At 36.3% G+C, this 72,089-nt stretch overlaps 1 long non-coding RNA gene and 1 pseudogene across 2 annotated transcripts; one reads left to right on the forward strand and one right to left on the reverse strand.

Annotated features, from left to right (window-relative positions):
* Nucleotides 1–1,028: 1,028 nt before the first annotated feature.
* On the forward strand, nt 1,029–58,043 carry LOC309660858. Its single transcript, XR_014263686.1, has 2 exons — nt 1,029–3,899; nt 57,748–58,043. It is a non-coding gene; the product is annotated as an uncharacterized lncRNA (long non-coding RNA).
* Nucleotides 48,675–57,721, reverse strand: LOC309660782 (ATP synthase F(0) complex subunit B1, mitochondrial pseudogene; annotated as a pseudogene). Its single transcript has one exon. The product of its transcript is annotated as an ATP synthase F(0) complex subunit B1, mitochondrial pseudogene (transcript).
* Nucleotides 58,044–72,089: the final 14,046 nt, after the last annotated feature.

Raw genomic sequence — 72,089 nt, forward strand, 5'->3', positions numbered from 1 at the left:
ATACATCTGGGTCTAAATTGAAACCTGATTGTCTCATGAGGACATTACTTTTCCTGAATCTTTTTTATGCTTTTATCTTGTTCTTTCAACTATTCTTGCTCACAAGTTTTTTTTGTTTGTTTGTTTGTTTTTTTAATAACTGAAACATCTCGCCCATTCACCACTCTAGAGTGTTCATGTGCAAAAGTCTATTCCTGCTTCGTTTCCTGTCAACCTTACTATCGCTGCCATATCACTTCAAATAATCTCAACTATATTCCAAACTCTTTTGTCCAATTATCCTTCCACTACTCCCACCTGGAACTCCATAACTAAGTATGAAGTGCCAGTATCCTACTCTCTCTTACCTCCAGAGAGGCTGTGATTTGATCCTGAAAAAAAAAAAAAAAAAAGAATAGGTATTGTTTCTTCCAAAATTTTGATTATTCTTGCTATCTATACATGTTTTTCTAGTCAATTACTTATTCTCCACAGTAAGTCTTTCAAAACTTCAAACCCTCACCTCTCTCCTTGTTGTCATTCAGGGAAAGGAATTTCTAATACTTTCACAATGGAATAAGACCAAAAGCTTCACATTCACTATGAAATATATCACTAGCCACTTCCTTAGGGAAAGTTCATCAGCCTGAAGGGATGCAGGAAAAACCCTTCTGTCCAAGAACTCCCACTGATACAAGACAAGGTTTGACTGCCATGTGGAAGAGAGGCGACACAAAGCTAGCTTTCACTCTGCTCTCTGCCCTGAGTATGAAGAAGTGTGAAGAAGTGTTGTCTATCACTCGGGAGGTGCAGAAATGCTGAGAAAGACATACCCTTGAGGCTCAGATGCACAGGGCCTGCCTAAGCCTTTGACTAAACAGAAGAATGAAGAAACGCCCCCTTATGTACAGCACAGGGAATATAGGCATTATTTTATAACAACTTTATATGGACTCTAATCTGTAAAAATATCAAATCTCTATGTTGTACACCTGAAACTAATGAACTATTGTAAACCAACTATACTTCAATTAAAAAAAAAAAAAAAGAAACACCTCCTGCCCCGCTTCTGAGCCATTTACTGAGTAACCAACAAGAGCAGTCTACCACTGGAGAAGGATAAAAGAGAAGATACCATCTCCTCTTTATGTTACAAGTGTGCAAAGCCGGCCAAAAGATGACAGTGAAAGAACACTGAAAAATCCCCATAATAGACTTCAAACTAATCCCAAGGTAAGGGCAGCCCCGGAATGTGAAGCCTGTTGTACACTGAAGGTAACTGTACTAAAAGCAAAACCCTAAACCGTTCAGCCACTGACTAGATTGACTTATTCCCTACACTAACAGTCTGATAGAAGATATGGTATGACTATTTCCAAGCAGAAATATAATATTCATAAGTCTTTAGTCTTTTTTTTTTTGTACACAATGTTCAAAATTCAATTAAAAAGTACAGAATTTGTAAAAAAATCAAGATAACAAAACTAGATTCATGATTAAAAGTTAAAATAGTCTCAGACGCAGAGATGTACAAAATGCTGAAACTATAAGAATATTAGCTTTAAAATAACTATACTTAATATGTTAAATGTTTTAGTGAAAAAGGTAAACAGCAAGCATGAGCAAATGGTGAATTTTAGCATATAGATGGAATCCATAAAAAGAAGCCAAATAAAAACACAGTATCAGAAATGAAAAATCCCTTAATGAGTTAATCAACAAGATGAACACAGCAGAGGAAATAATCACTGAACTCAAAGATGTAAATATGCATAGTACCCAAAATGAAATAAAACACACAATGCAAACAAATAGAACAGAGCATTCAAGGGTTGTAGGAATATATCAAACAGTCTAACATATGTTTCATTGGAGTTTAGGAAGGGGAAAATGAATGGATCAAAAGAATTATTTCAGTAGAAAGTAGCCAAGAATTTCCAAAATAAATGAAAGCCCACAAATTTATTTAAACCTAGAGAACCACAAATAAATATTCACCTAAGTAGGCACATGATGATCAAGCTGCTGGAAAACAAAATTTAAGAGAAAATCTTGAAGACAGCAGAGAATAAAGAAACTTACCTACAGAGGAGCAAAGAGAGGACCACAGCAAATTTCTTGTCAGAAACTATGTAAGCAGAAGAGAATATCAATGTCAAGGGAGAAAAAGTCATCTTGGAATTCTGAACACAGAAAAATTGTCTTTCAAAAACTTCAGGCAAAATACTTTTTCAGAAAAAAAGCTGGGAGAGTCTATTACCAATGCACTTGTACTACAAGAAATGTTGAAGAAGTTATTCTGGCAGAAGAAATATGATACCAGATGAAAATGTGCTTCTACAGAAAAGAATGAAGAGCACCAGAAATCATAAAAATTGGAGTATATATTTAAAATCTCATTTAAAATGTTTAATTGCTAATAAATTGACTAAACAAAACAGTAAGAATATATTATGAGGTTTATGACATATATAGAAATAAAATGTATAAGGATAATAGTACAAAGAACTTGAAGGAGAAAATGAAAGTCTAATGTAAGTTTTCTTTAACTACATGAGAGATGGTATAACATTCTCTGAAAGTAGACTGTAATAAGTTAAATTTGCAATATTTAAATCTCAGAGCAACTTCTAAAAATAAAATAATTAGCTAAAGCCAATAATGGAGAAAAGATATATAAGCATAAGAAATACCCAATCTGAAAGAAGGCAGGAAAAATACAATATAATGCTGATTGACGTTATTTCTCTCCAAATTTATATATAATGGACTGTATATGAAAGAGAAAACAGATTAATGTTTGCCTTAGCATTATTATCAGCAGCAATTCTAACCTTATAGTGTCAGGAAAACTTGGGGTTAAGTCCAAGTTCTGCCTCTTCTGAGCTGTGTAATAACTTGTCAAATACTTAGCTTCTCATACTTACTCTTGTTCTTCTTATATGAGAGGCCTTTGTAATCTCCATCTTGAAATTGTGTAATTTTTTATTATTATACTATAGATATTGAGTATCAGAAGCTGAAAATCCTCATTATTTGTTTCCTGTAATTACACACTAACTTGCCTTCAACATGCTGCCTTTACCACACTCCAAATCAGCACATTTAAGTAACAGCATTTTGAAATAAATTTGGTTAACATAGCCATATTATAGTGTGTTTTATCTAAAGTCTTGCTATTGCCTAGCCAATATCAGTGTACATACGTAGTGGGAAATTATTTGTAACCGGGCAAATATCATGTTGCCTCATTATTTAACCATTACAGACGTCAAAGGAAATATTTGTTGGAGCTCAGACAGGACCTTCAGTAACAAAAAAACTTGATGTGGCAAAAAAAGAGTCAGGGTTTTGATCTCAGAAAGCAAATGTAGATCTTTTTTTTTTCTTTTTTAATTTTCCCCAAAGACTGAATTAAAACTATTAATATGTTATACAGATTTTAATAAACTAGATGCTTATTTACTGCTTTGTAATGGAGAGGAAAGCTGTAACTTCCAAGTGACTGGAGTGCAACATTTTTTTTTTCAGACGGCACTTTCTCCATTCTCCAAATTTTCAACAGAATATGATAACAGAAGCAAAGAACGGGCTTTGATTTTTACACGTGCCCGTTATTAGAGCAAATATATTTAATATATCATGAATAATGCTTAATTTGACTATTGCAAAAAAAAAAAAAAAAAAGAAAAAGTAAAAGAAACATCCCTGCCCTCTGTGAGAGGCCCCCAAAGATATCTAGGTCCTAAACCCTGGATTCTGTGAATGTTATAAAACTATAAAAACATGGCCAAAGGACTTTGCAGATGTGATAAAATTAAGATCTTGAAATGGGTAAATTATCCCCTATTACATGAGTAGGCCCTGGATGTAATCAGAAGTACCTTTAAAAGAGAAAGGTGGGCTTCCCTGGTGGCGCAGTGGTTGAGAATCTGCCTGCCAATGCAGGGGACACGAGTTTGAGCCCTGGTCTGGGGGTATCCCACGTGCCGCGGAGCAACTAGGCCCGTGAGCCACAATTACTGAGCCTGCGCGTCTGGAGCCTGTGCTCTGCAGCAAGAGAGGCCGCGATAGTGAGAGGCCCGCGCACCGCGATGAAGAGTGGCCCCCGCTTGCCACAACTAGAGAAAGCCCTCGCGCAGAAACGAAGACCCAACACAGCCAAAAATAAATAAATAAATAACCCATTAACTTTAAAAAAAAAAAAAAAAAAAGAGAAAGGCTTCGGGGAACTTGACACAGCAGAAGACAATGCAACAACCACAGCAGACAGAGATTTGGAGAGCCTACACTGCTGACTTGAAGATGAAGGAAAAGACAAGAGGTAAGGAAGACAGCTCTATAAACTGGAAAAGACAAGGAAACCCATTCTCTCCTTAGACATTTCAGAGACAGCATGGCCCAGCTGACACCTTGATTTCAGCCCAGTGAAACTGATTTCAGAATAGTGACCTCCAGAATTGTGAGATAGTAAATATGTGTTTAAGATAATAAGTGTGTATATAAGATAATAAATGAGTGTTAACACAAAGCTTGTGGTAATTTGTTATAGCAGCCATAGGAAAATAATGTACTCCCTGCCCCCTCCAAAATAAATTACAAGTAGAATTCTCATGCCTGTAAGAGTGAGTGTGCCTCCCCTTGATAGGCTAGAAATATAGTCATACAAATTTTAATTTGGGATTTTTTCTTCTAAAGTTCATGTTTGTTGTACCTGTTAACCAGATTTGCCTTAAATTTTTTCAATAAAATAATTGTTTTTGAAGAATGCATTCTCCATATACTTGGAAGTTTATAACTCTAATTTAAGAGAAATCTCTTAAAGATATTAGTTTGTCAGATGACTGAGTCTATCCAATTTGTGTAGTAACTTGCTAGTCTTATTTTCAGGAAATCACCTCTTTTCAATGTGGTCCAAAATTAGGGAGAGCTGACAATTTTATTGTACTCCCCAAGCAGTAAAATTGTTGCATTTGTAGTTTTACATTTTCCAAGTATTTCATAGTAATAAACTCAACTGATATTTTCGTCAACGTAAGATATGCATGACAACCAATATTATTATAACTAAAAAGACAACTCAGTACAGAGGAAGACTAAGCCATTTAGTCACTTGGCTCATTAATGTGTTATATCTGTGTCAAGACCTTGAATCTCTGTCTCTAGTAAGTAGTACTAGTTACTAGTTACTTTCCTATGCACCACCTAATGCATCAAAACCTGAATTTCATGCCTAAGCATGACATAGAGATTCAGAGTGGCATGATCAGTTTATACTACTAACTAGATGTGATGCCACATATAGGTACTAGTACATGACTCAGGAACTAAAGGATCAATTTATTTTATGTTAACAGGAGTTACTGTTTTCTAATGCCAGATACAAAGCATGTATGACATAAACAGTGTTCCAACATAAATATATTTCCTATTTTAAAAAATTATAAAAGTGAAACATTAAAAGGGATTAATAAATTGTTTTCAGAAATTTGAAATTAGGCATATCTCATTCAAAATAATATGCTATTCCTATTATATTAGAGCAAGAAAACATACCCAATAGTATTAATTAAATCAAAGTGTTTCATACTTTCAAAAAATCTCCACTTAGGTGTAAAAAGAGCATTAAAAATGTAAATTGAAGTTAAGTATGCAATAAAATTAAAAATAAGTTTTGAGATTAACTGTCAAGAAATAATAGTCAATAAAGTGATTGCATTATCTTATATGAAACTGTGGTTTGACATTTCAAATAACTTTTATGATGGTATCAACATTAACTTAAATGTAACTTTAAAGAGTGAGTCAGAAGTAATGAGAAAAAGCACTTAGTTATGAATATTAACTAACCATCTGGATGTTATGTTTGAAAAGAGACCTTTTATTTACTAACAACAACAGCATAATGATCACAAAATCTGGCTTGGCCTAATTGCTTATGACGCTGATAAAACTGCAATGATGTTCATATTACAATCATAAAATTACAGTGAATTAGAAATGAGAAATTATGGATGAAACAGTACTAAACATTTGGTGATGATAAAAAACTATGAAAACAATTGTCAGTGCATATTCATGCCAAGCCTGAATTGAAGATTTTAATAATAACAATACAAATAGAAAGAACTAATTTTATGAGTCAGACTGAAATTAGCACCAGTTCACCTGTATTATTATACTTAATCCTTACTATCCTCACATTGTAGACAAACTCTTTAATACATTTTCCCAAATATTTGACAGAGTTGTGACTGAATTTGAATATCTGACTCAAAATCCCATTTCTTTGCCTTATAACAAATGTCTCTATGTTAATCTCTAACTTTATTTTTACTCTTTACTCTGTTGTGTGTTTATATAATGATGAATTTATGTGTTCATTAAAATTATATATACATATCACTCTCTTTACTTCTAAAGTGGAAAATATGGAATAATTTTAATATTTAATTAAAATTAACTGTTTATCAAGTTTACCAAAACAAACAAACAAACAAACAAAAACCAAGCCATTGTTCCTTCTCAGGATTCTTAATCTACCTTGTCAAAGTATGAATATGTAAAGTGGGTAGAGATTTGTGAGAATGCTGGAAACAGACACAATAAATTGCAAATAATATAATTTGTATTCTTTATGAATAAAATGCTATTCATTCACAATAGAAAAATATTAAATGGAGGGTTAAAAAGTATTTTTATATCAGATAATGTGGTAGTTATCTGTTGTATTTTCTCCCCTCATTTATTCTACCTTCTCCTGCTAACAATTCCTCTGACAAACATAGTCTAACCCCTCTAGGGTAGGCACCTGATTAGCACGGAACAATATGCCGTGTTCCCCTGCCTCAGTGATTTGCTGGAAATGCATATATGATCCAATTAAAGGTGGAGGCAAACGTTGTCATGATGCTTTTGGGGGAATGTTGGAAGAGTCACACTTTGTCTGCTTGTGTTAGATTTGACATGTAAGATTGTATTGCCCCTATTTTTCCCCAACATGGTGCCTAAAAATGAAATTAACTTGGAGAACATCACAGCAATACGGAACTGCAAAACAGAAGAACTCACAGAATAAATAAAATTTCTAAAAAACAATTTCAGAATCAGGTAATGCAAACTGAAAGAAATCCAGTCAATTGCGAAGTTTATTAAAGTACATGTAGAAAAGATGATGCAGAGCAAATGAACCTCTTTATATGCAGGCAGGAACATTCATAGTAATTCAGGGAAATGAATGGTGTATCAAAACTACAAATATATTATAGACATTAGAAACCTGTGTGTGATGAGAACCACGGAGATTATATATCTATATTTACAGTTACCAAGATAATGACAAAGGTAGAATTATAAACACCTTAAAATTGATTAATAAATCAGCAGCAGTAAAAGAACAAAAGACTTTATTGAACAATATCACAATAAATGTTCCATGGTGGGCTTTCTTACCTCATCTTTATCTGAGTCTTTTATATGAAAGAAAATCTAGATAAACTTCAACCTGAAATTTCCTTTGGTACCATATCCAGTGGGCTGTGTGATAGAAAAATTTATTGTGGCAGTTTATTTCTCCACCAACAAAGATCTCAAATTTCAAAGAGAAAGAGAGTCATAATTACACTAGTCAGGGTTCACTTCCATGAATAGAGAGCATTGACATTTTAAGCAGAAATGTGTTTGAAATAGGGAATTAGGAACTTGAGGATGGGCTTGACAGAAGTAGCTCCCAGTATAGCACAGGGTGGGTTTCTAGAGATATCCAATGAGACTTCTAGAATTCTACCATGGAAATGCTACCTCCACTACAAAGAGAAAGGCACAGACTTTAGACATGCCCGACCTAGATTTCAAATAGATCAGCAATTGGGGAGGAGATGAAAGACCTGCACACTGGAAAACCATAATATTGATGGAAAAATCTGAAGAAGAGAGAAATAAATGGAAAGATATTCTGTGCTCATGGATTGGAAGAATTAATAAATATTGTTAAAACGTCCATACATCCAAAGCAATCTATAGATTCAAGGGAATCCTATCAAAATTCCAGTGGCATTTTTTACAGAAATAGAGCAAACAATTGTTAAATTAGTATGCAAGCACATTGATTGTTAGAGTGAGACCTATCACAATAGAAAATGCCAGGTGGAACCCTTTAAATATGCCTCTCATCACTCCCAGAAAAGAAATATGTAATAAAGCATCTATTACATCTGGGGAAGGGAATGAGCATGATCCTAAAAAATCTTAAGGACTTCAAGACTTGTAGTCTCTATCATATCACATTCAGTTCACAAGTCTGGCCCCTTCAAATACTGAATTAATAATAGTAAATGATAATGAACAAAAGTAACTAAATAGGAATCTCAATTGCACTTGCCGTACCAAATTTTGTTATTTTTTACCAGCAGCATTTTTGATATTTGGTAGGTAGCAATTAATAAAATAAATGTGTGTTATTTTCAATACCCATCAGAAAGAAAGATAAAAAGTAAATTACATCACATGCAACACACAACAGTAGTAATTTACTCCCTTACCCTAGAACTATGTTAATTCTTTTGTACTCTATCACAAAATAGTCTGAAGAGACCTGGACCAACAGAACATTCTTTAAAACATTACAGAGGTTCACCATACTTATGATATCATGTTAATTGGACCTGATAAGCAAGATATGGCAAGTACTCTGGATGTCTTGTTAGGAATATGTGCCCTAGATAGGGACAGCTAAATCCTAAAAGTTTCAGAGGCCTGCCACATTATTGAAGTATCCAGAGTCCAGTGCCCTGTATAATGCTTGCACATCTCCAAAGTGAAGAAGAGATTATTGCTCCTTAAATCTCCTACCACTTAGAAAGAAGCACACTATTTGTTAGATATTTTGGGGTTTTGGAACTGCATATTTTGCTGTCAGCATTTATTGGGTAATGTGGAATGCTGCTAGTTTTGAGTGGATCTCAGAGCAAGAGAGAGCACTTCAACAGGTCAAGGTCATAGTACAAGCTCTTCTGCTGCATGGGCTATATGAGATTTGCATTATGCACTCTTAGGGTACTAGAGCAAGGCCATGCCTTTGGGAGAAGAAGATTACATATCATTTGAAATGCAGGAGCTGGCATGGTACTAGGTCTGGGTAGAGACTGAGCTTTTGCCCATTAGACATAAAGTGACCATATGGTCATAACTACCCATCATGTGGGGGATGCTATCAGACTGAACAAGTTGCAATGTCTGATGGGCCTGCATCAATGTGCTGCATCCACGGTTGAACCTGTACATGTCTAAGGGATGTAAGTAAGCTTCAGATACAAGTGACCCCCATGTCACCTGCTACTAGTACACGAAGGCCTTTTCTTTAACTCACATCTATGGAAGTCCCATGAGGAACTTCCAGAGGAGGAAAGTACCTGAGCTTTATTTATGAATGGGTTGGCTTAGTACAGAGATGGAAGCTAAAAGTGGACTTCTACTGTACTGCAGCCCCTCACAGGTGATTTGAAAGATGATTCTGCATGGAAATCTTCCCAATGGACAGAGTTTTTAGTATTCACTCTGTGTGAAGAGAAAAAATAGAGGTTATTTATGGGTAATGGACAGAAGCAAATGGCTCACCTGGTTGGTCAGGGTGCAGGAAGGAGAAAGATGGAAAGATTAGAGACAAGGAGACAAGATTAAGGAAGAAGAATGTGGCCAGGCCAATGAGAGGAAGAAGAAAATGTGAGAAACTTTGTATCATATATTAATGCTTACTAGAGAGCCAGAACCATACCAATTTAACTAAGTGGATAAACTAACTCACCCAGAAAATGTTGGCTGGATTCTATTCTTAGCCACTCCAGTACTCTTAGGATGGGTTCATATATGGATTGAATGGGGTGAGCAGAGAAGGAGGTTATGCATGGACCCAACACTAAGGTTCTCTTTTATTAAAACTGATACAGCTATTGTGCAATAAAGCAAAGCACGATAAAATGAGGTATGCCTGTATTTGTCTTTATCTGTCTGACGTTTCCCAACACCATCTATTTTTTTGCTCTGGTTAGGATTTCCAATTCCATGTTGAAATAAAGTGGTGAGAGGGGGCATCCATGTCTTGTTGTTGATCTCAGAGGAAGTGCTTTCAGCTTTTCACCATTGAGTGTAATGTTAGCTATAGCTTATCGTATATAGGTTTTACTATGTTATGTTGCTCATGGGATATTTGGGTTTTGGAAGCTTCATATACCCACTTATGGGATATAACATGGAATGTTGCTAGTTTTGAGTGGAACCCAGAGCAATTACTTATGCTCTGTCAAATATTAAACACTTCCTGTGAATTTATATTCTGGGCTTTGTCTGTATCAATCACCAGCTAGCTAGTTCTCAATTTAAATCAATTATTTTATTGTATTAGATTTAAACTTACTTAAACTAATCTCACTGTTGTAGCGATCCAAATAAATTTATGGTCAAGCAGAACTCACCTCTTTTCTTATGTGCATATCTTTGTATTTAAACTATAGTGTTTTAAATGTTTCAGTTTGATTTTCATAGACTTGAGGAAGACTTTTAAATATTACAGCTGCATTCTTCCAATGGCGAATGGTTTTAGTTTGAAATACTCAGTACATAGCAATGTGCACCCCATTACGAATCTAAACAAGCTTTTCTTTTCATGTAACTGTGGAATGTGGTCTCTTCACATGTAATCTGCACAAAATTTTCACATAAAATTTTAAAATAAAGCTTGTTCGTTTAAATTTTATTTCTCATATCATATCAACTAAATATCATATATTATGAATACTAATACTATTTTGTGAAAATAAATTAATAGCTTAATTCATATTGCCATGTGAGCTTCCAAGGCTAAGGAAATTAAAAAATGAAGCATAAAGAAATATAATACAATTTAAGTATAGAGAAACATAGACTATTTTTATTATTCCTTGATTTGAAATATAAAGATTTAAAGATACATTTATTTTTTAGAAAGGAAAGTATTACTAAGATCACAGTAGAAACTGCAAGGAATGTTGAAAAATATTTAAACGTTGATTTCCATTTTCAGTTTTACCAGGTAAAGAACTTGGAACTTGTCACTTTTGTTCCTATAGCAAGTAAAAAAAAAAAAAAAGGACTAACTAGAAATTTAATGACTTCTTGGATCCATCAAATAATTGAGGTTTCAGGGCAAACCACCACTCTGACATCTTGAGACAGACAAATTCAGAAACACAAAGTTCCCAAGATTTACTTAGTGGGAACAGTGGCCCCTGCAATACAGAAACTGGGAACAATGTATAAATGGCTTTTTGACAAATCATTGTAGGCTGAGTGTGTACTAGCATGAAAGTGAGGAACTTCTGGGGACTACAGACATTTATGGGGGCACTGGGTCTTACTGGCTTTCACTTCAGGAACCAACCAGTATCTTCTGGGAGGGACCTAAGATAGATCCCCTTACTGCCATGGCAGAGAGAGGGGGAAATATAGACATCCTGAAACTTTTCTCCCTAAAAAAAGTCTAGCAGACAGGGCAAAAAATTCACCATGGGAAATTCTGAAATGATATTGCATATGGGGGAAAGGAATTCTGGCCTTCTCAGCATGCTCCAGCCTTCCTATTTCATGTAAGAGGGAAAAAAAAGAAAATGTCATCAAGAGGGCAGGACTTCAGGAAATAGATTAGAAACACTATAGCTAAGGAAGGAGAAAACTGTACCTCTGGAAGAGGGATAGAAACACTTGTGAAGGCCACAGCGCTGATTAACAGGCCCACTAAAACACTGAGAATTATTCAAAATTTTGAATATTGAATATTCCCCTCCCCAAAGCCTATACCACCATATCAACAAGCTTCCAGTATAAAAACAGTGAATGACAGAAGAAAGAGCTGCAAGACACAGACTGTTTTTGAGAAGCAGTACAAAAAGGAATAACAAAGCCAAGAGAAGAGATTAAACAAAGATATTAGAGGAACTTTAAGCCTCTGGCACCTGTTGTTATAGCATACAATAAAAACAGAAAAACTCCCAGCCAGATTAACAAAATTACTCACATTAGTACCCTACTTCCCTCCTCATTACCCAATGCATCATGACTAGCTTTCAATAAAAAGGTACAAAGCATTGCAAGTGCAAGAAAAATAAAAAGTCTGAAGAGATGTAGCAAGAGTCAGGAAAAGACTTGGATATGACGTGATGCAGTAACTACCAAAAGGTAATTCAAAATAACTATGATCAATATATTAATGACTGTAATAGGAAAAGTGCTCAAAATGCAAAAACAGATGAGTCATGTAAGCAGAGAAATGGAATCAATAGAGAAATAAAAAGAAATGAAAGAGGATGGCATCAGTGGAATTGGTGGAGTAGTTAGTTCTTGGGGCCACCTTTCCACAGAAATAGTGAAAATGTAAGCAAAAATTTTAAAAATTAACATTTTCATAGCTCTGGAAAAGAGTTGAAAATTTACAGCAACAGAGTGAATACTTAATCAAGAAAAAGGCAACTTAAAAACAGTGGGAAACTCAGGCTTCAGCAAACAGACCAGGGGAGAAGCCTGGGGTTGGCTGTGAAGAGACAGCCTGAAGGGGCTGGAGTGTGGTCTGAGTCACAGCCGGGGGTATGTGCAGGACAGAGCCCAGGTCCACCACAGAAGTCCCATTGTTGGTGCAAGGGGCCCATGAAAGCCTCATTCTTGGCAAACTCAAAGTGGGCATGACCCCACCCTGGGAGTGTGCAAGCCATGGCCATTTGTCTACACATGGAGGTGGGGCTGAAATCTGAGCCAATCCCCAGGGGCCTCATGACTTCTGAATCAGAGCTGAAATCTGAGCCATCTCCCAGCAGCTGTGCTACTCGTGTAAGCTCAGTGCCTGCAGGATGCTTGAGCCCTTTCTGGTGCTCCCATGGCTAGGGCAGGTCCAAGGTTAGTAGCTGCTGGATTTGCCAACTCTCACATGCAGAGGTGGGGCTAAGGGATGAGCTGATGCCATAACTCCCACAGTGGATCTAAGTGCATGACTAGTGTGGTCCTGGTGCCTGACTTCAGCAGATCTGTGCTAACAAATCCGCACTGATGGCTGTGTGAGCGCAGGGCCTGAAGGACCCCTGGGCTGATTGCCTGCATTCCCACAGTTGAAGAGGGGCTGGGGGCAGTGCCAACAACAGGGTACATTGTAAGCCCACACAATGGGTGGCAGGCACCACCAAAGAACACAGCTCTCAGGGGACAGCTCCTGTGGAGAAATACCCAGTGTCTCCTCTCCAAGGGTAAGCACACCAGTCCTGCCTACTTCACATTGCAGCTCAGAAACGGCTCTGGGGACTTCTACTCCAACACCTGGGGAGCAGATCCTGCCCCAGACAAGGCTGTGACAACCACAGAGCAAAGAGAAGTCCCCACTTAATATCCATTGCAGGCTCTGATCACCAGAACTCCAGTCACACCCCCTATCAAGGGAATAATGGCCAGCACACACTGAGGAAAGATGCAGGAGTAATCCATACTAAAAATAACTCTTGTACCAAAAATATTAAACTCATGCAGGCTACACAGGGAGGCTCCCACATAAAAACAACCCTTCAAGATCACAGTAGATGACGGTTAACACTAAACTCATAGAGTCAGAGAACTATAAGTACAATGAAGAAGCAAAGGAACCATTCTCAACTAAAAGATCAAGAAAATTCCCCTGAAAGAATGAACAATAAAGCAGACCTCTCCAGTCTATCATATCCTGAGTTCAAAAAGGAGGTAATAAAAATACTGAAGGAATTAAGAAAGGATATTGATAGAAATGCAGATTACCATAAAAAGAGACTATAAACTATAAAGAAGAATCAAGTAAAATTAGAAAACTCATTTGCCAAGATGAAAGATGAGCTAAAGGCAATAAAGCAAACTGAATAATGCAGAAGAACGAATAAGTGATCTGGAAGATAAAATAATGGAAATCCCACAATCAGAATAACAGACAGAAAGACAAATTTTAAAAATGAAAGCAATATACAAGACCTATGGGATAATATAAAGTGTGCTAATCTACGCACAATAGGGATTCCAGAAGGAGAAGAAAGAGAAAAGGGGATAGAAAGTGTATTTGAAGAAATTATGGCTGAAAACTTCCCAAACCTAAAGAAGGAAACAAATATCCACCTATAGGAAGCACAGAGGCTCCCAAACAAGGTGAATTCAAACAGACTGAAACCAACACATATCATAATAAAAATGGCAAAATTAAAGATAAAGAGAGGATTCTAAAGGCAGCAAGCGAAAAAACAAAGAGTTAGTTACCAAGGAACACCCATAAGGCTATCAGCTGATTTTTCTACAGAAATGTTGCAGGCCAGAAGGGAGTGGCAAGATATATTCAAAGTCCTGAAAGAGAAAACCCAGCAACCTAGGATACTCTACCCAGAAAGATTATCACTTAGGATAGAAGGAGAGAGAAAGAATTTCTCAAACAAGCAAAAACTAAAAGAATACAGCAACACTAAAACTATCCTAAAAGAAATATTGAAAGCCCTTCCCTAAATAGAAAAGAAGCAGGAATCTACAGGCAAGGGAATATCACAGTAGGAAAGTAAATCACTTAAGCCAGTACGCAGATTAAAAAAAAGAAAAAAAAAATCTAGTGAAAGCAATGATCACTACAATGAACAGCAAAAGGATAAACATGAAGATACAAGAGGACATCAAAATCATAAAATGTGGGGAAGGAGAGTAAGAAATGTAGATGTTCTTTTTTAGAATGTGTTTGATCCTACATGACTACCAGTCTAAAGCAAGTAGATATAGTAATGGGTTAACATACTTGAAAAACAGGGTAACAACGAATGAAAAACACAATAGATTCACAAAAACAAAAAGAATATGACTCAGCACAATACAAAAGAAAACCATCAAACCACAAAAGGAAAAAAAAAAGACAGGAACAAAGAAGGAATACAAAATCAGTTGGAAAACAAGGTTTAAAATGGCAATAAATACATACCTATCAATAATTGTCTTAAATGCCAGTGGAATAAATGCTCCAATCAAAAGACATAGAGTGGCAGACTGGATTAAAAAATTAAAGAAAGAGCCTACAATATGCTGCTTATAAGAGACCCACTCTAGGGCAAAGGACGCACATAGATTGAAAGTGAAGGGATGGGACTTCCCTGGAGGTCCAGTGATTAAGAACCACACTTTCACTGCAGGGGATGTGGGATCGATCCCTGGTCGGGGAACTAAGATCCTGCATGCTGCATGGTGCAGCCAAGAAAAAAAAGGGAAGGAATGGAAAAAGATATTTCATGCAAATGAAAATGACAAGAAATGCGGGGGTAGCAATACTTATATAAGAGAAAATAATCTTTAAAACAAAGGCCCCAAAACAAGAAAAGATGAAGAAGGACACTATATAATGATAAAAGGATCAAGACAAGAAGGCATTACACTCATTAACATATATGCACCCAGTATAGGAGCACCTAAATACTAATAGACATAAAGAGAGAAATTGACAATGATACAAAAATGATAGAAGAACTTAACACCCCACTCACATCAATGGATAGATCTTCCAATCAGAAAATCAATAAGGCAACAGAAATACTAAATGATACAATAGAACAGTTAGAATTAATTGATATTCTCAAGACATCACATCAAAAAAAACCAAAACAGGATACACATTCTTTTTAAGTGCACATGGAACATTCTCTAGTGCAGACCACATACTAGGGCACAAAACAAGTCTCAACAAATTTAAAAGGACAGAAATTCATTTCTGACCACAATGGCATGAAACTACCAATCAAGCACAGAAAGAAAAATGAGAAAAAAATGATTACATGGAGACTAAACAGCACACTTCCGAAAAACCAATGGGTCAAGATGAAATCAAAGAGGAAATTAAAAAATACCTTGAGACAAATGAAAATGAAAATACAGCCATGCAAAATCTATGGGATGCAGCAAAAGCAGTCCTCATAGGGCTGCAATACAGGACTTCCTCAAAAAACAAGAAAAATCTCAAATAAATAACCTAATCTACCCCCTAAAAGAATTAGAGAAAAGAATAAATAAAACCTAAATTCAGCACAAGGAAGGAAGTAATAAAGATCAGAGAGGAAATAAATAAAATAGAGATTAAAAACCAATAGAAAAATCAATAAAACCAAGAGCTGGTTTTTTGAAATGGTAAACAAGATCAACAAACCTCTGACCATGCTCACCAAGAAGAAAAGAAAGAGAACCCAAATAAACAAAATAAGAAATGAAAGAGGAGAAATAACCAATACCTCAGAAATACAAAAACCATAACAGAATACTATGAACAAACTGTGTGCCAACAGATTGGACAACCTAGAAGCAGGCAAGTTTCTGGAAACATACAACCCACAAACACTGAATCAGGAAGAAATAGATAACTTGAACAAACCAATCACTAGAAGTGAAATAGAATCTGTAATTTTAAAAACTCTCTGCAAACAAAAGTTCAGGACCAGATGGCTTCACTGGGGAATTCTACCAAACATACAAAGAACGTGTACTGATCCTTCTAAAACTCTTCCAAAAGATTCAAGAGGAGGAAACACACCCAAAGTCATTCTATGAAGCCACCATCATCCTGATATCAAAACCATAAGAAAGACACTACCAAAAAAGAAAATTACAGGCCAATATTTTTGATGAATTTAGATGTAAATATCCCCCCAAAATATTAGCAAACTGAATTCAATAAGACATGAAAACCATCATACACGCTGATCAAGTTGGATTCATCCCAGTGTCACAAGGATGGTTCAATATATGCAAACCAATCAATGTGATACAAAACATCAGTAAAAGAGAAGAAAAAAATCACATCATCTCAAGAGATGCAAAAAAATCATTTGATAAAATTCAACATCCATTCATGTTAAAAAGTCTCACCAAAGTGAGAATAGATAAAACATATCTCAACTTAATAAAAGCTATTTGTGACAAAACCACAACCAACATAATACTCAATGGGGAAAAGTTGAAAGCCTTCCCACTAAAATCTAGAACAAGACAAGAATGCCCACTCTCAAGACTTCTAGTCAACATAGTATTGGAAGTCCTAGCCACAGCAATCAGACAAGGAAAAGAAATAAAACGTATCCAAATTGGAAAGGAAGAGGTAAAATTGTAATCATATGCAGATAATATGATACTGTATATAGAAAACCCTACAGACTCCACCTAAAAACTACTAATAAACAAATTCAGCAAGGTAGCAGTATACAAGTTTAGCATACAGAATCTTCATTTCTTTACACTAACAATGAAATATCAGAAAGGGAAAGTAAAAAAAAAAAAAAAATCCCTTTTAAAATGACATCAAAAAAATAAAATACTTAGGAATAAACATGACCAAGGAGGTAAAAGACTTATATGCTGAGAACTATAAAACATTGATAAAGGAAATTGAAGATGATTCAAAGAAATGGAAATATATCCCATGTTCTTTGTTTAGGAGAATTAATATTGTTAAAATGGCCATAGTACCTCAAAGCAATCTACAGATTTATTGCAATTCCTATCAAATTATTGATGACATTTTTCACAGAACTAGGACAAATAATCCTAAGATTTATATGGAACCATAAAAGACCCAGAATTGCCAAAGAAATCCTGAGGAAAAAGAACAAAGCTGTAGGCATAACCCTCCCAGACTTCAGACAATGCTAGAAAGCTAATCAGAACAGCATGGTATTGGCACAGAAACAGATGGATCAGTGGAGCAAAATAGAGAGTCCAGAAATAAACGCACACACCTGCAGTCAATCTTCTATAAAGGAGGCAAAAATATACAATGGAGGAAAGACAGTCTCTTCAGCAAGTGGTGTTGAGAAAGCTGGACAGCCATTTGTAAATCAAGTTAGAACACTCCCTCACACCATACACAAAAAAAATGAACTCAAAATAGCTTAAAGACTTAAATATAAGACATGACTCCATAAAACTTCTAGAAGAGAACATAGGCAAAACATTCTCTGACATATATTGTAGCAATGTTTTCTTAGGTTAGTCTCCCAAGGCAAAATAAATAAAAGCCAAAATAAACAAATGGGACCTAATCAAACTCATAAGCTTTTGCATAGCAAAGGAAACCATCAACAAAACAAAAGACAATCTATAGAATGGGAGAAAGTATTGCAGATGATGCTGCAGACAAGGGCTTAATTTCCAAAATATACAAACATCTCATGCAGTTCAGTATCAAAAAAAAAAAAAAAAAGAAAAAATTGCAGAAGACCTAAACAGACATTTCTCCAAAGAAGACATGCAGATAGCCAATAGGCACATGAAAAGATGCTCAATATTGCTAATTATTAGAGAAATGCAAATCAAAACTACAATAAGGTATCACCTCATACCAGTCGGAATGACTGTCTACAAATAATAAATGCTGGAGAGGGTGTGGTGAAAAGGGAACCCTCCTACACTGTGGGAATGTAAATTGGTACAACCCCTATGGAGAACAGTATGGAGGTATATATACACACTTCTGTCTTGTGCGTGAGGTTATCTTATTTTAGCTAAGGATATATAGGCATGTGTACACCCAGCTGTCATCCATTTTTTTATCTCTAGTCAATGCAGTAAAATAGTGCATTAGAGAACATTGCTGCAGTGTTCCTAATACAGCTGTTTTCTGAATGTTTTCCCATTTAATAGACTACAACCAGGGCATCCTGAAAACACAGAATACCTACTGGGGAGTAAAAGAAATGATCAGATAAGTAATTTATCTTGAACAAGTTACTTAAGTTTCTGATCCTACTTCCCCAACTGTAAAGTAGTAATAACACCTACTGTTGCTGTGGGGATCAAACAACAGAGTAATTGGTATGGATTTGCTGTATAATAGCTATTAATCCCCCCTCCCAGTAATAAGGCCTTACTGATTTGTATATATGTAAATATTCAATAAAAGCATGAAGGTTTTCTTCAACTACAAAATGGAGATTTAATTACACATACCACAAAGGGCTAATATGAAGATTTAAAGAAATAATTTAGGTGAGTCACTCAGAATAGTGCTGGTACAGTATAAACATACAATGAAAGGTAGTTTTATTTCATGACACCAATTTTACAAAAAGTTTTGTTTCCAAAAATATAACTTCATATGTATATGGTTATTTAAGTAAAAAATATAATACAAAATGCAACATATAAACAAAAGTTATATATTACATATACTATGAGGATGTTAAGAAATGAAGAGCCGTAAATCACTTTATGAAACAGAACATTACAAAACCTTTTAAGTCACCTGTGTCCATTCCATTTACTGCAATCCTAATCCTTCTCCACCAGTAACCAGTGTCCTAAATTTTGTGTTAATTATTCTTTTACTTTTCTTTAAAGATTTACCACAGTTAGACATCCAAAAACAATATATTGCTTAGTTTAACATGTTTGTTAACCTTTATATAAAGGGTATCATATTATTAGGCATTCTTTTGTGACTTGGTTTTACCAGCCATCATTTATTCTGAGCCATAAACGTGGGAGCATATATGAAGGTATTCCTTTTCTGTGCTTTGAGTTACATCATGATAAGAATATAAAACTATGTATCCACTCTATTTTGGTTGATACTAGAGTTGTCTCCAGTTTTGTATTATTTCTAACAATTCTACTATGAATTTTCCAGTTCACATCTCTTGGTGCCTACATGCAGTAGTATTTATAGGTCAGGGCTGGAAAATTTTCTATAAAGGGACAGAAAATAAATAGTTTAGGTTTTGTGGGCCATGTGCTCTCTGCTGCAACTACTCACCTCTGCCATGGTAGGACAAAACAACCCTAAACAACATGTAAATGCATGGGCATGGCTGTGACATAATAAAATGTTATTTATGCAAAGTGGCAGATGGATTTGGCTGAAAGGACTCCTGCTCTAGTGTGTGAGAGGTGGGTTGAAATTGTTGATTTAGGGTGTATGCGTATCTGCATTTTACTGATGAAGGACAACTTCTTTTACAAATTATTTCTACCAATTTACACCCTCACCAACAGCATGAGAGAGATCTCATATTTTTGCATTGTCACCAATACTTTTATTGTTTAATAAATAAAAACTTTAATTTTATTTTTCATTTAAAATTAATTAAAATAATTTTTCTAATCAAGTGGGTTTGAAATGGTCACACTGTGGTTTTATTTGTATACTTGTGATTATTAATTAGGTCAGCCATATTTCCATATGTTGATTTGCTTTTATAATCTCTCTTCTATAAAAAGCCTATCCATGTTATTTGACTATTTTTCAGCAGGAGTGTTTTTTCTTATCCTTGCGTAGGATTAAATATTAAAGATACTACTTCATTATTGATCAACTCTGCTGCAAATTTCTTCTTCATGTTTGTGGCTTGTGTTTCCACTCTTTATGGATTCCCTTAATAAACACAATTCTTTAATTTTAATGTGGGTAAGTTTATCAATCCTCTCCATATGGTTGCGGGTTTGTGTGTGCACACCATGTTTAAGAGAACTTCTCTTCTCAAGTTAATTAGATATATCTTTTATATTTTCTTCTAAATTGATGGGCATTTTTGTGTAAGGCTTAAAGGAGTTTAATTATTCATTATGCATGACCAGTATCCAAGGAATACCTAACAAGTTCACCATTTGAGTTCCTTTGAGCTACAGTATCACATCAGATTTCTATATATGTGTGCATATCTTTATAAACTTTCTATTGCACTTAATTAGCCTTTACTCCACAGACTGGACCTTAATATTTTAATTACTACTCATTTATAATGCACTTTGAAATCCATTAAGATATTATTATTCAATCTTGCTTTCCTTTAAAATTATATTATCTATTCCTTGACCCTTATACTTTTATATTAACTATATAATCATCTCTTCAAATTTTATGAAATAACTGTGGGAGTCAAGTGGAATTGCGCTCAGTCTAGCACAATTTAAACTAGGACTAGTTTAAAGGTAACTCATATCTTTTGATGTTGTCTTCCCATACATCTATAAAAAATAAAATTTTGACAGGTTTTAAAGGAATCAGTTAGGTGTCTGGTGGGAAGACGGGACCAGCTTAGAACTCCTGCAATATTACAGATCAAAGTGTATGGTGGTGGAGGAGGGAACCTCCCCCAAGATGTCGATGTCCTAACCCTTGAAATCTGTGTATGTGTTACCTTACAGGGCAAAGGGACTCTGCAAATGAGGTTAGGGATCTTGACATGAGTAAAATATATGGGATTACCCAGGTGGGCTCAAGGTAATTATGTGTCCTTATAAGAGAAAGGCAGAAGTGTCATAATGAGAGAAGGAAATGTAACAATAAAAGCAAAGTCAGAAAGAAAAATACTTGAAGATGCTATAATGCTGACTTTGAAAATGGAAGAAGGGTCCATAATCCAAGGAATATAGGTAACCTCTAAAAGCTGAAAAGGACAAGGAAAAGGATTCTCCCTTAGAATTTCTAGAATGAATTCAGTCCTTCCAGCACTTCGATTTTAGGACTTTTGAACTGCAGGACTATCAGACAGTAAACTTGTGTTGTTTCAAGCCGACAGGTTTATGGTATTTATTACAATGGTAATAGAAAACTAACTCAAAGTGGATGGCAAGTTGGATTAGGAAATCAGCAGTGCAAGCGGTGAGAACCGGGTGAATTCATCATAGAACTTGAAGTGAGAATCAAATATGATTTGTTGGTTGATTCTGTAAATTATGAGAGTCAAAGAAAACTCTAGCACCTGAGCAACTGGAAAATTAAAAACTATTTTCTGATATATAATTGATCTGGAAAGAAAGAGTAGAGATGGGAAAATGAGTTTAAGTCACTTTAAAGTTGAAGTGCCTATTAGGCATCCAAATGGAAAATTTGACCTTACACATGGATTCAGGGAAGAGGGCTAGAATGAGGATACATATCTGGAAATTCCCAATATCCACAGTCTCTAAAGATGAATTAAATCATCCACTGAGTGGATAAAAAAATAGAATGGGCCATGGACTGGGTACAAGAGAGTTCAAAGATCAGGAATATAAAAAGGAATCACTGAAGTAGAGAAAAATCCTCCCTTTGAGCAGGAGAAAAAGAGTGTTAGGTCCTGAAAGTCAAGTGAAGAATAGGAAAGGAGTGATTAACTATATCCTATGGTGCCAAGTCAGGAAAGAGGAAAAGATAATAGCACCTAATGAAACTTAAAAGCTTTTGCACAGCAAAAGAAACCATAAACAAGATGAAAAGACAACCGTCAGAATGGGAGAAAACATTTGCAAATGAAGCAACTGACAGAGGATTAATCTCCAAAATTTACAAGCAGCTCATGCAGCTCAATATCAAAAAACAAGCAACCCAATGCAAAAATGGGCAGAAGACCTAAATAGACATTTCTGCAAAGAAGATATACAGATTGCCAACAAACATATGAAAGAATGCTCAACATCACTAGTCATTAGAGAAATGCAAATCAAAACTACAATGAGGTATCACCTCACACCAGTCAGAATGGCCATCATCAAAAAAATCTACAAACAATAAATGCTGGAGAGGGTGTGGAGAAAAGGGAACCCTTTTGCACTGTTGGTGGGAATGTAAAGTGATACAGCCATTATGGAGAACAGTATGGAGGTTGCTTAAAAAACTAAAAATAGAACTACCACACGATCCAGCAATCCCACTACTGGGCATATACCCTGAGAAAACCATAATTCAAGAAGAGTCATGTACCACAATGTTCATTGCAGCTTTATTTACAATAGCCAGGACATGGAAGCAATCTAAATGTCCATCAACAGATGAATGGATAAAGAAGATGTGCCACATGTATACAATGGAATATTACTCAGCCATAAAACAAAATGAAATAGAGTTATTTGTAGTGAGGTGGATGGACCTAGAGTCTGTCATACAGAGTGAAGTAAGTCAGAAAGAGAAAAACAAATACTGTATGCTAACACATATATATGGAATCTAAAAAAAAAAAAAAAAGATTCTGAAGAATCTGGGGCAGGACAGGAATAAAGACGCAGACGTAGAGAATGGACTTGAGGACACAGGGAGGGGGAAGTGTAAGCTGGGACGAAGTGAGAGAGTGGCATGGACGTATATACACTACCAAATGTAAAATAGATAGCTAGTGGGAAGCAGCCGCATAGCACAGGGAGATCAGCTCGGTGCTCTGTGACCACCTGGAAGGGTGGGATAGGGAGTGTGGGAGGGAGATGCAAGAGGGAGGAGATACGGGGATATATGTATATGTGTAGCTGATTCACTTTGTTATACAGCAGAAACTAACACACCATTGTAAAGCAATTATACTCCAATAAAGATGTTAAAAAAATAAAAAAGATAATGGCAACAACAGCTGTGTAAGTTGAGTGATGGGAATAAACACCTAAATAGACTGAAATAAGAGAACACTGGATAATATAAATTGATAGTGAGTATTGGCAACTTTTTGTGAAGCTTTCTGAAAGACAAAACAAAGAAACAGGGTAGCTGAACTGCAAGGCAGGTTTTCTTTTTTATCTTAAGTTGAGTTCTACTACATAATAATTTCATGTTAAAGAGAGTGATTTAGTAGAAAATTTTTGGAGATGATCTTGGACAGAAGACGGGACAGGGCTTCATCACAATGTGGAGAAGTCAGGCTTATATAGGAGAAAGGCAGTACATAAGTGCTCAGATTTGGCACTAAAAGCCTATGGATGTCCTCTAACTGATTTATTTCTTCTTCAGTTTTATTGAGCTATAATCAACATATAACATTATATTAGTTTAAGGTATACAACATAATGATTTGACATATGCATATATTGCAAAACAATTACCAGTAAAAACTGTAGTTAACATTCATCACCTGACACAGCTACATTTTTCCCTGTGTTGAGAACTTTTAAGATTTACTGTCCTAGTAACCTCCAAATTGTATAGTGCTGTATTGCTAACCGTACTCATTATGTTGCCTGTCGCATCCCCAGGTCTTATTTACCTTACAACTGGAAGTCTGTAGCTTTTGACCTCCTTATCCAAGTCCTCCACCACCCATCCCCTGCCTCTGGCAACCACCAATCTTTTCTCTGTTTCTATGAGTTGGTGTTTTTAGTTTGGTTTGATTTCTTCTATTTTGTAAGTGAGATAGGCAGCAAGATGAACAGGTGAATCCGGATCAAGTACTGGATGCCTGAACAAAACAGAAAAATTAGAACAGTGATGTGCCCTGGGTAGATTTGGATGAAGACATGACTGGGATTCTGCCAGGTTAACATGACAAAGAGAGAAGAACTCGAGAGTACTGTGGGTTCATGGAAAAGTACACAAAATGGAGTGATAATATGTATGGCCAAAAGCATCTAATCTCAATAATGAAGGAAACTGAGGACATGAGGATGTGGAGATACAGCAGAAGAGCAGTAAGGTCCATGAACTGGAGTTTCTAGGTGGATAAATAATTGTTGGAGTTGGGTTAATAGGAGTTATGCATTGGAGAAATGAGAGGGGACTGCTAGATGGAGAGTCACTAACTTGAAGACTGCATTGTGGAGGAGGTACCATTGTTGGTATTGATGATGGTTAGGTGTGACCTTATGTATAGGTGGTTGAGGTGGTGGGAGGATGGCACTGAAGGAGAGGAACTGAACAACCAACAAATTAGTTTATTTTCTGGATAGTGAAACCCTTAAGCATTATGACAACAAAGATCTGAGGTCAGCAGCAACATGAATGGAGCTAGAGATTGTCATACTGAGTGAAGTAAGTCAGACATAGAAGGACAAATATTGTATGATATTGCTTCTATGCGGAATCTAAAAAAAAAAAAGGTACAAATGAACTTATCTACAAAATAGAAACAGACTCACAGACTTCGAGAACGAACTTATGGTTACCAGGGAGGAAGGGTAGGGCTGAGGGAGAGATTGGGAGTTTGGGGTTGACAGGTACACACTGTTATGTATAAAATAGATAACCAACAAGGACCTAATGTATAGCACAGGGAACTCTGCTCAATATTTTGTAATAACCTAAATGGGAAAAGAAATTGAAAAAGAATAGAAAAAATAAATAAAATTTAAAAAAAATCATACTTGAGGAAAAAAATATACTCTACAGGATTAAAAAATAAATAAATTGTGGTATGATTGATATATTAATTTTAGCTGTACAACATAGTGACTTGATATTTTTTAAAAAAAGACCTAGGTCAAAGCCTCAAAGACTAGGATATTTTCAAGAGAAGAACTGGAAAAAGACTGGAATTATCAAAGTGAAGGCAAAAGAGACCTTCCACCTCCAGTCGTGTATGGGGGGCAGTGCCTTTTGCGTGACCCTCAGAGGGAGCAGTGCCTCCAGAGTGGAACAGTTCTCACAAGAAAGCGAGCAGAACTTCAGGAAAGATGTGAGGGACAGAGGGAGTGTGCCAGTAGAGGGCTTGAGGTCCAGAGTACACAGTGAAAGCTTTAGTGAGCGGTGAAACACAGGGTTGGGCTGGAGAACACAAAGAACTGCAAGGGGATCAGTGTCCTGATGGAAAGAGGGCCTGGGAGACTTGGCTTGCTGCGGTGACCTAGATAAATAGGGGTGAAACTTATAATGGGACTCTCTTAAGCAGATTAGAGTGACAATATTCCAAAAAATTAAATTGCTGCTATGAAGAATGAGAAAATATGTCAGTGTTGGAAGAAAATTTATTTGCATTGAAATTACAAACTATATACAAATGGCCATGAATAACTAATGCTGTTAATTAATTCTAAATTGAAAAATAATGTATGCAACCTTTATTAAAAGAATTACAACAGCCTAAAGGTTTCCAACTAAGAATTAAAATTTACTACGTCCAACTGTATCTAAAGATCCAGATTAGAAGGCCAATAACCTTAATAACTCTTTACTATGAAATTCTTAAACTCATTTAAAACCAGACTGTATTGTCTAAGTAACATGCTATTAACTGACTTCCTGAATATGCTCAACGGAATTATTAACTGATATAGTATTTCGAGCTTTGGTGATAATTTTTATTTATTGTTAGAATCAAGGATTTTTCAATGTTTTGGCTCATTTTCTTCAGTTACAATAACACCTTAATATTTAATGAATATTTGAGATTCTAGTCTAGACTAAGAAGAGAGCTCATAATGGGAACTGAGTCACCAGTACAAAAAGCAATGTAACAATAATAACAGTAAAAATGTTAATATCTCAAAGAATGTGTTCTATGTGGGATCCTCTCTGGAACTTAACACAAAAGAGATGCCATCGAATTGTTAGTATGTGGCAGACATACCATTCTGACAGAAAGAAGCGGCTGCTTGTTCCCTCATGAAACCATTACACTGAGTGCAGACCATGAGCCCTTTGCCTGCTTACTTCTTACAAGTTCACTTTCTAGTGGATTTCTAAGCACAGTATGAAAATTCTACCCTAAATAGTTTCCAAAATTCTGAGGAATTCTCTGTTTCATCATTTTGTTTCAAAGTATTTTGTGAAAGAAGTATTGGCAGAGAATACTGTCAAAAGTGAAAAGTGGTTTCTAAAAGGGGTGTATACTTAACCTGAGGATGGAGGCAACCTCAGTTGCTCCGATTATATTTGAACAGGAAAAGTCAAGCTCTGATGGTCCCCTTTTACACTTTGAGCATTTGTCTGTAAAACCTGCCAGCACTTCCAAAATCGATGCCACTGCTGACCACATCCATGTCTCTCCATTGTGTATAATTACAATAGGGAGGTGCTTTCAATTAGCTGTCAACCAACATGTGACCAAGGGAACTTAAACTAATAGAAGATTCATTATTTAATTGTCTCAGGAACTATTTGTATCCTCAGAGGGAAATTAAAGACAAGACAAAACAAAACACCAGACAAAACAACAAGAACAACAAACTACCTCCATACTTTCAAAATACAAAGGGATAAACCTTTAAGTACAGAATTTTCAAAATTGTGATGAGAACTACCTAATATACTATTTATGGTACTAAGTAAGGTGCTTCTTGACTTTCTGAATCTTTGTGTCTTCATGATGATGAACTCACCTAAAACATCCACTCTCATTTACATATCATTTAAGTGATGGCTTCTTTTTATTCTAGAAACTTGAATCCTGTATATAGATCTGTCTAGGCATGTTAATTTACTGAGCTCAGGGAATTTTCTCACTTAAAGCTCTCACTAGATGACACTGTTTTACCACCTAGAAGTGCTTCCAACTGGCTGTATACCAGACTGCCAAAGCTTTTCCTTCCTTTCTAATAGAAGAGTTGTATATTAAAAAAATTTAATCTTCATAGGTTTCAGACTGTGCCAATCTTAAATGAAAAGTGTTAAGTCTTTTACAACTTGAGAGAAAATCTTTTTGGATATATTTGTTTGTTTGCTTGTGAGACATGAAAAGTTTTGTGCCTGCTCTCATGTTCTTAAAATTAATAGTCTAAACAATACTTAGTAATAATTGGTAACACATCACCAATTATTATGCACCATGTACTGTCCTAAGTACTTTACATACATTAAATAATGTAATCCTCACAAGAAAAGTTTAAAAAGGTAATCCAACGTCAGACATCTATTATGTGACAAAGTCTAATTAAGGAGTCTACGTTTTAAACCAGAAGTGTCTGTTACCTGTCATATTCAATAACTACTTGTAGATCAAGATAACTGATTCCAAATGGATTTTCTCCCAACACAAGTATTAAAGTTCAGTGAACCAATTTCTCTACTTTGGTTTTAGCATCAGAAACAAGTTTAAAATCAAATCCCACATCAGTGGCATGTATGTTTTGAAGGGGGGTCAGACTGCCTAGATTCAAATCCCAGCTCTCTCATTTACCAGTGTAAACTTGAACAAATTATTTAACCTTCTAAAGCCTTAAAATGGGGATTTTGATAGTACCTAACTCCAGTAATTATTGAGAGTTTAAATAAAAGTCCTGCAGCACAGTTCATGAGATGTGATTATTATTATTTGAAATACAGTTCAAGCAAAAAGAAATTCTTTCTGTGTTCCCTCCTAGATCAACTGCAAAGGATATTTTTTGAGTACAGAAAGAGACAGTTTGATGATAAAGGTTTATTAATTAAAAGCCATTTAAGTTTTTATGGGCATCTATCTGAAATGATAAATGTAGCTTTTGAGGAGTTGATTTGTAGTATTTAGTTATACCTTGATTTAACAGATTTATTATGCTTTCTTGCAAGGAAAATTAAATCCTTTCATCTGCATATAGTCATGGAAGAAACAGGCATCCACTCTCTTCCAATACAGGGTGAAGACGACAATGTACCAATGGTCTGCCGAGCTCTGTAGATGTTAGCTTTTTCTTCTAACACAGCCACTTACTCCTCGCCTCTCCCAAATATCTCTTTCCGATGTGTTCTCTAATATTTCTGCTTCACCGTGAGTTAACTCTCTAGAATTTTAAATTCTTCTGTAGATATATAATCTATATCCTGGCCTTAACTAGACTCTAAAATGACTACTTTTTCTGTACCCTTTTAAGGCTGCTGAAGCTATTTTTTTCTCTCATGTCTTATGGATCTTAGAATCAGGGTATGGAATCAATGTCCTCCTGTTCAGACTATTTTGCCCTTCTTTTTATACTTAAAAATAAAATATGCTTCTTTGAAACTCAGATTACTCTCTCCCTTTACTTGTGATGAAAACACGACAGACTTCCTGTTTACTACATTTATAAAGTTGCACATATCTGGCTTTCAGCACCCAAATTCCATAACATTTGTTTTTATCCTAGGTTATTTTAAAACTTATCCAACAACCTGCTTTTCTATATTTTGGCATAGGCTCCATCGACCTTTCCCCTCTGCCACACCACAACATTTTCCTCTCCGTATCATGCCCTAAGATTGCAGAAATTGTTCCAACATCCAAATCACTAAATCAGAAATCCTAATCCCCAACAACAACTTTTCCTGATAACTTACCTTTATAGCATCTCCATTGTTGCATAGAATTATCCTTCTGTGGCTTTTCAATCCACTGATTCCTGGACTTCTTTCTCCCTCCATCTTTTCAACATTTTCCTCCATTTCCTCATTTTTTACACTGTTTAGATTTTTGAGGCTTATCAATCATTGTAAACAGTACTTATTCACTTTTGTGTTCCACATATTACTACAGAGAAAATGTCTTTTCTCTAAGATAAACATTTCAATATAGCATTTCCTCTCTGCTCCTAAGAACTTCTTTATCAGCTCTATACCTTCTCTCTCTAGCCCTTTACTTGCTTCTTTCTACTGTATTTTTTCCATTAGTATGCAAATGATATAGAAAAGTATTTTTAAATTTCAGATTTTGTGTACTCATGCACTTTGCAAAATTAATGCCCTATAGAGTATAAAGCAAAAATTTCTCATAAATAGGAAATAACAACAAGAATAGATAAAGAGGGAAACAACACTTGAAATCTTTTATGTATATAGAAAAATATAGAACACTGGAGATTAGCAAGCCTCAGAGAAGTATTGATACAGAATTAATAAGGCATTGGAGAACAAACAAAAATATGCACATACTGGTGGGAAGTTGAAACTTGGAAGAAAGGAATAACACTGGTGATTTTCCTGTCTTTCATTGTTTTTAGCCTGTGGCATGCCCCAGTCTGTCCCACATGGGGAAGCTAAAACTCCAATGGAAAACTTGCAAGCTAATTGGCTTGAAGATTAGAGGACAGACTTTGAAACATCTACAAATTGATGGAAATTGAGATGAAAAATCCTTGGAAGTTCAGAGAAAGCAGGAGAGGCAGAGGCCCAAACTCTATGTATAAACTGCAGTCAATTCTCTGGCTGACTGCTTAACATCTATATATAAGATAAGCTCCAAAAAGCTAGATTGAAACAGAGGGAACTGAATTTCTAGCTGCTACCCACTAACAAGGAGAAAGAATTTTCAGTTTGACTCTCTAGAGTCTATTTATTATATGGATAAATATAATTTTAAGTTTTCTATGATTAGTGTACTTTTAACAAGAAATAATAATTTACTGAAATCAACATTATAATTAGTAAAAAAAATTGAAAAGATCAGATTTAAATGGTAGATTGAATAGATTACACCCACATTTATTTTTCACTTCTTAGTTTTTAAAGACATATACCCAGGAAGATAAGAGAAATATATATAATTCTCATTCTGAAAGTTGTAAAAGAGATGGAGGTGTTGAATTGCACCTACTTGAGAAGACCTGAAGAAGCCAAATATTAAGCCAGCAATAGGAATAGCTGATAAACACTCTGGTGTTTTCACAGTATCCTTGGAAAGCTCAGGCACTGGGAGGATCTCATGCCTCTGGAACTGATTTTGAGGAGAAGGTGCTCAAAATAAGGATTGGATGAAAGCTATTCAGTACATTTCTAGATCTCTTCCTTATCCTCAGAGGAATCTGAAGATTTATCTTTGTTGAATGCAAAACAAAGCTGGGGGAAGGCAGGCACAGATGAGAACCTGGGTACCATACCAGAAACAAGGGAGTAAGAGATCATAAGTATAAGTGAATTGCTAAGACTTCAGGCTCCTTCTGAAACTAGACTTGGGAACACTAGCAGGTCAACATTTTCCCTTTAAGCACAGGGCAGAGGGGATAGCCTTAAAAAAATAAATAAATAACTAAGACACTAATATCCCAGTGAATTTCAAAGCCTACGGTATACTTCAAAGGCAGCAAGTAACTCTCCCACACACCAAATGCACAGAGCTTCCAATTTGCATTTTAGTTACTGCCTGAGCAATCAATCCAATCAAGAAAAACTGAGCACGAATGGAAAGCCTGTAACATGGAAGATAGAAACTAAAGACAAAACAAAACAAAACACACACACACACACACACACACACACACACACACACACAAACCTAGAAGAAAGATAGATTTTTTTTTTTTTTTTGTAAACTGGTGCAGCCACTATGGAGAATAGTATGGAGGTTCCTTAAAAAACTAAAAATAGAGCTACCATATGATCCTGCAATCCCACTCCTGGGTATATATCCAGAAAAGAAGAAAACTCTAATTTGAAAAGATATGTGCACCCCAATGTTCATAGCAGCACTAGTTACAATAGCCAAGACATGAAAGCCACCTAAATGTCCATCAACAGAGGAATGGATAAAGAAGATGTGGTACATATATATAATGGAATGTTACTCAACCATAAAAGAGTAAAATAATGCCATTTGCAGCAACATGGATGGACCCAGAGATTATCATACTAAGTGAAGTAAGTCAGACAAAGAAGAATATCATGTTATCACTTATATGTGGAATCTAAAAAAATGATACAAATGAACTCATTTACTAAACAGAAAAATAACTCATAGACACAGAAATAAAAAAAAAAAAAACAACTTATGGTTACCAAAGGGAAATGGGTGGGAGGGATAAATTAGGAGTTTGGAATTAACCGATACACACTACTATATATAAAACAGATAAACAACAAAGACCTATTGTATAGCACAGGGAATTATATTCAATATCTTGTAATAACCTATAATAGAAAAGAATCTGAAAAAGAATATATATATGTATAAATTACCTAGCTGTACACCTGAAACTAAGACAACATTGTAAATCAACTGTACTTCAATTAAATGAATGAATGAATGAATGAATAAATAATAACTGATGTTCTGAATTTTACTTGAGCTATTTTTTTAGGACTTGGAGTCCTAAGGGATTATGGGTACATTTCTTAGGCAGGGACCTGGGTGGGGGCATGCTTAGGCAGAAACCTAAGGGGAACTTTTGAGTGATTTGAGTTGGCTGGCTTTTTTTAGTTTGGCTTAAGTTGGAAAATTTATATATATGATCTGAACCAACTGTTTGCCAGTGAAATGAGAGACTGAGCCTGCTCAGCTCCAAAGAAAAGGGACACTTCCAGCCACAAGGTATTCTCAAGTAACTGGGGACCCAGTGGAAGTGTCTGAGGATAAATCCTCGTGATCTGTAGTGGTCCCACAGGGAATCCCCCTACAACCATTAGGTAAATTCTGCTTACCAGGGGTACACAATAGGCTGATCACCGAGTAGCTCAGGCACCCACGGCAGTCTGAGACTTTTGGAGGGAGAAACTGAGGCATGTAAGAGAGCTGAACTGACCCAAGGGTAATTCCTTAGGGAGCTAGACTCAGAAGCAACACACATTCAATGATCACACTGCCCTCAGAAAGTTGTTCAGATTACAACGGGATTAGGCTACCAAATTAATAATGGGAAACTGTGTTTCAAATGTCAAACAGCTCCCTGAGAGACAGCTACCCACTGGGACTCTGGCTGGCTTCAGATACAATTGGAAGGAAGCCACTGCTTGCAGGTACTTAACTCTTAAATGGCCCGGATGGAGCTCTTTCAAAACTGTAGAGAAAGCCAGCTTGATCAAACCTCTTCTCAAAGTTCTGACCCTGAGAGAACAAAGGCATTCCTAGGAGAAAGCTTGAAATTATAACTCTTATCATATCCTTGAAAAGGAAAGACAGTCCACATCTCCTGAGACTGCGGCCTTGGCTCCAGGAGCAGAACCTAAAACTAAAAAAAAGAAAAAAAAAAAAAAAGGTGGGGGAATGCCTTTTTAAATTCAAGCAGGAAAACTATGAGATCTCTGTCTATGTCTATCTGGATGTATGTATGTCTCTGTGTACATTATAAATATGACATGTCTCTACATCCAGATGGCATTGTCAAAATTAATTTGTAAAAGCTCTACTTAATTGACTTAAAAGTAAGCGCTTCCAAATCAAATATATCAAAGTGTAACTTTAGCCCAATTTTAAAAGAATTACATGATCTAAGAGTAAACATTAATGAATAAAAATGTTTAAAGCAATGGTTTAATTAACATAGACAGGACTTTAGAGCCATTAACATTAATTATAATACTTTTATTGTACCTAAGTGTACTGAAAGTCAATAAGCTCATGCTATCTCTGTTATAAAATTTGTCAACAAGATAATTAACTTGGTATGACGATATTTTCATAAGTAATGAAATAGAGATAAATGGGATAAAAGGTTTTGGATGAATTCTTTAAGAATAATTATGTTTTATAATAAGTCTACCTAAAAACAGTTTCTCCAGATTTTTGGTAACTTGAAACTTTAGAGTTCTGCCAAGTTAAGTTAAATAATGAAAATTCATTGAATGTCTAGGTCATTTTTAATAAGATAAAATACTCAAACATTAATTGGTAATGAATATCTATGTTTACCTAATTTTGACCTCTTATTACAGAGACTAAATCTGTTTGAGAATATTAATAAGTATATTCAGTGCCTTATTGAAAGATTATGTTATGAAATGACATATATTTCTAGAAATTATTTTCTTAAAAGGAGCTGAGTTAAGAGTTTTATGCATGGTCATGATCGACTAAGATTAGACTGAATTTAATTAAATGGATGAATTTTAATATGAACAGTGAAATGGTACAAAACTAGAATTTGGTTTTGTTCTCTGTTAAAGGACAAAGTTTTCCTGAAATATTGATCTACTTTTGATAACAGATGGTGAAGTTTCTTTACCACCATCTAATTAACCTACTGTAACTTTCTGCATTTGCCTTTTAAATCTTTTATTGTCACTTTGGTTAAGTGAATAGGTGTTATTTCACAGTGACTTATGAGCCTACTTAGACGAAAGTTTACAACCTTTTGATATCTTTGACAAAATTACTCAAATCAAATTCTGAATGAAGTTCTTTTGGGAGCTAGCTTTGGAATGCTTCAAAAGGCCCTTGAATATCTCAAAGAGAGATTTTAAACTACTTGGGTATATTTGGTATGCTAAATTACATGGGAAATATTGTCAAATGATTAATGATAAACCTTAGGTTATATTGTATGGATAAAAATTATTAATATAAATATTCTAGACATTATAACAAGTTCCTAAAATTTGAACTGCTTTGGTGTGTTGTCAGTCATAATTCTAGTTATTATCTTAAAATGTTGAATATCACATAAATAGACAAATTTCCTTGACAACTGCATTGTAATCAGGTCTTTTACCATGGTTTTAAGTCTTTTGTCACTTATAGGTAGTTACTGTCTTTTTACAAAAATGCCTGTAAATGATTTGCTTTTATGCTGCAAAACTAAATTACACTCGGTAGCAAAAGGACTTCCACTTTGTATGAGGTATATTTCAGCAATGGCTCTCTTTTGTAAGGCTACTGAAGGAATAAAAATACAGTCTTATTTAACTATTTATGTTTCACACTCACTTTAGTCTCTTCTAAACTCTCACCACACTCAGAACTATTCTGTAAGCTGACTAAAGTTTTTTCAAGTATTGGTGCTTTATGCATTAATATTACATTGGTTCAATGTAATAAACTTAACCCTGCAACTTCGCTTCCAGTGACACAGGAAGAAAACAACCATGAAAACAACTTAGTTAACAAGCATTTTGTTAACTAAGTATCTTCTTGCTTCCAGGAATGATTTACAAGAAGGTCCTGCTGATAATGCTTGATCTATTTTAACTTACAGACGAGTCCTACTTAAGGGATGAGCAGGGACATTATCAAGCTGGATATGCAATAATGCACACACTGACATAACTTAAGCCTCTTACTTACCAGAAACAAAATCAAATCAGCACAGCCAGCCAAGTTAATTGCCTTAACCTGAGCTTGTCAACCAGCTAAAGACCAGGTAACATGTCTCTTGAGTGTCACACAACTTTGAAATGCTATGAAAACAATAAAGTTTCAACCCAATGGAAAACAGATAGCAGAGCTATTAATTGTTATACAACTGTCAAAACAGTTAGCAGTTATTAAAACACCAAGGCATTCCAAATCTGACACTATAAATGCTAAAGGAAATCAGCTTGCAGATGCTGCAGTCTAACAGGCAGCTTTAAATACTCATTCTGTCCTGCCTCAAGAATGTCCAATGCTCTCTGTTAACCCTGCTAGACCAGCAAAACATTTCATTCTACATGCTCAAGAAGTAACCAACAAAGAAGATAAACAAAAGGGGAATTTTGGAGGTGCTGGCAAGATGGCGGAGGAGTAAGACGCGGAGATCACCTTCCTCCCTACAAACACATCAGAAATACATCTACACGTGGAACTGCTCCTACAGAACACCCACTGAACGCTGGCAGAAGACCTCAGACCTCCCAAAAGGCAAGAAACTCCCCACGTACCTGGGTAGGGCAGAAGAAAAAAGAAATAACACAGTCAAAAGAATAGGGACGGGACCTGTGCCAGCGGGAGGGAGCCGTGAAGGAGGAAAGCTGTCCACACACTAGGAAACCCCTTCGCGGGCGGAGACTGCGGGTGGCGGAGGGGGGAGCTTCGGAGCCGCGGAGGAGAGCGCAGCCACAGGGGTGCGGAGGGCAAAGCGGAGAGATTCCCGCATGGAGGAGCGGCGCCGAGCAGCACTCAGCAGCCCAAGAGGCTTGTCTGCTCAGCTGCCGCGGCAGGCGGGGCTGGGAGCTGAGGCTCGGGCTTCAGTCGGATCGCAGGGAGAGGACTGGGGTTGGTGGCGTGAGCAGAGCCTGAAGGGGTTAGTGCGCCACGGCGAGCCGGGAGGGAGTCCGGGAAAAGGTCTGCAGCTGCCGAACAGGCAAGAGACTTTTTCTTACCTCTTTGTTTCCTGGTGCGCGAGGAGAGGGGATTCAGAGCGCCGCCTAAACGAGCTCCAGAGACAGGCGCGAGCCGCGACCATCAGCGCGGACCCCAGAGACGGGCCTGAGACGCTAAGGCTGCTGCTGCCGCCACCAAGAAGCCTGTGTGCGAGCGCAGGTCACTCTCCACACCGCCCCTCCCGGGAGCCGGTGCAGCCCGCCACGGCCAGGCTCCCGTGATCCGGGGACAACTTCCCCGGGAGAACGCACGGCGCGCCTCGGGCTGCTGCAACGTCACGACGCCTCTGACGCCGCAGGCTCGCCCCGCCTCCTCCGTACCCCTCCCTCCCCCCGCCTGAGTGAGCCAGAGACCCCGAAGCAGCTGCCCCTTTAACCACGTCCTGTCTGAGCGAAGAACAGATGCCCTCAGGCGACCTACACGCAGAGGCGGGTCCAAATCCAAAGCTGAAACCTGGGAGCTGTATGAACAAAGAAGAGAAAGGGAAATCTCTCCCAACAGCCTCAGGAGCAGCGGATTAAAGCTCCACAAACAACTTGATGTGCCTGCACCTGTGGAATACCTGAATAGACAACGAATCATCCCAAATTCAGGAAGGAGACTTTGGGAGCAGGATATATTAATTTTACCCCTTTTCCTCTTTTTGTGAGTGTATATGTGTATGCTTCTGGGTGAGAGTTTGTCTGTATACTATGCTTTCACCATTTGTCCTAGGGTTCACTCCATCCTTTTTTTTTTTTTTTTTTTTTTACTTAAAACATTTTTTTTTTCTGCAAAATTTTTTCTTTATACTTTATTCCTTATTTTTTATTTTGAAAAATTAAAAAAAAATTTTTTCTTAATAAATTTTTGTCTTAATTTTTTTCTTATTTTTATTATAAAAAATTTAAAATTTTATTTTAAAAAATTAAAAAAAAATTTTTCTTAATAATTTTTTCTTATTTTTTAATATAATAGCTTTATTTTATTTTATTTTTATCCTCTTTCTTTCTTTCTTTCTTTCTATTTTTTCGCCCTTTTATTCTGAGCCATGTGGATGAAAGGCTCTTGGTAATCCAGCCAGGCATCAGGGCTGTGCCTCTGAGGTGGGAGAGCCAACTTCAGGACACTGGTCCACAAGAGACCTCCCAGGTACACGTAATACCAAATGGCAAACATCTCTCAGAGATCTCCATCTCAACATCAACACCCAGCTTCACTCAACAACCAGCAAGCTGCAGTGCTGGACACCCTATGCCAAACAACTAGCAAGACAGGAACACAGCCCCATCCATTAGCAGAGAGGCTGCCTAAAATCATAATAAGGCCACAGACACCCCAAAACACACCACCAGACATGGACATACCCACCAGAAAGACAAGATCCAGCCTCATCCACCAGAACACAGGCACTAGTCCCCTCCACCAGGAAGCCTACACAACCCACTGAACCAACCTTAGCCACTGGGGACAGATACCAAAAACAACGGGAAATACGAACCTGCAGCCTGTGAAAAGGAGACCCCAAACACAGTAAGATAAGCAAAATGAGAAGACAGAAAAACACACAGCAGGTGAAGGAGCAGGGTCAAAACACACCAGACCTAACAAATGAAGAGGAAATAGGCAGTCTACCAGAAAAAGACTTCAGTATAATGATAATAAAGACTGAACCAGGAAGAAATAGAAAATATGAACAGACCAATCACAAGCACTGAAATTGAAACTGTGATTAAAAAACTTCCAACAAACAAAAGCCCAGGACCAGATGGCTTCACAGGCGAATTCTATCAAACATTTAGAGAAGTGGTAACACCTATCCTTCTCAAACTCTTCCAAAACATTGCAGAGGGAGGAACACTCCCCAACACATTCTACGAGGCCACCATCACCCTGATACCAAAACCAGACAAAGATGTCACAAAGAAAGAAAACTACAGGCCAATATCACTGATGAACATAGATGCAAAAATCCTCAACAAAATACTAGCAAACAGAATCCAACAGCACATTAAAAGGATCATACACCATGATCAAGTAGGGTTTATTCCCGGAATGCAAGTATTCTTCAATATACGCAAATCAATCAACGTGATACATCATATTAACAAATTGAAGGAGAAAAACCATATGATCATCTCAATAGATGCAGAGAAAGCTTTCGACAAAATTCAACACCCATTTATGATAAAAGCCCTGCAGAAAGTAGGCATAGAGGGAACTTTCCTCAACATAATAAAGGCCATATATGACAAACCCACAGCCAACATTGTCCTCAATGGTGAAAAGCTGAAACCATTTCCACTAAGATTAGGAACAAGACAAGGTTGCCCACTCTCACCACTATTATTCAACATAGTTTTGGAGGTGTTAGCCACAGCAATCAGAGAAGAAAAAGAAATAAAAGGAATCCAAATCGGAAAAGAAGAAGTAAAGCTGTCACTGTTTGCAGATGACATGATACTATACATAGAGAATCCTAAAGATGCTACCAGAAAACTACTAGAGCTAATCAATGAATCTGGTAAAGTAGCAGGATACAAAATTAATGCACAGAAATCTCTTGCATTCTTATATACTAATGATGAAAAATCTGAAAGTGAAATTAAGAAAACACTCCCGTTTACCATTGCAACAAAAAGAATAAAATATCTAGGAATAAACCTACCTAAGGAGACAAAAGACCTGTATGCAGAAAATTATAGGACACTGATGAAAGAAATTAAAGATGATACAAATAGCTGGAGAGATATACCATATTCTTGGATTGGAAGAATCAACATTGTGAAAATGACTCTACTACCCAAAGCAATCTACAGATTCAATGCAATCCCTATCAAACTACTACTGGCATTTTTCACAGAACTAGAACAAAAAATTTCACAATTTGTATGGAGACACAAAAGACCCCGAATAGCCAAAGCAATCTTGAGAATGAAGAATGGAGCTGGAGGAATCAGGCTCCCTGACTTCAGACTATATTACAAAGCTACAGTAATCAAGACCGTTTGATACTGGCACAAAAACAGAAATATAGATCAATGGAACAGGATAGAAAGCCCAGAGATAAACCCACGCACATATGGTCACCTTATCTTCGATAAAGGAGGCAAGCATATACAGTGGAGAAAAGACAGCCTCTTCAATAAGTGGTGCTGGGAAAATTGGACAGGTACATGTAAAAGTATGAAATTAGAACACTCCCTGACACCATACACAAAAATAAACTCAAAATGGATTAAAGACCTAAGTGTAAGGCCAGACACTATCAAACTCTTAGAGGAAAACCTAGGCAGAACACTCTATGACATAAATCACAGCAAGATCCTTTTTGACCCAGCTCCTAGAGAAATGGAAATAAAAACACAAATAAACAAATGCGACCTAATGAAACTTAAAAGCTTTTGCACAGCAAAGGAAACCATAAACAAGACCAAAAGGCAACCCTCAGAATGGGAGAAAATATTTGCAAATGGAGCAACTGACAAAGGATTAATCTCCAAGATTTACAAGCAGCTCATGCCGCTCAATAACAAAAAAACAATCAACCCAACCCAAAAATGGGCAGAAGACCTAAATAGACATTTCTCCAAAGAAGATATACAGATGGCCAACAGACACATGAGAGAATGCTCAACATCATTAATCATTAGAGAAATGCAAATCAAAACTACAATGAGGTATCATCTCACACCGGTCAGAATGGCCATCATCAAAAAATCTAGAAACAATAAATGCTGGAGAGGGTGTGGAGAAAACGGAACACTCTTGCACTGTTGGTGGGAATGTAAATTGATAGAGCCACTATGGAGAACAGTATGGAGGTTCCTTAAAAAACTAAAAATAGAACTACCATACGACCCAGCAATCCCACTACTGGGCATATACCCTGAGAAAACCATAATTCAAAAAGAGTCATATACCAAAATGTTCATTGCAGCTCTATTTACAATAGCCAGGACATGGAAGAAACCTAAGTGTCCATCATCGGATGAATGGATAAAGAAGATGTGGCACATATATACAATGGAATATTACTCAGCCATAAAAAGAAATGAAATGTAGGTATTTGTGGCGAGGTTGATGGACCTAGAATCTGTCATACAGAGTGAAGTAAGTCAGAAAGAGAAAAACAAATACAGTATGCTAACACATATATATGGAATCTAAGGAAAAAAAAAAAAAAAAGGCCATGAAGAACCTAGTGACAAGACGGGAATAAAGACACAGACCTACTAGAGAATGGACTTGAGGATATGGGGAGTGGGAGGGGTGAGATGTGACAGGGTGAGAGAGTGTCATGGACATATATACACTACCAAATGTAAAATAGATAGCCAGTGGGAAGCAGCCGCATAGCACAGGGAGATCAGCTCGGTGATTTGTGACCACCTAGAGGGGTGGGATAGGGAGGGTGGGAGGGAGGGAGATGCAAGAGGAAAGAGATATGGGAACATATGTATATGTATAACTGATTCACTTTGTTATAAAGCAGAAACTAACACACCATTGTAAAGCAATTATACTTCAATAAAGATGTTTAAAATAATTAAAAAAATAAAAATAAAGGATACAAAGCAAAAAAAAAAAAGTGGATAAATAATCCAATTGACATTATTTAAAGAAGACATAAAAATCACAACAAGCACATGAAAAGAAGTCCAGCACCGTTAATCATTAGGAAATACAAATCAAAACCACAATGAGATACCACTTGTTAGCCACTAGGATGGCTGTAACAAAAATGACAGACAATATCAAGTGCCAACAAGGATGTGGAGACTTTGGAATACTTACCCCTCCTTTGTATCCATCCTTTGTGGGAATTTAACATGATATAGTCATCTGGGAGAACAGCTTGTCAGTTCCCAAAATGTTAAACATACAGTGACCATAAGACCAAGCAATACTTAGATATATACCCAAAAGAAATAAAAACACATTTGTACACAAATGTTCCTAATAGCATTTTGCCATAGCTAAAAAGTGGAAATAAGCCAAATCCCCACCAACAGATGGATAAGCAAAGTGTGATGTATCCATGTAGTGGAACATTATTTAATATTAAAAATGAAGTGTTGATACATGCTACAACATGGATCAACCTTTAAATATTATGCTAAGGGAAAGAAGTTAGTCATAAAGAACACATATTGTAGGATTCTATTTATATGAAAGGTCCAAAATAGGCAAATCTGTAGAAAAAGCAATTATTTTATTGATTGCTAGGGCACAAAGGGTTGTGTGGGGCAGGGAATGGAGAGTGACAGCAAATGTGTATGAGGTATCTTTCTGGGGTGATGGAAATGTAAAATCATGGTACTGATTGCACAACTCTCTAAATATACTGACAACCAATAAATTGTGCACTTGTGTGTGAAATATATCTCAATAAAGGTGTTAAAAATCAATCTAATTTGGCACATGAAAAAAAATAAAAGGAGAAAAGTCAAATGCCCATATCTAGGAATCCAGGAAAGATTTGATAACATTTAATTACCATGCATTAAAAAAAATTCTTAGCAAACTAAAAATGGAAATAATGACTACAAAATGCCTACAGTAATCATCGCACTTAACTGTGAAATATAGAAGTTTTCCCCTTTATTTTGGGGATGAGATAAGAATATTCTCTTCATCAATTAGATTCAACATTGTTTCAGAGTTTTTAATACATGCAGTGAGGTCAGAGATGGAAATAAATGACAAAAAGTCAAGTAAAGAAGTAATAAAATAATCACTGCTTGTGTTTGATATCATCTTACCTTTAGAAAATCCAAAGGAATCTGTGGGAAAACTATTAAAGCAAAATCTCTGGATACAAAATTATGATACAAGGTAAATATATAAAAATAAATGAATTTCTTCATTCCAGCAACAAACAAGTACAACAGGAAATTCATAAAACTGCCCTTTCAGTAGCATCAAAACATCAAATACATAAGAATAAAACTAATGAAAATATTCAAGGCTTCTACATTGAAGACTGCAAAGCATTGGTGAGAAAATTTAAATAATCTAAATATGTAGAAGGATTATACCATATTCATGAATCAGAAAGTTCAATATTATGGATAACTCTCCTCGAATTTTTCTATGGATTCAATGCAAAATAGATAAAGAAATCATACAAATCAAAAGTAAAAAAGCAGAAACCTCATTAGAAAAATGAAAACCAGAATGTGCTGGATCTTTCCAATAATGTATATCCAAATGCATAACAAACAACTGAAAAGTTGCTCACCTTCATTAGACTTAAGAGAAATAAAAAATAAACCACAATAAAATACCACTACATGACTCTCCATAAGAAAATGGCTAAAGTTAAAAATAAGCATGTAATAGACCAAAGTGTTGCAAGGATCAGACCTATCTGATACTCTGCTAGAGAGAGTATGACTGCTCTGGCCATCTGTTTAGCAAAGTCTAATGAAGAGTCACATGTGTACTTTATTACCCAGTAATTCTATTTCTAGTGTACAGCCAACTGAAATGCATTTACACATTCAGCAGATACTCAGTGCTAGACTAGACTTTTTATAGCAGAACTGCACATAATAATGCCAAGTTTTAAACTTCGCAAATGTCCAACAACACAGAATATATATGTAAATGGTGACATGTTCACATATTGCAATGTGATACAGCAAGAAAAATTGTTATACTACAATTTCCTACATCAATATGGATGAACCTCATAACTGAAATGTTGAATAATGAAGGCCAGGCACAAAGAGACCATATTGCATTTATATACAGTTCAAAAATATCTGAAACTACTCTTTGGTTTTAGAAGTTCTCACAGCGGTGACTCTTTTGGGGAGAAAAGAAACAGGAAGGAAGTACTTCTAGGGAGATGAGAACATAGTTTATTGTTCTAGTTGTGATTACATGTCTAAGTAGAGTCTTAAAAATTGATCAAGCTATACACTTTATTTGTATGCTTTTTTCTATGCAAGCTATTCCTTAATAAATAATTCACAAAACAATCATGGCACTATGAGTGAACATATATTCAGTTTTAAAAAATAAAAATATTGTGGTGTACCTGGAACATGGCAAAAATATTCTGAAAAGAATGCATAACCAGACCATACTGCATAATCAAAACTAGAAGAATCTAGCAATAAAAAAAGGAAAAAGTTTTTATCAAGTTCACTTGTCTATACTTTCAAAAATCTGATCCATAATGTTATTTAAAACTCAAGATAACAGATTATTCTATTTTAGAACATCTTTTCCTTTTCATGAATTCTCAAAGATGCTCCACACTGAATAATATCTGTAAATTATTCCAGTACTCTGTAATACGAACTGAACAAGACTTGAACATGAATTAATGTTTAAAAGCAACTGTGCGCTTTCCTAATGATTCTTCACCTTTCAGACAGCAGTTCCCTCTTTGAATTCTTTGTACTATATTTCCAGGTTTGAAGATAGATTCTCATGTATTTGGAAGATGGAAACAAAATAAGGGTGGACCTTTTTTATCTTCAGCCTTGTTTTAAATCAGTGGATTGACATATTCCTAGTTGTTCATTCTAACATTAAAGATATGTTTTTAATTGAGGCAAGTATTTTTTCTTTGAGTTTCAGGTTATTTTATCAGTTAAGGATTTTATTGTGACAGAATCTTAGGTTTATGATCCTGCTGTTTACTTTCTTTTAATGTTCTTTTTTTTAATTGAAGTGTAGTTTATTTACAATGTTGTGGGGTTTTCTTATACATCTTTATTGGAGTATAATTGCTTCACAATGTTGTGTTAGTTTATGTTGTACAACAAAGTGTATCAGCCATATGCATACCTATATCCCCATATCCCCTCTCTCTTGCGTCTCCCTCCCACCCTCCCTATCCCACCCCTCTAGGTGGTCACAAAGCACCGAGCTGATCTCCCTGTGCTATGCAGCGGCTTCCCACCAGCTATCTATTTTACGTTTGGTAGTATATATATATCAATGCTACTCTCACTTCGCCCCAGCTTTCCCTTCCCCTCTCCCATGTCCTTAAGTCCATTCTCTATGTCTGTGTCTTTATTCCTGCCCTGCCACTAGGTTCATCAGTACCATTTTTTTTTAGATTCCATATATATGTGTTAGCATAGTATTATAGCTTCTTGAATGAAACAATTTAATTTTTCATTTAAAAGAAAAGTATGTTAAGATTTTTAGTATAATGGTTACCATATAACAAAAATTTCTGAAATTTAGGAATAAAAATGATTGCAATAAAAGCACATCAACGAATATTTCTGATGGAAGAAACAGTCTCTGCTGGGCATACAGGTAAAGCAATAGAATTTGATGATTGCAATCAGATAATTTGCCAATCAATAAAAAGATCCTACACACTAGCTCAGGACCCCCATGAAAATTTATTTTGCTAGATATATACAAAGAAAACATTGTCTTTAAATTCTTACACTCAAGCTTACTCCTGGTATAAAGATTATAGAAGCTTTTGTTCTGATGATCACAGACTATAGTGTAATATCAAGGTACTCAGAACTACCCTTTTTGTGCCAAGCACTTCAAGCTATTGGTTTCTTTTCTCTTTCTTAAACTTTAGAAGGACTAGTAATCATTGACTGTCATATTAATAGCAAGATACCCAACAAGCTGAGCAAATTTATTCTCAAATGTATTATTTGTTGTCCCACTAAACTAATCAACTTATGGTATCAAAGTTATTTTGGTAATTCATATGGATCTCACTAAAATAACTTCAGATGCCACAACCAGAGACTTCTGAATTTGTTTCTTTAACGTCAGAATAAGTATGTATTCCTTGAAGAAAATGAGTGAACTACTGATTGTGCTTCATCTTCTTTCTAAATACATGAGAACATCTTGTTTAACCAGTCTCTATTTGACATCTATTGTCATGTCAAGTATATTGTTACTACTACTCATATTTTTTGCAGTTTGTCCATCACAGCTTTTCTCAGTCGCAATACTGTCCCTATCTGTTTACTCTGACCGTTTTCTGTGCTTTACCACAGTAGTATTCCTTGTATCTGCCGCTTTTCCTATCAGTTCATCTCCTCTTTCCAGGAACAAATGCCATTCTTAGTCCACAGATGGGAATGCTAAGATACCAGTGGTACGGTGGGAGGGTTTTTTGTTTCTGTCGTGGTGGCTGTTGCTTTTTACTTGTAGCGAGAGGTTCAAATGGATCTGCTTCAGGGTGTCACAGGGTTTCTCCCGTGACGCACATATGCTTGGAAACCAGAAGTTAAGTGGGTGAAGTCTGGGAATGGATCAGACCAAGGTGAGCAGCCTGTATTTGACAGCCTATTGTGTGTTTTGCTTATATTGTTATTTCATTCTCATAGGAAACAACCTGTTACAAGGAGCTGAATAGTTTGCAGTCATTGTCTCCTTCTATCTATCTCCTTATTTCAGAAATTAAATTCTCTTATACATTTAAAATTGTAGTGTGAGATAAAAAGTGAAATATGAGCCATTAAGGCATTATATACGCTGGTATTATAATAAATCACCCCTTCTTACTCTAACAGTAAATGTACTTTCAAACCACCTAATTTAAAGATACATTTTGCTAAGAAGGAGGCTTTGAAACATGTTGTGGTTTTTGTCATAGTACTGCCATATAGCTTACCTAAAAGCAGCATTGATGAATATTCATTCAAATAAATTAATATGTATTTTTTAAAATAGGGCAGCAAGTTCAACGTGTGCATGAATGGAATACTCTACATAAAGTGAACCAATGTAAATTTGGGTACAAATAGTCATTGAGAAGCTTCTTGCTCTTGATTCTTCAAATTATATACAAATTTTTAAATTTCAGCCTTATACACACACATTCTATATATGTATTTCCATATTTATATTTTCAAATATATTATATATATTTCCATATATTATATATATACATAGATATACAAAATTATAAATTTCATAGAAAAATAATTGGAAAAATTTCCTAACTTATCAAGTTTGTTTCACTTTGAAAAATCACTAAAATCAGAAAGTTAAAAGCTTTGCCATAAAAGATGAAAATCCAAACAAGGCTCTGTTTCTCTTGGCTTCATGGTTGTTTTGTTTTAGTATGTCAAATTCTCTTCCAATATTAAAAACACCTGTTTAAAAGGTTGGCAAAATATCTATTTAGCTCTAATTGATTAATGGCATTTACTTCTTACTGAAACCATTAACAGTTTCATGAATGAGAGAATTAGCCTTGTTTCAGATTGCATCCTAAAGAACCATTTAATCAGAATGAATGGTCCTCACATTACCTAGTACATAGACATTTAGCTCTGAAAAAGCAGTATTAATCTTGAACATCTTTGATGAGAGACGTTCATCCTATTAAAGTATCTATTTTTGATATACAAGCTATTTCAAAGAGACCAGAGATATTGCACTGTTCAAGACTTATGTTCACCCATACTACTGTAATTATTTATAACTGAAGCTTACTACATCTTTTAGTTTAAGTATATCTGGTGCTCGGAAGATTGTTGACAGAAGTTTTCACACAACATGAGATTTGTATTTCAGTTAAAACCTTCATGTAGACACTTCTATAGCATACAAGGTACCACGAAATCCAATTAAAATGAAGCCTTCTCAAACCCAAAGCTTTGAAATGTGGGACTTGCTTATACATTAGTGAGTTTCATAATATTGTCCCAATAACTGCCTATCAACTGTGCAGACTGAAAACAGTTCAGTGTAACTGAAATCTCTGTCAGGAGAGATGAATTGACCGCCTGCTCTAACAGCCACTGGCTGTTTTCTTCTGTAGTCAATGCCAACCAACCCTAAACTCTTAAAATGCTTAAGGAGGCCACAGTTGTCTGATGCTTCCTATTGTTAAGGTTATAATTCATCCTGAAATATTGTATACAGAAGAAGCCTTTTCAACTAAACTATTTCCTGGGCATTTTGCTTGAATACAGTAATCTTTCTAAAACTGATGATTTAAAGCCATTGTTTACCCAAGCCATGATGGTGATGCCATGTCTTTTTTTGTCTGGGTGAAGAAGCAGTTTGTAATGAGTTCAAGACTGTCCTCTCCTTGGAGAATGTCACCAGGACAAGGATGCCCCTATGCCCTTATATACCTTTTGAAGTTAATAAATATAAGTATGTTTCCCGATGATAGAAAATAAAAGTTTTATTCTGGTCTTTTATCAGTAAAGTAGATAAAATGATAAAATATAAAATATACTTTAATAAAGTTAAGGGCTTCATTTTTGCAGCATTTCTTTAACTTACTTGATTATGAGACTAATTTGGGCTTTTGTTTAGAGTCCAAATCCCTCCATCCTTCAGAGTCTGGGAAATGGTCTAGTAATTTGTATTTTTCATAAATACCATCAGGGGTTTGGGGAGAAATTCTGTACTAAGGGATATATAAGCTTCAAAGTCTTAGTTAAAATATGCCAAAAACCAAGCTGGAGCCCTGGTACAACTCAGGTAAATTGAATCATTAATACATGAGATCCTTGGAGCCTAGTTTGAAGATTATCACTACAAGCCAAGAACCTGAGGCACAAGTCCTGGGGTGAGAGCAGAGGTACTTAAATCACTTACTTTTCCGCTCTCAAAATAGTTCTCAGTTTAACTGAGATCTTTAAAATCCTGATGGCCATAACACAGACCAATTAAATCAGCATATCTGGAGGTGGTACCCAAGCATCAGAAGTCTTGAAAGCTCCCCACGTGATTCTAATGTGCAGCCGAGGTTGACAACTCCTGTCTAAAGGCTGGATGGTGAGAGCTGCATTCGATGTGAATGAAGTTCACCTTCAATGTCTGACCTCATGCAGATAGAACAAAGCTAGTAAACCCCACTTTTATTTCTGGATCATTGCACGAACCTACAAACCCCACAGTTAGAAGTAAATGAATTTCAGTAAGCACATATTTTTCCATATTGATTTTATATCTAAATATCTGTCTAAACACTTTTAATTCAAATATTTTTTTCTGTATATAATGTTGGGTTTTCTTTGTAGATGAGCATATTATCTGCAAATAACAAGAATATAGTTTCTCCCTTTCAAATAGTTATTATTTTTATTTATTTATTTGGCTTTACTATGGGCATAGCTATGAACTTCCAGCTCAGTATTGTCTGGAAACAGTGATATTAACTATGCTCACCTAGTTCTTGATTTTAAAGGGACCACTTATGATGCTTCAAATCAAGATTAAGGATTTTGGTAGATTCACTTTATCAAATTAATGTCCTTCTATTCCTAATTTGCCAAGAAATTGTAATCATCTACTGAGATGCTTATACTTACATGCTGTTGATAGCCATTACATCATTGTTTTCCATCTCCTTAATTTATGCTTTGAATTTACTCTCATTATTCTCCACATTAAATTTATTCTTTTATTATTTTCCCAACTAATGCAGTTGAAATTTTAATTTATTAAATATTAGTTTTCCTATTTATTTATTGTAAACATGTTTGACTATGAAATTTCCTTAATGTGATAATATCCCATGTTTTTATACTAATGTTTGAATTTTCATTTAGTTATATTTATTCAACCCATGAATAATTTAAAATGGGCTTAAAAATGCAAACATGTATTTTTAGCTTTTCTCTCTTTTTTTGAGTTTTAATTTTCATTAAGGAAAATTTCAAATACATAATAAGTAGAGAAATGGTGAACCCCTATGTACCCATCCCTGAGCTTAAACAGCTAATAATTCATGGCCAATCTTACTTTACTATACGTACACCCAACCACTTCCTCCCTAACCTAACACATATGGATTATTTTAAAACAAAAGCATGTATCATAACTTCTAATATGTAAATGCTTCAGATAAGCATACTTTTCTTTAAACATAAAAATAATGCACTATCACAATTAAAAGTTAGCAATAATTGCCTAATGTTATCAAATATTCAGTTACTATTCAAATTTCCCTGATTTTATTATATTTTTACAGTTTGTTCAATTTAGGATAAAAACAAGGTCCACTCTTTGCATGTGAATTATATGCTTATTAAGTCTATTTAATCTATAGGTTCTACCTCTCTTAAAAAAAAAAAAAGAAAAAAGAAAATCTTTAGAGAAATAAAAACACTATTTACTGAACAAACTGGGTAATTTGTTTTGTAAAATTTCCCATATTATAGATTTTGCAAATCACACCCATGAGGTGCCCATTTTCTATGTTCTGTATTTTAGGAACACATTTAGATAGATGAAATTCAGGTCAATTTTTTGAAAGAATACCCCATATTCGTTGATGGTACAATGTCTATCTTAGAGTATCACATGAAATGTGATTCTTTTTTATTTTTTTGCAGGAATTTGAATCTTAATTTTATTTTGCACTCCAACAACAAACAGAAATTTTAATTTTAAGCCAGGTATGTCTTATAATCTTAATAAAGAATAGAAAGTCTTTAGACTAAATCTTACAAAAATAGTTACAGGATCTTAACAGAGAACATTAAAAATTTTAATGAAAAACACTATGACCCAATAAATGGAAGCATAATCCCTAATTTAATTACTTCCCCTGGTGTCATTTATCTTGTTCCTCTGTCTCCTGCATTTCCTGGAAACTGGAATTTACATCTTAAGTCTCTATAGAATCAGGTTAAATATTTCTGGCTAGATTACATCACAGGTGATACTGTCTACTTCATATTTCAGCAGATCAGGAAAGATATCTGGTTATTCCACCATGAGTGACGCTAAGAATAACCAGTGAATTAGGTAATTGACCACTTGATGGAATGATCTTCAGATTCTTATTAGTTATCATAGATTAGAAATTATTTTTATGGTCATTACAAAATATATGACAAAAGTAAAGAATTTAACGTCTCCCTTTTTTCATTGACAAATGTAATCCATTTCTTTTGCTAATACAAAAATACTTCAAAATCAATTGGACTTTTTCATATCATATATTTGAAAAATAATTGTGATACTCTTAATTTGAGACGGCACAATCAATCACCATGCAGCCAATCTGTACATACCAAACCACATCCACCACATAGAAATGAATCTCTGGTATTCTGAAGGTAGAGATTTGGGGCTGTAGTCTGGAGTTTCGCCTCTAGGAACCCTGCTCAGCTTATTACCTCTTTCTCATTCCTGACTGGCTTCACTTTGGCTTGTGACACCAAGCTCCTTGGGCACAGGGAAACAAACTCCTCCAGCACATCCCTGTGCAAAAGGGGCATCATGTGCTCTACAGCTGGCTGCAACAGTAACGTCCAGGTGGCAGAGCATCGTGTAGGCTATCCGCAGCATGTTGCAAATGTTGCTGTGAGTGCAAGATGTCATTCATCTGGTTCTCTGGTTCTGGGGACTAAGGCACACTGTCAGTCTCTGCTTGGATCCGGTGGCCTTATGAGGAGACCCTCATGAAACTGTTCTCCGTCTGAAGTGACTGGCCAGAGGGCTTTGACAGCCTCATGCCTAGCCTAGCTGCCTCTGCGAATGCCAAGAAGCAACTTGGTCGCTTATACGTATTGGTGCTGATCTGTTGACTTACCAGTTGTAGCTGGGCCTAGAACTTCCCAGCCTTCCCCTGGGTCATCCTTCAGCTTCTCTAACCTCGGACCAGGTGTGTGAGGAAGGGCCTGGGGTTTTGCAGGACAATCATACCATGAAGATCTGAGGTAATAAAAACTGACAAGGGTTTCAGTCTGTGCTTGTGATTTCCACTTGTTCCTACCCTCTCCCACTTCACATCCATCTTCCCTTCTTAAATGCCTGCTCCATGAACGTCAAGCTCCTTCATCAGAAACAAAGATTAAGCGCTTACAGAGATTGCTTAACCAGCTCCCATGACAGCAGAAAGTCAAATCCCTTACATAGAAACATATATCCTAGTAGTTCTGCTTCTCTGATTGAATGCTGACTGATACAGTTATACACAAGGGAAGTAATGAGGCTATTGAGACTACCTAAAATGATACTTGTCATTACACTCTCAAAACACCTAAAACCTGTATTGTATCACATATTCTTACTGCCTTTCCAGTAGATTTTTAACTCCCTGAGGTAGGAACTTTTTATTTCTGCATGACCAGGGCAGGATTGTGCTTAGCACAGCAATTCTTTGTTTAATGAATAATTTGGAACACCTCTGTTGACCCTATCAAAATCTCCTTTAAGTAACATCTTAATAATGATTTCAGTCCGATTTCTATATAAGATGAATACATTAGCCATCAATAAATACTGACCTAAATGATTGTTATATAATTAAAATCTTAGGAAGTCAATGAAAATAGCAGTTATCCATATGGTACATATTTTCAAATATTTCCTGTTATGTAAGTTACCCACCTGTTTACAAGTAAATCCTTATACAAGTATGGGAGAATTAAATGTCAACAAACCAATGGGAGGGCAGAATTTTCTAACTTATCTGCTGGATTCTTGAGAGTGATTTTATGACACATTGAGTCCATAATATTTTCTGTTGACATACTACTAAAATGAAAAAAAGTCAATGATATAATTTGATATACAAGATTTCCTTTAGTTATTTTAAGAATATTGAAAAGCTTTAAATTTCCCATAACCTATCAGCAAGAAATAGCTTACCACTAATAGTTTTATAAACAATATTATCTGTTCAATGACATCTTTAATTTTTACCCATATAATAAATGTTGAAATAATATTTCAGAAAATTATATATCTTGAAAAACTTTGTTTCAACTGTCACTTTATTGCAAGATGGTTGAATTAATTCAAATTTAAACTATAACTTGATAATTTTTAGTCAAGTACCAAATTTTATTCAAAGCAAACTGCTTATTCAAAAGTGATCATGGAACAATTCAAAATGCAGTGCAAGAAGGTTGAGAGAAACATCTTACTGGCCAATAGATTGTTTTAATTCCCTCATTATATGAAACTCAAACTTCATTTTTAGGAAAGGGAAACTGTAACTTCAGTAGACAGCAATACAGAAAGGTTTTGTCACATAGACTAGTTTCCATTTAGTCAGTCAACTGTTTCTAGCTGTCTCAATCGGGATAGATGCATTTACAGAACTGGCTATGCTTGAGCCTTCTTTGCAAGCAGCTTTAGATTTGCAATGCACTTGGCAATTGTCTCCTTCTCCTGTTGCACAGAGATGCTCTGTACCATGTGCTTCTCCACCCAGTTTATCATGTGCTCTTGTTCCTTCTGACACATCCTATTCTGCACAGAGATGTGACAGTCCAGGCGATTCTTTACCTCCTTGTATACTCTATGCAGCCATTCCCGGTAAGTGACCTCCAAGGCCATGGCAATGTCATTCTTCTGGACATCAAAAAGGTAATGGCGCTTTTGAACCAGTGCCTGCTGTGACTTCTCCAGATCAGTCGCATCCTGGATTTGTTTAACGGAAGCCTGTTTCACTTCCTCCAGCTGGGCAATTTTCTTGCTATAGTTTATCAGCAAATCCCAATAGAGGCACCATATTTTTTAACTACACAGACAAGCACCCCTATTGTTGATATGGCAGAGAAGGTCTTTGGAGTTATCACATATATTTCTTTGGAGAGTGAATATAAGATAAGCCCAGCTCTGAGCGCATAGGGTCCTGTTACACCAGTTTTAGGATAAAGGAACTGGAAGAATTCCTCAGGCATCAGCCCAAATCGAACTTTTCCTCCATATTCAGGAAGAGGTGGTACAAGGACAAGACTTTGCTGTTCTGTGTGAAAGATCCTTGTTGCCTGCAATAGCCCTGGACCAAGGAGGGCCGCGTTCTCCAGCGAGGGGGCTGCTGCGGTGGCGGCAGAAAGTACCACCCGGGGCAGCATGGTCAGGTAGCATCCGCACTGCAGTCTTTGGGCCCCAGTGACCCTGACAGGAGACTCTGTCACGGGCAGAAGCAAGATGAAATGTGATCCTGATTATCTCTCACTCAGAAATGTTAAGATTCATCAGTGATCTGGGTGCTGTCAGTCTCTTTCTTGCAAAATAAATTTTCCCAGCAGTCTTTTGCATAAAAGTATTGGCAGCCATTGAAGATCATTGGCTCGATTTACTATTTCATCAGGGGTTACAAATTGTTGATATTCAACTTTGATAGTCCTTCTGCACTTACCTTCTGAAATACTTTCCTAAAAAATAACATATCTCATCAATTATTAGGTTATTACAATTTATAGATCTAGTAGGAATGGCTACATTCATGGTTGATGCTTTCCCTTTGTTTAGCAGTTTTCAGAATAACAAATTGGTTTGTAGCCAAACTCAAATGTGAAGAGTTTCATTACAGTTTCTTTATTTACTCTTTTTAAGAACTCATAGGTTTAACATATCTGTTGCCTTTGTTTCTAGTGTAGGTTTTATTCTTTTTAATATTCAGATTGGTCCCTATTTGCTACTAGGAGCCCCCTCAACGTGGCTCAGGTATGATTTTAATATGATCCCATAGTCTTTGCTTTTAACCTTTATAGTCAATAAAATAGTCCAGATTCATCTTGCATGTTTCTTATCACAGATCTAAAGTTATATATTTCTGCTGTCTGCTTCTCTTTAGTGGAAAATGGCATTTAGAGTAGAGGTGCTTATTATTATCAGATGGTCACTTTTTATAGGTTTATTTAGAGAAAAATACTTGCGAGCTTGTAGTATTTACAATTCAAGTTTAGGATTTGTAAAAATACAGTGTTTTTACTAAGTTCTTTGAGTCTGTTTGTCTTACACCTACATTTGTGGTGCTGAATAACTAACAAAAATACTTGCTTAAAAAAAATCTTGCTTGTTTTATCCACATACCATTTTATATTTATATTTCAAATACTTTGCATATCACGCTTAAAAACTACATTTTACATATATTTTTATATATAAATATATATAATTTGAAAAGAGTGATTCTAATATTATTACTGCTAATAACATTGAAAACAGCTTAATGTATATTTGTGTAGTTTAAGATATATTATACTGTGTATGTTGAACATACTGCTGTTTTAAAGTGATTTGAAGTAAAACCTTTCTATTAAACCATAATAATATTAATCATAATTATGTTACAGTCTCTGATATTTCCAACATCTGGGTCAAATCTGAGTCTGGTTTTATTGATTGCTTTTTCTCTTGACAGTGGGTAACTTTTTCATGTTTTACTGTCTCATAGTTTTTATTATCAATAAATATTGGGCATTGTATATAGAGTAGAGATTGAGGTAGATAGTTTTAATGCATGGAAATAGGCACACCTCTTTTTCTGTCCTACTGTAAATGGGAGTGGTTGAGTCAATCTAGTGAATAGTTGAGCTGGATTTGGGGCACCACGGACTTCAAATTACTCCAGAGATGGAATGTTGTTGCTTTTTACTTATTGCAGATCCCACATGTCTTGAGAGTTTTTAACCAGTGTTTTTACTCTTCCCTCAGTTTTCAGCACACAGGTGTGACACAGGTGCAGAAGTTAGACATAAGCCCAGAGGTCAACTTCTGTTGCTTCTAACTTGATGAAAAGCTCATGATTGGTACCAGATGGGCTGCTCAGTTCTTCTGCTACAGCTGCGGGCTTAGGCCATATGTGCTCTTGCCTCAAGAATGGGGCTTATCACTCCTCACCCGTCCTCCGTGGCAGCTGATTTCTACTTTGGGTCCTGGAGTATTCTGGGAAGAGCTCTTGGGTTGGAGCAAGTGACCTGTTCTCCAGTGGTAGCAGATCTCTGCTTTATAACAGTGCAAGATTCATGGTAAGAGAGGGCTTTTGCCCTTTCCTCACCAGCAGATGGCTTTTTTTATTTCAAATTTATATTTCAAACATGTGGTTACATGTTAGTCACATGGTTCTTTCGGGTGTAATTGGGTCTCACAATGTAGTTTTTACTCTAAATAGCTAAAAATAGGATTTTGTTATTAATAAAATCATAGAAAATGAATATTGGCGAAGTCAGCTAGCACTGTCTGAAAAAAAATACCATGTGAGGCGCCTAAAAACATAATACAAAATAACGTTATTTCATTTTAATTTTTGTAAAATCTTTCAAGTAAATGTTACTTAATTATTTTAACAACCCTGTGGAACAGAAAGACAATCTTCTACCCCAAGTATTGTTTGGGATACACATTATAAACCTCAGCCTCAAAAATTCTGTGAGATGCCTAAGACAATACTATTTTTAAAGACAGAATTACATAACCTTTCTCTAGGGCTATATGTAAAGTGCACTAAATTAGGCTTCATAAAAACTGAGATTTTTCTGATTTTTTCTTGTAATAGTTCTATGATCTTGTGCCTCTCTGAGCTTCAATACTTGCAGCTAAAAATAAGCACTATAATTCTTGAAATTTTGAATTGCAAATGAAAAAATACAGGAAAAATGCTGTGACACCCAGGGAGTACTGAACAACAATATGCAATAGGATGGTAGAGTACATCCATCTGTTGTGAGTTATTAAAACAAGTAATGTGTATGAAATACTGTGCACAAGATGCTGAGACTGTTGCTGGCAATTGATAAATATTTGTTAAAAAAATCAGAAGAGTGAATATTTGTGATAGGTGTGGTATTTGTTTTATTATTGCAGCTTTCCTTTTTGCATTTCCCAGTACATGAACTGGTTAGCCTCAGGGATCCACTTGCCCCAGGGATGCTGTTAAATTCAGTAAACAGGAGGCCATTAGGCCGAGGGAGCTTGTACAGTCAGGCCATGCAAGGTGGCTGTTCTCTTGCTCTCTGTACCTCCCCTGCTTGACCAGCACCTGCTTCACCTACACCCTGCTCACATGACTGACCTTCCTACATACTTGCCCCAGAACCCAGCTCGTGATTGTTCTTATCAAAGAGGTGGCAAGGGGTGTCTCCCTGTGCTGGTTTCGCTGGTAACCAATGAGCCAACCTGACCTCAATTCCCCTATAACTGGCAGTTTCCCCTTCCCCCCGGGAGCAAATGTTGACACCATGTCCTGCCTGCCGTCTGCCACACATGGTGGGGGATTGCTCCAGGGCCTTGCTTCAGACCTGTAAGATCCCCCAGCCATTAAACCATTGATGTCTCAGTTGCTGACTCAGGACCCTGTCTTCGGTCTTGAAGCTGAGCAAGCAGAGGGCTTCTAGGTGTGCAAGGTGCAGCCCAACAGGGCTCTAAAGCCTTAGCAGCCTGTAAAAGCAAGCTGAAACCCAAGCCAGAGTCAATCCCTGTAAATGCCTCAAGGTTAAAAAATCAAAACTCAAGAACCACCAGTCACAAACAGCCATCTAAGCTTCCCAAATAAGACAATCACTAGACCTATAGCCAACCAAATAATTTCCTTGCTTTGCTTGCATGTCTGCTCTACAAAAGACTTTTCCTCGTCTCCCGCTTGTGGAGAGCTCTGAGCCATTTTCTGTTTGGCGTTACCCAATTCAAATTGATGTTTGCTCAAATAAGCTCTTCAAAATCTTAATATACTTCAGTTTGACTTCTAATAGTGTGGAAATTCAGTTTGCTGAGATAACCAGAAAGCAAGGAAAAAGAAACTTAAAATTCAGCTTCTAAACTAAAAGTAATAAGAAATTGAAGAAATGCCAGGATTTCTCTAGAAGAAAGAATTTTGTAAATTTCTTTATTTCCCATTTTCCATATTGACAGCTAGTCTAGGCCACTCTTCCATAGGGCTTTTCTCATAAAATGGTTAGTATATCATTTCCTCTGAGAACTGTTAGCCAGCGAAGCTTATTTGCTAAGCTGGAAGGGATCTTGTGTAGAGAAGGTAGAAAACTTGAATCCCTCACCTTCTAACTGAGAAGAGGTGTGGGGAAATGTGTCTATATGTGTGTCCAGATTTTCTTCTCAGACCAAAGTAGGTGAGGACAAACTCTGCTATTTATATCTAGAGCAGTGGTTCTCAAAGTATGGTCCCTGAATTAGCAGCAGTTTGATATCTGAACACAGAATATCCTGAATTTCTAATGAAGAGAGACACAGACATCAGATGAAATCTGTTTGAGTAGGATGTCAGAATTGGCTACTTCCACATGGAAGAGTGGCCTGTCACTGAGGGCTATAAGACAGGATGCCTGTACCACGACTGGGAACTACAGTCAGATTTCATGGATTAAGCAAAGCTATAATCACCCTGAGGTTTGTACTGGCTTGAATAGTGCCTCCACACAATATTCATGCCCACTCAGAACCTCAGAATGTGATATTATTTAGAAATTGGATGTCTGCAGATGTACTTAGTTAAGGTAAAGTCGTAGTAGATTAGGATGGACCCTAAATCCAATGACTGCTGTTTTTATAAGAAGGTCACATGAAAAGACAAAGAGACATATAGAGGTACATCTATATATAATGGAATATTACTCAGCCGTAAAAAAGAATGAAATAATGCCAATTGCAGCAACATGGATGAACCTAGAGATTATCATACTAAGCGAAGTAAGTCAGACAGAGAAAGACAAATATCATATGATATCACTTATATGTGGAATATAAAAAAAAAAAGATACAAAGGAACTCATTTACAAAAGAGAAACAGACTCACAGACATACAAAACAAATGAACAAAGTTATGGTTACCAAAGGGGAAAGTGGAGGGGGAGGGATAAATTGGGAATTTGGGATTAACAGATACACACCACTATATATACAATAGAAAAACAACAAGGCCTTACTGTATAGCACAGGGAAATGTGTTCAGTATCTTGTAATAAACTATAAGGGAAAAGAATCTGAAAAGGAATAGATGTATATACACACATAAGTATGTATAACTGAATCACTTTGCTGTACACCTGAAACATTGTAAATAATCAACTATACTTTAATAAAAAAATAAATAATTTAAAAAACCAAAAAGAATGAAACCTGCCTGCACCTTGCATTCAGACTTCTGGTCTCCAGATCTGTGAGAGCATACATGCTTGTTGTTTTAAGTTACCAAGTTTGGGTAATTTGTTATGGCTGCCCTATGAAACCAATACAAACCTGGTCAAAGAAAATTGGGGAGAGGCATGGGAGAAGACCAGAGTTTACCCCAGACAAAGATTTCAGCAGCAAAATATTCAACAAGCAGAATATTCAGACGAGACAAGTTTTGTACCAGAGTCAGCAATTCAGGGAGCTGCCCTGTCCTGTCGTTCTTAAATCACGCTCCATCTCGGATGTGAGATGGGGGAAGTGACAGAAGTCTGAAAGACCAGCTGAGGAATATTAAGCATTAAAACGACAGCACCGGGCTTCCCTGGTGGCGCAGTGGTTGAGAATCTGCCTGCCAATGCAGCGGACATGGGTTCGAGCCCTGGTCTGGGAAGATCCCACATGCCGTGGAGCAACTAGGCCCGTGAGCCACAATTACTGAACCTGCGCATCTGGAGCCTGTGCTCTGCAACAAGAGAGGCCGCGATAATGAGAGGCCGCGATGATGAGAGGCCCGGGCACCGCGATGAAGAGTGGCCCCCACTTGCCGCAACTAGAGGAAGCCCTCGCACAGAAACGAAGACCCAACTCAGCCATAAATAAATAAATAAACCCAAAGTTTAAAACAAAAAACGAATTACCTTTAAAAAAAAAAAAAAAAAAAAAACGACAGCACCAAAAACCTCAAACTACTGAACCCATCTAAGATTACGGATTTTCTGAAATTATTATGGTCAAAATAATAACCTGTTTCTGTAGCTTCCTCCTCTGCCGCTTTCCCTGGACGGGGACCATCCAGATGTTGATCCTCTGAGGTTGAGAAAGAATTTGATTCTCTCCGGATCATCTCAACTGGTTGGCAGCGCTGTTCTGGGAAAGAAGAAAAGAGTAGGGTCAGGTTATAGTCGGGGTCACGAAGACGATTAGTAAAATGCCAAACAAAGGGCCCTGCTGACTGGATATTGGGGCTTCATGTTCGTAATTCTCCTTATTTATCCATTCGTTATTTTATCTTTCTAGTATTTGATAGGATACTCCCTAATACCAGACATTGTTTTCAGTGCTGTAATATAGTAAAAAGAAACAAATAAAAAATAAGTTTTCCAGGATTTAATTGTGAAAATTTGCAAATTGGAAAACTTAAAAGACTTTGTCAGTGACCATCAACATACCCACCACGGCCTAGTTTCTATACTTAAGCATCATACTGTGCATACTTTATAACATATGTATCCAACCCTCTAATCCTCATCTATAAATCTTATTTTTGATATGTTTCAAAGTAAATTTCAGGCAGAAGTAGACTTTCCCTAAATACTTCATCTTGCATATCATTTACTATGATTTAACATTTCTTTGCTGGTTTATTTTCTTTAGGGTTTAAACTTACATACAGTGAAATGCAGACATTTTAGGTGAACATTCACTGAGTTTTGACAAGTGGGTAGATACGTGTAACCCCCAAACATCTCAAGATATAAACATTACCCTAGATCCCAAATCCCTTCACTTTCCCATCCATTCTGTGTCCACAGACTCCAGAGACAACCATTGTTTTTCTCTCACCATAGAAAAGTTTTGCCAATTCTACAAGTTCATATGTACAGAATAATATACAATGCATTATTTTGTGTAAGGTTCTTTCACTCTTTTTGTGCTGATTTATATTGTTTTTATCTAAATGAGTTGCTTTTTATTGCTGGGTAGAATTAAGTTGTGTAATTTTATCCCAATTTGTCTGTTTATTCTCCTATCTGTGGGCAACTGGACTGTTTCCAGTTTGAGGTTATTGTAAGTAAAGCTGCTATAAACATTCTGTAAAAGCCTTAAAGGGTTTGTGTGTGTGTGTGTGTGTGTGTGTGTGTGTGTGTGTGTGCACGCACACACACTAATCTGGGCTGACATGACATTTGGTCTTTTTTTTATGTGTGCATTTTTATTTTTCAAAGATAAGAGAGAGAATTTAAAAAGAGATAGACAGACCATGGTGTCGGCTGTTAGTGTCACAGAGATAAGGGTGTGCTCGTTAAAAAAAAAAAAAAAAAGTGGCTTTTACTTTTGTGACCTTTCTGGAAATCTCTGGAAATTTTTCTGTGTAGTCACAATTAATAATCTTACAGAATTCTGTTCCTTACAGATGAAAAGTACTTTAAAAGACTTTTATATGTCTAGATTTTCAAGATAGATAGGAATGAATACTCCAGCATTTGTCATCAGAAGCACTCATATCCAAGTAAATTTGAAAGAGAAAACTAAACATCGAACATTGTGTATAAATTGGGTTACCACGTAAGAATGTAAAAGAACTGAATGACCAGAAAGAGGAGAAAGTGTAACATCCTATCTGTTTTGGAAGTTAGGGAACCATTCTGCCATTCCTGGTGCTAAGTAACATCCAGTTATTTTAAAGTATTTTGCACAATGTGTCTGAATAAATAATATTTTATTTTACCTTGTGGTCCTGTGCTCCTGCCATGGCTTTTCTTTCTAAAGACCAGTACGTTAAATATAAATTATGAAACTTGGAATATACGGACTTGTACCATATGGACTTAATTGCTTTTCAAGCTTTACAGCCGTCTTCATACCTTAGACGAATGTTTTGTTCCGGAAAACATTTTATTGCTTCTCTTTCCTAAAAACCCTTGTACTTCTCTACCTTTCCTCATTGCACCCTCAGTTCCTAAACAATAATGCTGCAAGCCCCAAATCAAATAAAACACTCTGCAGTCTTTCCTGCCAACATTCCAAATGTGATTCCTCTTTCTTCTGAGTTCTTACATCTTTATGTTATGTGTTTTTATCACCAGAATATGAGAGCTTGTGTAATAGTGATATATTTCATATATGTTTCTTTACCACAAACTATCTAGGCAGGAACATGGTTTACACATCTTTGTACCCCTTCCTCTTCGCCTCCTAATGCCAAAACAATGCATTTACTTGTGTGAATAAACACCTGGCTGTTCAAAACTGCCAGAACCTACTTAGGAGGATCAATAACTACCTCACGGAGGCCCTTCACTAACCCTTCAGAGACCTGTGAGAGAGGTCTCAGAATTTTCTTTTTCATCCTCACTCCTGAGTAAGCTATGTCAGGGTAGCCTTTTGCAAATATAAGCAAGAATTTTTCATAATACTTTTAAAAACAATCTGTGGATACTACTTGTACCACTCTGCCCTGATAGAGGTTAATTTACTAAAAATAGTGTGTTTGTGTGAATGGGAAATTGATGTATGTATGTTTGTATTTATCATAAACATCACACAGGGCTAGCTGTATCAAAGCCTGAGTTGCACTTTTCCAAGATTACTTAGACTTTGTGTATTTTATCACGTTTCCAGTTTTACATCACTTTCAGGTGGTTCACTGTAGTTAAGTTTTATGACCTCAATGTAAGATATAACGAAAAAAATTTAGATTCAAAGACCACCTTATTTTTATCAGTTTTGATCACATCTTGTAATATTTCATTTCACTGGCCTAAAAAGTTCTGGAAGAAGCTTACCGTGCTTCATAAAGAAAAAAAAATATTTCTGTCTAAACAATCCCTTGTATGAAAAGAGCCAGAAAGATGTATCTTAAATACAGAAAAAGAAGACTATTTTTAATCTAGAGGGCAATATCAATCTGAAAGTTTTGCCCAGGTTCCACAGCTGTTAAACTACTAAGAATTCTGTTCATACACACAAACAAATAAACCTGTCCAGACTAATTCCAAGGAACAGATATTTGGCATATAGGATAGTTCCCTGAAAAGAAACTGTGATAAACATGGCTTTCAGGAAACTGCAAAGCCCTCTACTTTTCCTCTTCCCATTATATCCAAAACAGATATTTACCATAACTGCATCAAAAGATATAAGAAAATACTGTTATATGTAAACATTATATGTATTTCTTTTTTTTTTAATAAATTTATTTATTTATTTTTAATTTATTTTTGGCTGTGTTGGGTCTTTGTTGCTGCACGTGGGCTTTCTCTAGTTGCAGCGAGCGGGGACTACTCTTCGTTGCGGTGCATGGGCTTCTCATTGCGGTGGCTTCTCTTGTTGCGGAGCACGGGCTCTAGGAGCACAGGCTCAGTAGTTGTGGCACGTGAGCTCAGTAGTTGTGGCTTGCGGACTCTAGAGTGCAAGCTCGGTAGTTGTGGCGCACGGGGCTTAGTTGCTCCACGGCATGTGGGATCTTTTCGGACCAGGGCTAGAACCCGTGTCCCCTGCATTGGCAGGCGGATTCTTAACCGCTGAGCCACCAGGGAAGTTCCAGCATTATATATATTTCTAAAGTATGCTCTGTATGCTGTGTGAGGTAATGATAAGGAACAGCCTTAGCTAAAATATTATGTATAACATAAAAGCCAAGACAGTGGCCAGAGAACGCTTCATCCGTCTAAGCAGGGCCCAGAGAACACAGAAGATAATCGAGAACACCCAAAACTCACTGGTGAGTGAGACTCCTCCCTTGGGGGGACCCAACACCTGGAATTAATGATTAGGTGTCTGTTTTTCAGATCTTACATCAGACTTATTCCAGTTTGAGAAAAATACCTCGAGCAAACCAAAACAAAGAGAATAACTTCACTTCCAGCTTCTACCTAGAATCCTGTGGGCGGTCCACTCTCTGACCACGTCTCCAGAGCAGTTAATTCTCAGACTCCCCCCGCATCAAGAGCAAAGTCCTCTTGCTGTCAGGGCCCAGCATCTGGTAAGAGAGCATTTCCCTCCCTTCCCCCCAATATCCATTTTATTTCCAACTGTAACAACATAGAGGTATGTAGGGTAGGGACAGAGATAGTTGAAACATTCCTTTAAGAGCACTGCCTCTTTCTTTTTTCTTAGTATCTATATAGAGTAGTCTTTGAAATAGAGACATTTGTCACATAATTAGGGTTGTTGAAATCAAAGCCAAACACAGAAATAACAAATAAAATAGACACTACTGTTTTCACACTCAGGCTCCTAGAGAACATATATTACATTATAGAGCACACTTTTTCAGTCATTTCCTTAAGGAGCGCTACCAAATCTTTGCATATTGAAAACCCCACTTCATGACCTATTTCCTTTCACAGCGCACAAATTAACTGTTGAATTAATCACCACAGATGTTTTGGAAAAAAATATCACTGCAGACAACAGCTAGCTTTTTCAAAAGCCCTATCCTCTGCTGCAAATTAAACATGAAAGTGATAACGTGTTCATGATAAAAGTTTACCCCAGCCTACTTCAAAGGACAAGCAAAACAAGATTTAAAAAGGAAAACATTTCACTCCCTTTTGTTCGCAGATCTAGGTGAAAGTTCTCCAAATAGCTTGGGACTTAATGATGACAGAGACCAACAGAGAAGATCCATCATCTCTAACTTTCTTCTGATTATGAATAGTACAACAAGCCTTAAGTGAACTGATGCTTTACTAAGGAAAAACCATCTCTAGCCACACTCCTTTGCTGGCTGGTGTCTTTGAAAGTGGCATGACATTTCACCAGAATATGTTTTACTCAGTCGTATTTCTAAATAAACGAAATTATATGCATGCTGTCATTTTAACATATTAGGAAGTATTAAATTAATTAAAATGAGGAGGGCATTAGGTTGAGGTGGCTACCAAAGTGAAAAAAAACACCTCAAGGTTAGGAAATTGAAACCTAAGGACAACCAATCACAGCCAACTAGACTATAATTTGTCGCCAATCAGTAATTTCCTTACTTTTCTTCAGCCTTTTCTCTATAGAAGTCTCTCCCACCAGACCCTGTCAGTGGAATGCTCCTAACCACTTCCCATTGACGCTCCCTGATTGAAATGAATTTTTGCTCAAATAAACTCAAAAATTTTAATATGCTTCAGTTTATCTTTTACAGAAGTAAGAAAGAGTTTTAAAGAAAAAAAACACTTATTTCTGTTTTTAGTAAGTAAAGCTCACTAAAAAAGTATATTTTTGTGTGTGTTAAGAACTGCACCAAGATTATCTGTTATTTTATAATATTGGAATACATCAATGCTTCCATGGGTCTTTGATGTCAGCAAAGCTTACCTGCCTTTGGCATTCTCGTAATTTATACAGTTTACCCTAATGATCCAGTGGGGCTTTTGCTATCTCCAGATGCAATGGTCTCTCCAGAGTACCTCTTATAGTGTTTTAGTGAATGCTTCTGCTTTGCCTTCCCTTGCAGCTGGGTTCTTGACAACCAAATACCTTGGATACAGGTGGGTTTATTTCTGTTGCTTTCCAAACTTCCATACTAATTTAGATCTTCAGTTCGTAAAATCACTGCCCCAGTATATATATATATATATATATATATATATATATATATATATATTTTGGCTGTACTTTGCCACATGTGGGATCTTAGTTACCCGACCGGGATTGAACCCGTGCCCCTTGCAGTGAGAGTTCAATCTTAACCACTGGACCACCAAAGAAGTCCCCACTGCCCCAATTTCTGATTGTAATCCAAGGAAGCAGGTAAAAATAAAGAAAACAGAAGATGTTGCATAATTGTTATTATGGAAAAACGAATTCATCATTGTCTACGATAAATTCAGTAATGAAGAATTTCTTCCGCTTCTAAATTCTTGTTGCAATTGTTTAGTAATTTTCCATTTCTATCTTGTAGTATACATATTTTTATGCATGTCTTAGCTTCTGTACTAAAATTTAGTCTTTTTAAAGACAAAAACAAATATGTAATGATTTCTATCTTGCCTTATTAGTTCAAATGTAGTACCTTAAATGAATGTTTGAGAAGTGTAAAGTACATGTTCTTTGAGACAAGATTTCACAGATTTAGAAAACGAATTTTAACAAAGTACCAGAACATGGAAAAACAAAACAAAAATGCCAACAAACAAAAATAGTGCACTGTAAACACCAAACATGGCACCTATAAAATAGGGTTTATAAGGAAAAGCAATAGTCCCCTGCTGCATGTTTCCCAAGATGTAGGCTTCCTCGGTGGACTCAGCTGTGGTTCCCTCACTTAACTGTATATGCTTTTAATTCTTGGGGTTTTTATCATACCATAAAATAACATGCTTATACTGCTGTGTCTTGACTTTACAGTTTTAAACATTTAAAATTGACTTGTTGCAGGGAGGGGATCAAGACGGTGGAGTAGGAAAACCTCAGCCCCCTCCCCTCTCAGGCACACCAAAATTACAACTACTTACAGAACAGCCACCCGTGAGAGCGAAATGAAGATTAACAGCAAAGACTTTACACAACTAGAGATATAAAGAAGGAGTAACAATGAGAGGCAGGAGGGGCAAAGACGCAGTCTAGTCAGGACCCTCAGGCTGGAGGAACACCATAGCTGCAGAGACCCTCCCCAGGAGCAAGGAGTCCAAGCCTCACACAGGGACGCCCAGCTCGGAGGTCCTGCACCAGGAAGATAAACCCCCAGAATGTTGGGCTTTGAAAACGAGTGGGCCTTACGTTCAGGAGAGCCAGAGAGCTGTAAGAAACAGAGACTCTGCTCCTAAAGGGTGCTTGCAAAATCTCACCCTCTCAGAGTCCCAGCCCAGGGGCACTAGTTTGAAAGGCACCTGGGACATACCCACCTGGGAACGTGGGGAGCTCCTGAGAGTCAGGAGAAGGCTGGGACTCCCCCTGGGCACTGAAACACTGGTGGCAGCCATCTGGGGGCTTGTCCTTCTGTGATAACACCAGCGCTGTCAAGTGCCAATTGGAAATCCTTTCTCTAGCCTGTTAGCACTGCAGGCCGGCCCCAAACACCACCAAGCCCACAGCAGCCATGCACCACGGGGCCACACATCTGGCCGCTCAGGAAGCCAGCCTCCCCCACCAGTGGCTGGAGCGGCCACAAGGCAAGGCCTTGCAACCAGCCTAGTGGGGGTCCAGCCTCAATGCACCCACAGTAGTCAGCTCGGCCACAACTGAAGAGGAAGGGAGCACACAGCCCTCATAAGGGACACCCCTGAAGCATTTAGCTCTGATGGCCGGAGAGGAATATGTTGCTGGGCCCATACGGTGTCCTGTACATAAGGCCACTTCTCCAAGATCAGGAAAAATACCAGACCTACCTGATACATAGAAACGAACACCGAGAATCAGGCAAAATGAGGAGACAGAGAAATATGTTCCAAGTGAGTACACAAGACAAAACCTCAGAAAAAGATCTAAACAATGATAAGCAACCTACCTGTCAAAGAGTTCAAGGTAATGATTATCAAGATGCTTAATGAACTTGGAAGAAGAATGGATGAACACAGTGACAATTTTAACAAAAAATTACATAATATAAAGAACTAAAGAGAGCTGAAGAACACAATAACTGAAATCCACTACAAAAAAAAAAAAAAACTGAAAAAAACATAAACAAGTGAAGGCTAAACAATATGCTCCTAAACAAATAATGGATCACTGAAGAAATCAAAGAAGAAATCAAAAAATACCTGGAGACACATGAAAATGAAAATACAATGATCCAAATCTATGGGATGCAGCAAAAACAGTTGTAAGTGGGTGTTTATAGGGATATGATATTACTTCAGGAAACAAGAAAAATTTCCAATAAAAAATCTAACCTTACACTTAAAAGAATTAGAAAAAAAAGTGACTAGAAGAAAAGAAATAATAAATACCAGAGCAGAAGTAAATAATATAAAGGCTAAAAAACAATAGAAAAGATTACTGAAGCTAAGAGCTGGTTCTTCAAAAAGATAAACAAAATTGATAAACCTTTAGCCAGACTCATCAAGAAGAAAAGAGGGAGGGCCCACATAAATACAATCAGAAATGAAAGAGAAGTTACAATCGACACCACAGAAATTCTAATGATCATAAGAGATTACTATGAACAATTATACTGAATTATTGAATTACTTTACTTAGTATAATCTCTAGGTGCATCCATGTTGCTGAAAATGGCATTATTTCATTCTTTTTTATGGCTGAGTAATATTCCACTGTATATATGCACATTTCTTTATCCATTCATCTGTCAATGGACATTTATGTTGCTTCCTGTCCTGGCTACTGTAACTAATGCTGCTATGAATATTAGGGTGCACCTATCTTTTTGAATTAGAGTTTTCCTCTTTTCTGGATATATGCCCAGGAGTGTGGATTGCAGGATCATATGGTAGCTCTATTTTTATTTTTTTAAGGAACAACCATACTGTCCTCCGTAGTGGCTGCACCAGTTTACATTCCCACCAAGAGTGTAGGAGAGTTCCCTTTTCTCCACACCCTCTCCAGCATTTACTATTTGTAAACTTTTTGATGATGGCCATTCTGACTGGTGTGACATGGTACCTCACTGTTGTTTTGATTTCCATTTCTCTAATAATTAGCTATACTGGGCATCTTTTCACATGCCTTTTGGCCTTCTGTATGTCTTCTTTGGAGAAATGTCTATTTAGGTCTTCTGCCCATTTTTTAATTTGGTTGTTTTGTTCTTTTTTTTATTAAACTCTATGAGCTGTTTGTGTGTTTTGGAAATTAATCCCTTGTCAGTTGCATCATTTGCAAATATTTTCTCCCATTTCACAGGTTGTCTTTACATTTTGTTTATGGTTTCCTTTGCTATGCAAAAACTTTTAAGTTTAATTAGGTCCCATTTGTTTATTTTTGTTTTTATTTCAATTAGTCTAGGAGATGGATCCAAAAAAATATAGCTGTGATTTATGTCAAACAGTGTTCTGCCTATGTTTTCTTGTAGCAGTTTTATAGTATCTATTCTTACATTTAGATCTCTAATCTATTTCAGTTTATTTTTGTGTATGCTGTTAGAGAATGTGCTAATTTCATTTTTTTACATTCTTTTCATTCTGTCCAGTTTTCCCAGCACTGCTTATTGTAGAGGTTGTCTTATCTCCAGTGCATATTCTTGCCTCTTTCTCATAGATTAATTGACCATAAGCACCTGAATTTATTTCTGGGCTTTCTATCCTGTTCCATTGATCTATGTGTCTGTTTTTGTGACAGTACCGTATTATTTTGATGACTATAGCTTTGTAGTATAGTCTGAAGCCAGGGAGCCTGATTCGTCCATCTCTGTTCTTCTTTCTCAAGAGTGTTTTGACTGTTCGAGTTCCTTTGTGTTTCCATATGAATTTTAAAATGCCATTGGTAATTTGATAGGGATTTCATTGAATCTGTAGATCACCTTGGGTAGTATAGCCATTTTAACAATACTGATTCTTCCAATCTAAGAACATGGTATATCTTTCCATCTGTTTGTGTCATCTTCAATTTGTTTCATCAGTGTTTTATAGTTTTTGGAGTACAGGTCTTTTGCCTCCTTCGCTTTATCCCTAGGTATTTTATTCTTTTTGATACAAAGGTAAATGTAATTATTTTCTTAATTTCTCTTTCTAATATTTTGTAGTTAGTAAAATCAGTTTTTTAAAATATTTTTATATCTGCTTCTGTACACTCTTCCACTGAAGTTAGCAGCTTCCTTAGGTTTACTGCCATCCCTCACTCAAGCCTTACAAACCTTTCTTGTACACTAAATTATTTATATGAAGCTAAGTTAAATTTCATCATTTGTTGATCACTTTTTTCTGTTCCCTCCATAAGTAGTATCACTTTATAAGAGCAAACATATGTTCTCTCATCTGTGTCTCATTTTGTCCCCATCGATCTCTTTTATTCCAATCATGAACCTGTTTTGTTCCAATTTAATATTTCCTGTCTCATCCCACTACTCACTCCCTCATCTTTTTTCCTTAATCCTGTCTCCATTGCTCATAAAAGTCTCTTAAAACCATTCCAAAAGACAGAAAGGAATGGTCTGGGACTCGAGACTTTGTCTAGTTATAAAGTTAAGTGACTAAAAAACTTTTAAATTTAAGATGCTATTTCATATTGATTTAGGAAGAAAGAATAGAAAAATAGGTGGCTCAATTGCTAATGACTGAATATAATTTTGAGCAATAATGATTATTTTAAACCTTTTTTCTTCTTTAATTAAAATAAGGTGATATAAGCCCTTGCTTCTGGTATTCTGATAAATACTGCTATCACAAATACTACTACTATTACAACCCTTTTTAAGAAGACATAAAAGCTAGTGATACTTCTTTGCCAGAAATTTGAAATAAAAATTTTAGAAATAAAGAAGGCTAAGTAATTCTACCAAATGAGGTTACAGTATATATCACTAAATATTAACTAAAGTTTTAAGAGTATGTATCAAAAAAATGATTCATTCATATTTGAGTACTTTAGAAGAAACAGAAGACTCTTCAGCTTGAGGAGAAAGGGATGGCATGGATGGAAAAGGAGGAGAGAGGAAAGGAAGGGAAGGGAAGGAAGGGGAGGGGAGGGTAGGGAATGATGGACAGAGAAGTTTTGAGAGTAGAAACCTACCAAAGGAACCAAACTCTTCCCTGTGATTTGATTATTCATTTTTCATAGTAAATGTTATAATTCTGTTCTAATTTTTTAAAATAGAATTCCTGCAGCATTAACACTAACTGGGAAAAATTCAGAGACAAAAGCAATAGGCTTCACAGAGCATTCTACAGCAGTGCACAGGGATATGGGCAACAGGGCTGGATATCAGACTCTAGGCATAAAACCTTTGGCTATTGGGCTTTTAAAGTGCACAAGTAAGGAAACACTAGTTTTTTCCCTGGTGAAATTGAGTACAGAGCACAAGCAATATGATATGGGGGAAAAAAACTGTGCTTTAGCCAATCATCCCATCTCAGGCTTTACATTTGTTGGGAAAACAGTCTCTCCCTTAGGCTTATCACAAGCCAGTGTCTGGGGCTCACAGCTGCAGTTCAGTGGCCTGGTAAAACATGTCTGTGTTCACAGTGGAAGAATCACTGGGTTCCATCCAGGTAGGTTGGGGCTTGGATCCAAACGTTGCTGTTGACTTGGACTGACTTTCTGAAGCACAGGGCTCTGGCTAGTTTTTCTGGAGGTTTTCAGAAAGTCAGGGCTCTTATGGGAGGCCAGCCAGAAGGGAATCGGTCTTACATAACCTTCTCTCTCACTACTTTGTTAGTTTTAGAGGAAGCAGCTGCTATCTCATGTTTCTCATTCTGCTGCAATCTACCATTCACACTATTCTTTCAAAGGTAACGGTAAGACACCCCCAGATTGGCAAACACATGGTCATCTGTAGCTCATTAATAACTTTAATGTTCTGATGTTTATGAAATAGTTCACCCCTGTGCCTTTTAAAAATAAATGTAAACTTTAAAAAAATTCTGACTAAGAATGTAGGCCTCTGGTATTGTTTCCTCCGTCAAATAGGGACACTAAGGTTTACATTATAAATATCCTTCAAATAATCAGATCTTAAATTTAAAAAAAATCAAGTTATCTGCTATCTGTTTCAGAAATCATCTTATAATTATTGATTTATTTTCTTTTCCTTAATTACATGATTTTTTTTCCAAATTTTTAATTTGTACATTGATTTTTCATTCTGACAAATTTTATTTTTTATCTTTAAAAAAATTTATGGTATAAGTTACAAGTGTAAAATGCAGTGATTCACAATTTTTAAAGGCTATAGTCCATTTATAGTTTTTATACAATATTGGCTCTATTCCGCGTGTTGTACAATATATCCTTGTAGCTTTTTATGCCTTGTAGCTTATTTTATACCTAATAGTAATCCCCACCCCTATATTTAAATGTAAAAATTATTTTTATAGACGATAGTTAAACATCAATGTATTTTATGATTTATCTGACTCTGTTAAAGATTGTACATCATACTTCTTTTAGTCTACACCCTGACTTTCAAACAGTTATTATGAGTGGCGTATGCTGTGAGTCCTTAATGTCTGAAGTGACTCACTTGTATCATCAGTTTTGATAAGTGTTTTTATCCTGAGAATACAGGACTAGGTTGACAGTAATGGAGGTTTAGAAGGTTGAAAATAGTATTCCACAGTCTTCTGGCATTTATTGTTAATGACGAACATTTTGCTGTCAAGCTTTCTGCTTTTCCTTTACAGAAAATCCTCTCTCTCTCCCTGTCTCTCTGAAAACTTAAAAATGTTCACTTTCGGGCTTCCCTGGTGGCGCAGTGGTTGAGAATCTGCCTGCTAATGCAGGGGACACGGGTTCGAGCCCTGGTCTGGGAAGATCCCACATGCCACGGAGCAGCTGGGCCCGTGAGCCACAACTACTGAGCCTGCGCGTCTGGAGCCTGTGCCCCGCAACGGGAGGGGCCGCGATAGTGAAAGGCCCGCGCACCGCGATGAAGAGCGGTCCCCGCACCGCGATGAAGAGTGGCCCCCACTTGCCGTAACTAGAGAAAGCCCTCGCACGAACCGAAGACCCAACACAGCCAAAAATAAATAAATAAATAAATAAAATTAAAATCTCTTTATTGTACATTTAAAAAAAAAAAAAAAAAAATGTTCACTTTCTCATTGATGCTAAAATTTTACCATAACCTATTTAAAAATTTTTTTTTCTTGGAGTATAGTTGATTTATAATGTCGTGTTAGTTTCAGGTGTACAGCAAAGTAAATCAGTTATACATATACATATACATATATCCACTCCTTTTTTAGATTCTTTTCCCATATAGGTCATTACAGAATATTGAGCAGAGTTCCCTGTGCTATACAGTAGGTTCTTATTAGGTATCTATTTTATATATAGTAGTGTGTATATGTCAATCCCAAGCATATATTTATTTTATTTATCCTTCTCTGCATGTAATCTAACAATTTTATTTTATTCAATTCTGGAAGAGCCTTAGCCATTTGTTTTTTAAAATATTTTTATGTCAATTCTTCTGAATTTTATATAGCTCAGTCAATAGATAGACATTCATATGTATCTTATATTTGTGTATGTATATCTTATAGAGATCTATCTATCTATACCTATTATCGATCATCTTTCTGTTTATCTATTTAATTATCATCTATTTGTCTATCTAATAATCAATTTGTTTAGCTTTCTTTTTCTAGGAAAACTATTCATTAAATCTGCGATCTGTGCTTCATAGCTATCAATGCCCCCCCCCCCAATTTCTTCCTTGTCTCTTCTTTCCTCTTCTCTGAAATTATAGTATATTTTGAACTTTGACTATGCAGTGCTGATTTTGTTTTCCATAGTAATGATACTGCTTTTACTGCAATATCTACAGTTGGATATTCTGGGGTTTTTTTCTTAGTTCTTTCTGTGACATTTTCAGAGGGTTTCTGTTTTTGTTGTTGTTGTTGCTATTGTTTATAAATATTTATATCTTGTTTAGAAGTATTTTATTAAAGGTGCAAAGTAGTTGATTAACATTTTTGCTTATTACTTTGGGAAATTACTTCTTAAAATATGCTCATTTTAAATTATTTTTGCATGCTATATTTACATGCTTCTGTTGTTGCAAAATGTTTCATAAGTAGCTTTCATTTTTTATTCTGTTAGGTAATTAGAAATCAAGATAACTCTAAACTAGTCTTTGATTTTCAACAAAATAATGTGAGTGAAGTTTACTTGGTTTTTCTCCATGTTTATTTGGGCAACATTAGGCCCCTGTAATATAATTCCACTTAGGCCCCTGTAATATAATCCACTTAGGCCCCTGTAATATAATCTTGATGGTCAGAAAATAAAATTTATATTCATCTCAGTAACTGATGGAAATAAGAAGCTAGTACTCCTGTTGTAGGTCCTAGCCTGTGCGCAATATTTGTGTTTGGACACCACAGTGCAAGTCATGTGCCGTGT

The sequence above is a fragment of the Balaenoptera physalus genome (assembly GCF_965194825.1).
Source record: "Balaenoptera physalus genome assembly, chromosome: 5".
Taxonomy (NCBI): domain Eukaryota; kingdom Metazoa; phylum Chordata; class Mammalia; order Artiodactyla; family Balaenopteridae; genus Balaenoptera; species Balaenoptera physalus.